The sequence below is a fragment of the Sphaerodactylus townsendi genome, linkage group LG15 (assembly GCF_021028975.2).
Source record: "Sphaerodactylus townsendi isolate TG3544 linkage group LG15, MPM_Stown_v2.3, whole genome shotgun sequence".
NCBI lineage: Eukaryota > Metazoa > Chordata > Lepidosauria > Squamata > Sphaerodactylidae > Sphaerodactylus > Sphaerodactylus townsendi.
Genome location: NC_059439.1, coordinates 19337944 through 19395946, shown reverse-complemented (window position 1 = coordinate 19395946; position 58003 = coordinate 19337944). Strand labels below are relative to the sequence as shown.

Genomic DNA, 58003 nt, shown 5'->3' with positions numbered 1-58003 from the left:
AACATGCCCCATCTCAGCTCACTGAGTGCCTCACCTGTGAAGATGCGGCAGATACAGAGAGGTAGATCCAGTGTGGTGAAGTGGTTAAGAGCAGGTGGGTTCTAATCTGGCGAACTGGGTTTTGATTCTCCCCTCCTCCACCTGAGTGGCAGAGGCTTATCTAGTGAACCAGATGTGTTTCAGAAGGTGACCCCTTGGCCTAACTGTGACTAGCCCAAGGTCACCCAACAGGAATGTCGGAGTGTGGGAACACGTCCGGTTCACCAGATAAGCCTCTGCCACTCAGGTGGACGAGTGGGGAATCATCCCTGGTTCTCCAGATTAGAATCCACCTGCTCTTCACCACAACTGGCTCTCCAAAGGCAGCCAAGGGTTAAGCTACCTTTTCCTCCTCCAGTCTGCATCCGAGCCCCATGCAACTGCTAGTTCTTTTTAAAACTGGCAGGACGATCTGTCTGTGGAGCATGTCTGGTTTGGCTAAGAACCCCCTGTGCTTTCAAAGTCTGGGGCAAGAACATTTAGCAACTTGGCTGGGCTTTGCATGTGGCCTTTTCAAAATCTGGCAAGCTGCATCTTCGTCGATGCTCTGAACTGTACAGCAGCCACCGTGTACCGGAAGGCCAGCCTTTCCTTTCCCTGCTAGGAAGTTCCTAGTGCACGGGGAAATGCCCTTCTGTTCTAAGGGCACAGACGTCTGCTGCTCGGGGACTGGCAAAGATGTCTTTGTTTCTGTTTCGTACACGTGGAAGAGGCCTTTTTTTTAAAAAAAAAAACCTCGCTTATTAGATTAATTATGGTAGCACCCTCTGCTTCCAAATCTAGTGTCATGAATCATTTAAGCAGCACTTTACGATGCCCAAAGTGCTTTATTATCTTTACCTTGATTGGTCTCGGAAGGCGCCGGCAAGAGACGGACAAGGAGCCAAGCCTGTCACTTCTCCAGGGCCATTCGGTGGAGTGGGACTACAGCCCAGGTCTCCCCAGTATAACCACTCTGCCAGCCATTGCTTGAGGTTGCACTTCTCTTGCTAGCTGCTATCCCATTGGGCCTGTGGACTCAAAATACCTGGCTTCAGCATGGTGCGGTGGTTAAGAGCAGGTGCACTCTAATCTGGGGAACTGAGTTCGATTCTCCGGTCTGCCACTTGAGCTGTGGAGACTTATCTGGTGAACCAGATTGGCTTGTGCACTCCAACCCATGCCAACTGGGCGACCTTGGGCTAGTCACAGTTCTTCGGAGTTCTCTCAGCTTTACCCATCACACAGGGTGTTTGTGTGGGGGTGGGGAAGGGAAAGGAGATTGTAAACCCCTTTGAGTCTCCTTTCAGGAGAGAAAGGGGGCATATAATGCAAACTCCTCCTCCTCCTTTTTCTTCTTCTTCTTCTTCTTCTTCTTCTTCTTCTTCTTCTTCTTCTTCTTCTTCTTCTTCTTCTTCATAATCCCCAAGATCTTGACTCTACGGTCACACATGTCTTGTGTACCCGGCATGGTGTCGTGGCTAAGAGCGGAGACTCTGGAAACCAGGTTTGATTCTCCATTATTCCACACTCAGCCTGCTGGGTGACCTTGGGCCAGCCGTAGTTCTCTCAGAACTCTCTCAGTCTCAACTGCCTCACAAGGTGCCTGCTGTGTTTGTGGGGGAGGGGTTGTGATTGTAAGCTGCTTTGAGACTCCTCAAAAAGGCAGACAAACCAACCCCTTTTCTGCTTCTTCGGCCGTAACACTCCTTGAGAGACCTGTTCTTCTTTGATTTCGCCAATGACTCTGGCATTGAGGCATGGCTATTCTAAACTGGTTTCTTTGCTTTTCCATGTCCTCTCAATCCTATTCTATCATCCTCTGGCCCAAGCAGGGAAGAAACAATGCAAGGGTAATTAAATGTTTAGATTTCCTGCAGCTACCCTCTCTCTGCACAGCAAGCCTGAACTTCCCCATTGGTTGGGTTGTTCACCTTGAGTACCCCGGGGGGAAATGGCTGCTTTGGAAGGTGGGCACCCTGCTGAGGTCCTGCCCCTCCACAAACCCCGCCCAGTCTAGGCTCCATCCCCCCCAAATCCCCAGGAGTTCCCCAACCCAAGTTGGAAACCCTCCCCACTTGCTTTGTGTCCAGTTCTGTACTCATTAGATGAGACCCATTACCAATTACCCAAGCCCTGAACCCGGTGGTGGATCCAAAAATTTTAGTAACAGGTTCCCATGGTGGTGGGATTCAAACTGTGGCGTAACACCAATGGGGCTGGGCGGGGCACAACAGGGGCGTGGCTGGGCATTCCAGGGGCGGGGCATTGCTGGGCGGGGTTGTGGCAAGGACGCGGGTTGTGGGCGGGAAACGAATGCACGCAGGCGCAGGCTGCCACGCACGCCGGTGCACCTCCTGCTAGACTGCTTCAAGTTCTGTGTGCTACTGCTGAGGAGCGGAGGAGGGGCGTAACTAAGGCAAAAATCACGTGGCAAAATCACCAATTAGTAACCCCCTCTCGGCACACACAAATAATTAGTAACCTACTCTCGGGAACCTGTGAGAACCTGCTGGATCCCACCTCTGCCTGTACCCCTCTACGTAGTTCTCCACAATACGCCTAGATTCTAATCTATGCACCCCACTCTTTTCTGGGGAATTCTGCCCGCCAGTTCCAACATGGAAGTGCTGCCCCCTGCCAGAGGCGTATGTAGGGGAAATGTAACCCGGTGCAAAATCTGAGCTTTCTGTTCCCCCCACCCCACCCCAGTACAGGCGGCCGCCCTGCCGCACCATGACCAAACAACCTTTTTTTGCACCAGGTCTTGAAGTCAGCGTATGGACCCAGGGGGAAGGAGGAGGAGTGTGGGGGTGTTTTCCGCCCCCCACATGACTAAACGGCTGCAGCCCGGGGACATTTGAGCCCATGCGCTCCCCTATGTGGTACACCCTTGCTCTTTCGTGACCTAGGTGCCAAGGATAACTCAGGATGACTCTGGCTTCTAGGGCCCCTCCCCCTTCCTCTGTCACCTCTCTTGGGCTCTTGCCAATGATCCCGAACCCAGCCCATTGTCCTCCCCCTCCCCCCATGCCCTGGATCCTTTCATTTGACTCTCCCTCCCCGGCAGACCCAGTTATTCCGGGCTCCCGTGCCTGCGACGCACTGCACTGCATTCCATGCTTTCGGCAAACGTCCTTGAGCTTAGCAAGCAAGCGGTGCATCTGAGACCGGGCTGCACCGGGAGGGGGGGGACCTTTTGAATCCGGACATGGGGATTGCTTGACCTGCATGTCTTGACAGAGGTGTGGTGGGGTCCGTGTACCCCCTTCAGCCAGCTCCTCCTGCGCTGCGGGCTCGCACGACTCCCGGGCAGCAAGTGGCGGGCTGGGCCAAGAACTCCTTGGGGCTTGAGACCTTTGTCGTCATCCCCTGCCACCAGCTGATAAAGATGAAACTCATCAGAGCATCGGCTGCCACATAAGCCGGTCGGACAGCGCCATGGGGCCAGATGCGGCTGGGTGAGTAGGGTGGGTTCTAGAAAACCTCCTGAGGAGGAGGGGTGTGTGCATGAAGGTGGGGATTGCGCAGGGTAACAAGTGCCTTCGGGGTGGGACGTTCCAGAGTGGAGCATCTCTGGGGGGTCTTTCCTATTGGCAACACAGATCCTTCTTTTCAGCCGTGTCTTCATCTCCTCAAACGGGGATGTATTTGAAGAGTAGCGACCGAGAGAGTGGGGTGGCGTGGGTCCAGGAGCCGGGGAGGACCCAAAACTCAAGGAAAAGATGTTGCGAAGGCGAAGGCAAGAACTGAGAGCTTCAGAGGAAAGTGTGGTTGTGGTTGAGGGAGGGCGAGAGAGAAGGAAAAAGATAGGCTGGGGTCGCCTTTTAGAAAGCTTGTGTGTTTTACTGCACATTGTGTTGCTACCTCACCCCAGCCAGTGAGAGCTTACTGAAGACTGTGCAAACTATATCTGGCAGAAAGAATGAGGACTATTTTCTGTTATGTCCTTTTTATCTCGTGCGGGGTGGGGGTAAAATAGTTTTATGCCGCAGCTGTTGTTATTGGCTTCCGTTCAACGTTAGCAAGAGGGAGCAATTTCCCTTGGAAAATGTTGTTGCTGACCTCTAGTGAATCACCTCTAGCTGTGGCTTAGAGTCAGGTTGTATGTTTACAGGGGCAAACAGGTCGCTGGGATTCTACACGAGGAAGCACATCTTGGTATGGCGGACGGCCGTTCAGAGCAGAAGAAATGGCCAGCGACGAAAGGGTTAAGTGCCCTTCCCTCTCCCCCAACCTCTCAGTTCAAAATGGCCTCTTCCAAATCTGCTTTCGGTTTCTATGTATATGAAGATTCATGGCTCACATTTGTGTTTCGTGAGTCGTTTGTAATGGCATAAGGGACGCGATACCGTTAATAACATGAGTTTTGGGTGCACACGTTACTGCCCGTAGGCTGCTATGCGTGTTCTGTATGTGTTACATGAGGGTAGGTGATACTCCTATCTGTTGGCATGTATTATATCTCGATTGCAAAGGGCTAGCTGAATCCGTCTGCGGTAGCGAAATAGAACCAAAGTCCAGTGGCACTGCAAAGACTCACGCTTATTTTCGGTGCGCTTTCACGATATCACCGCTCACTTCTTCAGATGCAAGGGAAAGTCACGCTAAGAATCCCTCTAAAGTGGCAGGATTCTCAGGGTGATTTCCATGCGTATCCACAAAAGTGAGTGGTGACTCACGAAAACTCTTCTTGAAACTAAAGTTGTCAGTCTTTCAGAACTCTGACACAGATGGCCCCGGCTAGAAGCTAAGTAGGGTCTGCCCTAGTTAGTACTTGGAGGGGACACCACTAATGAAGTCCAAGGTGGCTACACTGAGGCCCCTTCCGCACGTGCAGGATCATGCATTTTCAATCCATTTCAGTGTACTTTGCAGCTGGATTTTATTGTGCGGAAGAGCAACATCCACTTGCAAACCATTGTGAAAGTGGATTGAAAGCGCATTGTTCTGCATGTGCGGAAGGGGCCTGAGACAGCCAATAACAAAACCACCTCTATTCATCTCATCTTGAAAACACGACTAGGTTGCAATTATTTGGCTGTGATTGGGCAACACTTTACACGTAGTCTTGAAAACGCCACTGGACGAAGGGCAGTCTAGCAAAACAGACCAGGGGAGATCTTTCCCCAGACCGATATTTGTGGGTACAGAATTGGGTGCGCTTTAAAGCTCGGCGGGAAATCTCGGTCAACACGCGTGCAGCAATATTGCGTTTACCAGTTTTACAAACGGGCTCGTTTCCAATTAAACATCCTTTAGGATCAGTGTGGTGGTGACTCATAACACCTTCCTTAAATCTTAGCTTGCTCTAGGTCTCTGCCCATGCTGTCTGGTAAAAACTTCTGTGGATTCCCGACCAGCGCATGCTCACAGGTAGACAAAAGAATACATAGTTTTGCTTGTTTTATTTGTCTTGTGAATTCTGGGACCCAGAAAGCGAATGCTGTGTCAGTAGATGTAAATCTTGCAACCTTGCCAATTAAGTCTGTGCAGATTGCTAACTCGATGTGCCCCGCCGATGTGTTATTGGTGTTACCCTTTCAAAAAGCAGAACCAGGGGGCATCCATTGAAAATGCTGGGGGGAAGAATTAGGACTAATAAAAAGAAACATTTCCCTTCACTTCAACGCCCAAGCAGGATCGCTTGTTTAAGGAATGTGCTGCCACAGGAGGTGGTGATGGTCACTAACCTGGATAGCTTGAAAAGGGGCTTGGACAGATTTATGGAGGAGAAGTCGATCTATGGCTGCCAATCTTGATTCTCCTTGATCTGAGATTGCAAATGCCTTAGCAGACCAGGTGCTCAGGTGCAGCAGCAGCAGAAGGCCATTGCTTTCACACCCTGCATGTGAGCTCCCAAAGGCATCTGGTGGGCTATTTCACCGCGAAAGTAGCAGAGCAAGCGGACTAGATGGACTCTGGTCTGATCCAGCAGGCTCTTTCTTATTTCACTTTCTGTTGAATTCTGATTGGTCACCTGGAGGAAATGGAGGTGATTTGGAATATCCAATGCTTAATTTTGTGTATGGTTGTGCAGAGCCTGTGAGACAGTCATATTGTATGTGACAGGAACAGCAGCGTCGCAGCTAGAATAGTAACAGAAGGAGGGACCATGTTGCGGTTTGGCAAGTGAAATCTAACCATCTCTGCAAAGCTGATTTACGCGTCCCATTGAATTCACTGGGGCTTATTCCTAAAGCAGCCGGCATAGCACTGTAGCCGTGGCAGCAAATTCGGCGTACCATTTCCTTTACAGATAAGTCCAATTCAGCCAAGTGGTGCCGAGTTCCAAGTCAACATGTCTAAGGTTAGGGCTGCAGGTTGCAATTCAACCAGCACTTAACCTGGAAGTAAATGCCACAGATGATGCCAGGAGAGTATGACAAAGGGTAGACTCAGATAACTAGTTTTGTCGTGGAAGTGTGTCACAAGATCTAAGATGCGGCGGAACTCTGATGTTCCCAGAATCTTACTTGCAGGCGACATAAATGTCAGGGGAGTCTTTTTATATATATTGGCCTGACTCTGCTCCTTCTTTGGAGGTTTTTAAACAGAGGCGGGATGAACATATTCTCGGGAGTGCTTCGATTGTGTGTTCCTGCATGGCAGGAGGGTTGGATTTGATGGCCCTTGGGGGTCTCTTCCAACTCTATGATTGTATGATTCTACTCAGTAGAGTTTGTTTTTCAAAGAAATGTGAGGTTCTGTCCTTGCATGGATGTCAACAGGCGGGGGAAAGGAGAGGCCTGCTCCCAAATCTGAATTGTACTGATCTGCATCAGGGAATCAGCTGTTACAGTGAACAGACTGTGCCCCCCCCCCCCGGAAGTATTTCTGCAGGCACCTTTGCCTTCCCAAGCACCCCAGATTGGCTTTGGAACCCCAAAAGAAATATGTTCTTGTCTTGCTAGAAAAAGCAGGCCTCGACACATTTCAGTTCTCCTAGTTCCAGGGGAAGTTTCCTCTCTTTAGCGGCTGTTCCCGGAGAACGCTCTCTCTCTCTCTCTCTCGCCCACTCTCTAGCTCAGCCCCATTGGTAAGCTTATTCCAACCCGGATTCCCCATCCAAGAGGCGAGTCTGGAGGCCCACGGTCTTGGGTGGGGGGTCGTGATGCCCATTTCTTGCAAAGGGGGTCTTGAGAAGGCGACCCCTTGGCCTCACCCTACAAGGCAACCCCTTTCTACTCATCGGTCTCGGGTGTGACGCTTGCCATTCCGGCAGAGATGTGTCCTTGGGTGCTCATGCGCCAGGCAGGGAGTGAAGCCGGAATAGCATCTTTGCAAAGCATATATATCCTATTTATAATCCTACACGGAGTGCTTTCCGCCTGAGCCAGTGGACGCAGGGCAGTCGACCCCAGCTCGGTCCCAAACCCGGATTCCCCATCCAAGGGGCAAATCTGGTGGCCCACGGCCTCAGGTGACGCCCTTCCCTTGCAAAGGGGGTCTTGAGAAGGTGACCCCTTGGCCTAACCCGACAAGGCAACCCCTTTCTATGCATCCGCCTCTGGTCCCGCACAGCATCTTTACAAGCAGGTGCCTGCATATATATATCTTGTATATCATCCTCCGTGGAGCGCCTTCAACTTAAGCCGGGGGACGGCAGGGAACTGCTGGACCCCAGCTCAGGCGTGCGTGGTCCCGGATCGCGCCGACCCCGCGCTCTCTGCACATGCTCAGAGGCCGCCTCCCTCCCCGCCGCTCCAGGCCAGCCAACGGGGCCTGCCCGCCTCCTGCAGTGCCGCGGCCTCGCCTGTGCGCGCAAAGGGTTAAGGCAGCGTGCCGGCTGGTCGGCGTGCGCTCTCCCGCTCGCTCCGGCGGCGGCGTTGGACTGGGGCTCCCGCCGCTGAGCAACCAGGCCGGCCGGCCCTGCCTGTGCCCCCCGCTCCGGTCCGCCTTCCTCCTCCTCCTCCTCTTCCTCCTCCTCCCGCGGTGCCATGATGTGAGCCTGGCGCAGCCTGGCCGCTGCTGCTGCTGGATCCATCCCACCGCGCGCCCCTAGAATGTGGCTGGGCCCCGCGGCGGCAGCGGTGGCGGCGGGGAGCCCGGGATCGGCGGCGCCATGGCCCGCTACGACGCCGGCGGGAGCCCCCCGCAGCAGCAGCAGCAGCAGCAGCAGCCGGCCCTCTCGTCCAGCTGGCCGGCCTTGGGGCCCCGGCGCCGGAGCGTCTGGTACATCTACAGGTACAGCCTCCCTCCCGGCCCGGGCGAGCAGGCTCCCCCCTCCCCTCCCCTCCCCCGCGATCCATTCATGCCTCGGCCGGCGCCCCATTCATCCCTCCGCAGCCCGTTCCCCGCCCGCCATTCATGCAGCCGTTCAGCCCGCCACGCACGACGCCCCCCTTTCCCCAGGCAGCCGGCCATTCAGCCCTGCGCGCGCCCGCCCGGCTTGATGGATGGCGGGATCGCGGGGAGGGGGGGGTGCAGCCAGGGCCCCGGGGGACCAGATCCCGGGCGGGTGCGCGCGTGCCCAGCCCCAGGCGCCGGCCAAGGGGAAGGATGGGCAGAGGGTAGGTGTGCGCGCGCAGTGGGGGGAAATTGGGAGGAGAGGTGTGCGCCTTGTTTGGGGCGGGTGCGCGTCGGTGGGGGCTGCTGCGCGCGTGTGTGCGCACATATGCCTGCCGTGTGTGTGTGTGTGTGTGTGTCTGGCCCTGCACATATGCAGGCGCTGTGCGTGATGCGTGTACGTCTGGTTGTGCATCCAGGGCAACCTAGGCTGTGTGGGGTCGCCGTGCGATCCGGGCATAGGGTTTGGGCCTGGGGATGGGTGCCAAGCGCAGGCAGGGTGGTCTCCCCTCTTCGGGATGGGTGCAAGCATCATTATGCGCGAGAGAGCCTTGAGTGTGCAAAGCGGCGGGGGGGGGGGGATGCTGCAAAGTGCGTCTGGGAAGGCTTGAGTGTGTGGTGTGTGTGTGTGTGTGTGTGCATCTGGGAGTGTGTGTGCCCGTGGCTGGGCATGCATCGGCCGCCATCCGCTGCATGCAGCTTTGGCATTGGTCGGGGCTGCCCAGCTGGGCTGCTTTGCCAAGATCACAGGAGCAAAGGGGTCCCTGGGACAGAAGGCACTATATGTGGATGCTCGTCTGCCTTTCGGTGGCTTGTGTGTATCCTGTTTGCGTGTGTGCGCACTTGTGTGTCGATCAGGAGGTGAGCGCCACACAGATTGTATTCTGCTATGTGGGAGAACCCCAGACCCCCAGCAGCAAGCCTGCGTGGCACCATGTACTCAGTGCTAAACATGTATTAAAATGTGCTTCCTTGTGTGAGGGTGTTTGCTAGATGGGTTGTGCAGTATGCTTGTGTACAGCGTCTGGGTGGAAAGTCTTCCTGTTTATGCATTTTTGTATCCATTTGTATCCCTTTGATGCCAATATACATTTGTGTGCATGGTCTCCGTTGGGCCTTGTGCACGGCCGTTATGCATTTGTTAATCTTTTAACGAGATAGGAATTTGTAAGATATGCTCTGTGCAGGTAGATCTCTTTGGGACGATCTCTGTACGTGCATGCCTACATACAATATAACGAACTGTAGATTTGCAGCCTGTTTTAAATAATCATTTCACATGTGCAATTGAATCGGGATGAAGATTCGGTTTGTTGCATGTTGTAATTGTATGCATGCGGATGTATGTGAGTATATGCCCATAGGCCCACGTCGTCGTGACTTTTCAGTATGTGCAACTTGCTGTCTTCACTGATACATGCATGTCCTGATCAACATATGAACATTTGAGCATATGTACCCATGCGTAGCACTGCTTACATTAGGCACACGTTATCTCGTGCTAAGTGTTTTGCATTGTTCCTAACAGATCCAGTTTGTTTTTGCTTTAAGTGAAAGGCTGAGGGTTGCAAACCCCTTAACGGTGAGCCGCCGTTTGTGACGCTACGGCGTGTCTTGCACGTTGTCCTGGATTGGGGCCTTGAGATTGGGACCCGAAAAAGGGGATTTGACCCAAATCCTTTCTGTAGAGGTCTTGTATAAACGTCTTCCTTGGCAAAGGAAGGCTAGTCTTCCAGTTAGGGGTGACGGACAAGGTCCTGGGCCTCTTGACGCAAGGTTGGTTGGTTTGCTTTTTCAACTTTAACCGATGCAATTAACTTCTTTTCAAGGATGAACTTGCAGTCGCAAAGCAGAATCGGTGTTTGGAATGGGCTGCCACAGGAGGCGGTGATGGCCACTAACCTGGGTAGCTTTAAAAGGGTCTTGGACAGATTTATGGAGGAGAAGCCAATCTATGGCTACCAATCTTGATCCTCCTTGATCTGAGGTTGCAAATGCCTTAGCAGACCAGGTGCTCGGGAGCAGCAGCAGCAGCAGAAGGCCATTGCTTTCACATCCTGCGTGCAAGCTCCACACTGCGAGTAGCAGAGTTCTGGACTAGATGGACTCTGGTCTGATCCAGCAGGCTCGTTCTTATGTTCTTATATGGCATCAAGTTTTCGGATAGGTCCCTTTCCTTTGGAAGCCGGGACTTGGAAGAAACGGAAGACTGACTTTTTTTGTCCTTGGCGGTTGGTTCTGTGCGGATCCCCAGAACTTCCAAGATAGTTCAGGGACGTCGCACGGTGCCGGCTGGGCCTCCAGATATTGCTTCATGTGCCTCTTGTCACGGGAGCATTAAACGCCAGTGTTTGAACAGAACAGAGCTGTATTATGGTCCGACCCGGTTGGTTTATCCAGGATTTTTGGTGCTCTCTGCGAGGGAACTGCACAGAGGAGGAACTAGGGTCAGGACGTGAACTTGTTTGTGTTTTGGAAATACGCGGGATGCTGAGCACCATTCTGTATTAGATGGAAATCGGATTCGTATCTGACGCATGCAAAATGTAGAGGGGCATAAACGAAGAGCGCGCTTGGGCAGGACTTTTTGCTCGGGAGCCCAGCGGGCTCTGCATGGGATGGTGTACGTTTGCTTGGCCCGGTGATGGGAACGCGCTGCGTGCGAAGAAGACTGCCTTCTGTTGCTCCCATTAACCATCTCGGGGTGTCTGTGGTGGCGCCGCGTACCCACGCGTGGGGTGTATTGTTTCCGTTTGATCGTCTGCTGAGCGAATGTGCTCCGGAGAGTTTGGAGTGCCTTCCCAACTGTGTCACGTAGGAGTCACGCACGCCTCTCCTCCTTACACATACGCGAGGGCGCATTATGCTGTGGCCATTGGGGGGTCTTCATTATGTGCCTCGTGCGCCTGGCTGTACATCAAAGCAAGCATTGTGTAGGGTAGCTGTTTGCAGGCCGTAAAAGTCCCCAAACACAATATGGCCACACGAGCCATGCATTGTTGCCCACCGAAGGCTTGGCAGCCATCCTCTCTTATTAGTCCTGGGCGGGCGGTACAATTGGAAGGCTGATTAAGTCCCCCGTCCCTCTCCAAGGACCTCCACAGAGAACTTGCTGCCTTCCTTTGACTTGGTCCTTCACAAGTTGTGCTTGCCTCTTTGTCGAAAGGGTTAGCTGCGCACAATAGAAGGCCTGAGATACAGCGCATGTAACTCAAGATAGGGATCTGTGCCAAGAGGAATAACCTTATGAGGAGCGGATGGTGGCCTGTACAGCATTGGTGCTGGTGGGAAGAAGGCACAGCTCCAAAGGCGAGCATCTGCTCAGCACGCGGAAGGTCGTAGGTTCAACCCCCAACGTCTCCAGTTGTGGGATAGGGTGATAGGTAACTTGAAAGCCCTCAACTGGGAATCTCAGAGATCCACTGCCAGTCTGAGACTACGATACTGGCCTCGATGGACCGAGAGTCTGATTCAGTCTAGGGCAGCTTCACGTGTTCACGTGAAACGCAGCGCTGCTTGCGATCGGTGACAAGAACGGGCGACTCGCCAGCCACGAAGTCTGGGGCCTGCTGCCCTTTCCTCGATCGCTCTGTTGTGCTTTCGTGGAATCATAGAGTCTGGAGAGACCCCAAGGGCCATCAAGTCCAACCCCCTACCATGCAGGAACGCACAATCAAAGCACTCCCGACAGATGGCCTCTCTTTAAAAACCTCCCAAGAAGGAGACTCCACCACACTCTGAGGTCCGTGCGTTCCACTGTTGAACAGCCCTTGCTGTCAGGAAGGGATGCTTCGGTGGGATCTCTTTCCCTGCATCTTGAACCCGTTACTCTGCGTCCTAGTCTCTCTGGAGTAAGCAGTTTCCTTTGCTGCTTCCCTCTACACTGCCGGGCTGAGGGCTGCCTCGGGAACCCTGCTACAGCTGCATTCTTTTCATCCCTCCTCTCAATAGAAATCCTTCTCATTTATGAGCCTGGACACTCTCTGAAACCCTTGTAGCCCTTCGGTGCTGCAGGGAACGGTGGCTGGTGCCAGTTGCTTTTTGCAGTGTCGGAGGCCCTACTGCACTTGCAGCCAGGTTGCCCAACCTGGAAGGGTTTTCTGGAGGATATGTGGTCCTAGGCTGGTACAACCGGTTGGCCCGGGCTCTGTATTTGCACACGCAGTCCTAGAGCAACGGGGGGTCTTTGCGGTGTTGGGCATCACCTGTGCCGGCCCGGTGCAGTGCTGCTGAAGGTAAACGTTGCATTTTATATTGCGGGACTGTTGCTGTGTGTTGCATGCTCTTTATTTATCCCGTGGTAACACTGCTCGTGACGACGACTGTGGAGCGGGTGCTCAGTTTGAAGTGGATGCCTGTGTGACGTTCTCTGTGTTTCGTAGAGAACTGTTCTCTATGGCCCCTCCTCACACCTGCAGAATAATGCACTTTCGGTGCACTTCAGCGCTGGATTTTGCTGTGCGGAATAGCAACATCCCCTTGCAAACAATTGCGAAAGTGGGTTGAAAGTGCATTAAAGGAGCAGCAGTGGCGTAGTGGTTAAGAGCAGGTGCACTCTGATCTGGAGGAACTGGGTTTGATTCCCTGCTCTGCTGCTTGAGCTGTGGAGGCTTATCTGGGGAATTCAGATTAGCCTGTGCACTCCAGCACGTACCAACTAGGTGACCTTGGGCTAGTCACAGTTCTTCTGAGCTCTCTCAGCCCCACCCACCTCACAGGGGTGTTGTGAGGAAGGAAGGGAAAGGAGTTTGTAAGCCCCTTTGAGTCTCCTACAGGAGACAAAGAGGGATATAAATCCAACCTTCTTCTTCATTATCCTGCATATGCAGAAAGGGGTGTAGAATCGTTTCAATACAAGGCTTGAACTCAGGTACAGGGTGCTGCCCAAGCCTGGGTAATGAACACTGTGCAGTGTGTTCTACAGGCAGTGGTTGCGAACCTATGGCACTCCAGATGTTCATGGACTACAATTCCCATCAGTCCCTGCCAGCATGGTCAATTGGTTTATGCCCTATGCCCTAAAGGTAAAGTTCCCCCTTCAGTCGTGTCCAACCCTGGGTTACCACTGCAAGCAGTGTTTCTATAGGCAAGCCTCTTTTGTGGGGTAGTTTGCCATTGCTTTCCCCGGCTATTCTTTACCCCCTAGCTATGAGATAGATACTCATTTACAGACCAAGGAATGGATGGATGGCTGAGTTGACCATGAGCCAGCTGCCAGGATATCTGACCCACATGGGGCTCGAACTCCTGACCATGTGAGTGGCAGTGCAAGCACTTAAGTACTACGCCACTACGCCCTATGCCCTACCAATTGGCCATACCCTACCAATTGGCCATGCTGGCAGGGGCTGATGGGAATTGTAGTCCATGAACATCTGGAGTGCCATAGGTTCGCTACCACGGGGGTAGAGTGTTTACCCTATGCCCTACCATTTTGGGTTATGTGTGTTCGTGTGCACAGCATGTGCAAGACCTCCAGTACCTAACTCCCGTGTAGCAGGAAAGGTTTAGATTTGCATTGCTAAGTACAGCAGAGCCTTGCGGCATTTTCCAACAGAGCAGCGTTCATTTCCTTTTGCAGGGCAACTTTTCAGAGCCTTGCGTCGCCCTGTCCGGTGCTCTGTGCTGAGTTCAGGCTACACGTGCTGGGTTTCAACCGCCAGGGTTTTGTACAGCAATGGGGAGGAAGAGAGGTTTGGAACTCACTGCACGCACGGTGCTATATTTGCCGTCAAAGTAGCGCAGAAACAGTGCATTGCTCAAGTCTTCTGAGTAATCCTGACCCTGTATACAGTGAACATCTTGCAAACTTCCTTCTTGAAGTAATCAAATGTAAACGATATATTTTAATGGCTTTTATGTTTATCAGCTGTAAATTATATTTTTATTATCTTTTTATACTGTGTTTTAAATTTATGCCAATCGAGGCTCATTAATTAATTAGTTCGTTCGTTCATTCATTCATTCATTCATTCATTCATTCATTCATTCATTCATTCATTCATTCATTCAACAGTGTATTGCACACCTGTTATTTTCTGTACGTCAGAAGAGCCTCTGCCTTTGGAACGGGACCGGCCCCTGACATGCCCTGTTGTCTCTTTTGCAGTGACTACATCATTAAAGAGAAGACGGTGCTGCTGCAGAAGAAGGACAACGAAGGATTTGGCTTTGTGCTGAGAGGAGCCAAGGGTGAGGAGGGGAAAGTCTGCACAGTAAGAGGAGGCGTGTGTGGGGATCAAGGGCCAACCATTTTGGTCACCGTTTTCGGGAAGGAGCCAAAGTCTGCTCTGTCTGGTTGTGTCCCTCAGCACTCTCCCCGCGGATGCTGCCTTCTGCTTTGGAGGGCCCTGCTGATTCACCGTCAAACCCCATTAGAAAGTTCTTCACCTGCCTTCACCCCTCAGCCTGGCGTAGTTGTGAATAGGAGCAGAGTCTCCAGTTTGATTCGCCGCTCCTCTACATGAGTGGCGGACTCTGATCCGGAGGACTGGGTTCGATTCCCCACTCGTCCACTTGAAGCTTGCTGGGTGACCTTGGGCCAGTCGCAGTTCTCTCAGAACTCGCTCAGCGCCACCTACCTATAGGTGCCTGCTGCGGAGGAGATTGTAAACCGCTTTGAGACTCCTCTTCTACCACCCTTGTACTGGAGGGGTTAAAAGGCGGGCCCAGGGAGGAATGAATACTGGAAACTCCCGGCTCAAACCATGCCAGAATGGTGTAGCGGTCAGGCACAGATCTGGGAGACCGGGTTCAAATCTCCCATTTTGCCATGGGAGCTCCTCTGGGTGACCTCTGTGACCGGTCTCATTCTTGCAACTAACCAACCTTGCAAGGACAGAGCAGTGTTGTAAGCCACTTTGGTTCCCTGCTGGAAAGAAAAGTAGGGTATCACTATTTAAATTAATAAATAAGTACCAGCCCAATCTGGGAGGGTGGAAGGTTAAATCTACCTATGGAAGTGGCATGGGGCTGCACCAGCAGATTTGCCTTCCCCGGGGCACTTACCTCAGCACGATGCGTAGACGTGGCACAGAGCACCCTGTTGGCGCTCCCGGCCCCCAGCTGCCTCTGCCGGTGTTCCGGGGGTGTTCCAGGGGTGTGGCCGCTGATGGAGCCAACATTAGTCAGTAGCAGGGAGGCTTTTTGTTTGTTTTCTGCCTCCCACACTGCCAAGAAGTAGTGGGGTAGCTCCAAAACAGCTGGGGCTTTGGATTGGGCTGCCGATCATTTCTTGCTCGGGAGTGGACAGGTGGAAGACAGTTTATGCTAAGAAAGAAAGCTCTGTGAGATCCATGTGGTGAATTTGACGAAAGCCAACCCCTTTTTGGATTGTCGGCTTTTAGTAACCGAGAGAGGCAGAGCACAGGCTGTGTTCCAAACTGAGGGCTGCGTTGGGGGCAACATTCATTGCTCTTGACCTGGGGTTCTATATTTTAGTCCAGTGGTTCTCAACCTTCCTAATGCCGTGACCCTTTAATACAGTTCCTCATGTTGTGGTGACCCCCAACCCTAACATTTATCCATTTTACAGATGGAGAACACTGATGCAGAGAGTCTTAGGCGACCCCTGTGAAAGGGTCGGGACCCCCAAAGGGGTCCCGACCCACAGGTTGAGAAGCACTGTTTTAGTCCCAGAGGTGGATGTGAAAGGGATGGGGCTGCCTGTGATTTCACAGGGGAAAAAGGGGGGGGCTTTATCAACCAATATCCAATAGTGTATAGCTGATAAGTTCCAAAACACAGAGATATGTACCGCTATTACACAAGCCTCAGTATAAAGTACACAGTGTGTTTATTGTGCTAGTATGATTTCTAAACATCCACTTATCACTAAACCTAATGGACGACCACTATTTGCTCATGCCTAATTCTAACACGTAACAAATATTTATTACCAAACATGCAACTCTTACTCATAACATACAATGTAGACATACAATTAAATATACAAACGTATAAGAAACCATTAAGGACGTGGAGGTTGGGGGGTGTTAGCCCTTAACTCATCAGTTTGTGAAATCCAATAATAGTGGTAGTCCGTTAGGTTTATGGATAAGTGGATGTTTAGAAATCACACTGGCACAATAAACGCAACGTACACTGTAGGTTGACGCTTGTGTTTTAGCGGGATATATTTTTGTGTTTTAAAGAAAGGGCTTTGTCTGTGCTCAGAGGCAGTAACTTTAGTAATACTTTAAATGCACCCTTGCTTTGAAGAAGGGTTTTGGGTCTGAAATCAACTCTTGCTTGGAGTCGTGGGGAGGGCCCTAGGAAAGGAAGTGCCAGGTAAAACTATAACATCCGAAAATATGACTCCTTTTCCCCAGCGACGTCTCTGACACATATCTCTCCCTACAGCGCAGACCCCCATTGAGGAGTTCACACCCACACCTGCCTTTCCTGCCTTACAGTATCTGGAGTCAGTGGATGAAGGAGGCGTGGCCTGGCGTGCGGGTTTACGCATGGGAGACTTCCTCATTGAGGTAACAGTTTGGCTGGCCCATCTGAAGATCCTTTCGGGACCTTCCTGTGAAGCATCACGCCTATTACAAAGGTTGGGTGTGCTTGGATACACAAGGACTTTAGGGTTGCTGATTCCAGCCTGTGGAAATTCCTTAGAGGGCAGTGCCTCAGGAGAGCAGAGTTCGAGAAGGCGTGGGAACCGAGCAGGGATGGAATGCCATGGAGTCTCTACTCCAAAGCTGCCGTTTCTTCTGCATGATGTAGCAGTTAAGCGCATGGTGTGGTGGTAAAGAGCAGGCAGACTCTAACCTGGAGTACCGGGTTTGATTCCCCATTCCTCCGCATGAGCAGTGAATTTGCAATTTGGAGAACCGGCTTTGTTTCCCCACTCCTACACATGAAACCTGCTGGGTGACCTTGAGCTAGTCACAGTTCTCTCAAAACCCTCTCCGCCCCACCTTCCTCACAAAGAAAGGAAGACAATTGTAAGCTGCTTTGAGACTCTCCTGAAGCAGTGGGAGCAGGGACCCTTTATACTCCAGATAGTTAGTGGACTCACTACTCCTCTTATCAGCCCATGCCAGCATGGCCAATTGACCATGCTGGCAGGGGCTAATGGGAATTGTAGTCCATAACATCCGGAGTGCCAAAGGTTTGCCACCATGGCCTTAAAGGTAGGGGAAAGTGGGGAATGAAAACCAACTCTTCTTCTAGTGGAACTGACTTTGTAGCCTGGAGATCAGTTGTAACTCGGGCAGGAGCCAGCCCTCACCTGGCGTGGCAAATCTGGGGCTTAGTAGAGCCACTGTCCTGGATTCCGGCATTTTAAAATGTAGCCATGCTGTTAGGCGATTGTTCCTGATTACTAGTTTTTGGAGCTTAAATCGCTCTCTGCTGTTTTTCCTCGAAAAATGCACCATGTTACCGTTGGAAATAAATTGTTTTTTTACGAAAATGAAACAAAATTATTTTGATCTCATGTTTAATTGCACCTGCTGTGAATGTGTGGCTTTTCACGGACTCAGCTCCCTTCCCACAAGCAGGCAAATCACTGGACCGTCTTGCTCAAAATTATCTACTCCTGACTATAACTCCGTTCCACAGGAAGAGGATAGTTTGGTCAGTTGAGGTGCAGCAGTTGAAAAAAATGGTATGCCTCCGCATTAGAAAATAGTCCTGAATGAATATGAGAATTATCATTCATTTGTAGACACTGCCTTTGTCAAAACCATTATTTTGTACGTTATGGAACATGATATTTTGATACAAGAGCATTTATGCCGAAATGTATGTTTGATTTCACACGAATGAGGGGATCAGTGTTTAAGCACTTATTTGGTGTACTCTAGGCTAGTGATGGCGAACCTATGGCACGGGTGCCAGAGGTGGCACTCAGAGCCCTCTCTGTGGGCACACGCAGAGTGCCCCCCCCCCCACATCTAGACTGACCTGGGCCGCTGGGCTCAATTATTAGCATTAAACCTAAGACCTAGTTTTGTTAAACCCCACTGATTTTCATGCAAAGAACTAAAGCACAATCCTTTACCTGGGAGTAAGCTCAGTTGCTGGCAATGGGGCTTGCTTTTGAGTAAATCCTCCTAGGGTCGTGACTCACCCATTGGAAGAGTTGCACGGTTGCTTCAAAGCAAAGCCATCAACTACCACCAAACTTACTCCTGAGTAACGCACGCCTCGGAGCCAACCGTTTTTTCTAAACGAAAACCTCAGTATTCGGGTTAAATTGCCGCATTGGCACTTTGTGATAAATCAGTGGGTTTGGGGTTGCAATTTGGGCACTTGGCCTCGAAAAGGTTCACCATCACTGCTCTAGGCTATTGGTTCTCATCCTTTTCCAGCTCATTTCCCTAAAAATGTACCTTCATGTTAGCAAACCTGTTACATAATTTTTCTTCGTGTACCCCCAAATGCACTTACCCCGGGGAGTATCCATACTCCAGGCTGGGAACCACTGCTCTAGGCTGATCCTGTATTGAGCAAGGGGTTGGACTAGATGGCCTGTGTGACCCCTTCCAACTCTATGACCCTTTGAAATCAGCCACTGGGACATTTGGAGCCAGCATAGTGTAGTGGTTAAGAACGGTGGACTCTAATCTGGAGAACTGGGTTCAGTTCCTCACTCCTCTTTGTGAAGCCTGCTGGGTGGCGTTGAGCTAGTCACAGTTCTCTCAGAACTCTCTCAGCCCTGCCTGCCTCACAAGGTGCCTGTTGTGGAGGGGGCGGGGTGTGCAGTTGTAATCTGCCTTGAGACACCTTGTGAGCAGCAGTGGCGTAGGAGGTTAAGAGCTCATGTATCTAATCTGAAGGAACCGGGTTTGCTTCCCAGCTCTGCCGCCTGAGTTGTGGAGGCTTATCTGGGGAATTCAGATTAGCCTGTACACTCCCACGCATGCCAGCTGGGTGACCTTGGGCTAGTCACAGCTTCTAGGAGCTCTCTCAGCCCCACCTACCTCACAGGGTGTTTGTTGTGAGGGGGGAAGGGCAAGGAGATTGTAAGCCCCCTGGAGTCTCCTGCAGGAGAGAAAGGGGGGATATAAATCCAAACTCCTCTTCTTCTTCTTATGACAGAGAAATGCAGGGTATAAAAAGCAACTCCTCTTCTTGCAGGAATTGAGGCATGTCTGTAGAAGGGAGTGAAAGAGAGAGGACTAGAGGCTAGAGGACCTCTGGGGGTCGGACCATAGAGCTGGGGTGCAGCAGCCCTGTCCTGATTCCCGTGTGGCACGAATTCACATTCGGCCCTCTTTTCCAGGTCAATGGACAAAACGTGGTGAAGGTCGGTCACCGGCAGGTTGTCAACATGATCCGACAAGGTGGCAACAACTTGATGGTGAAGGTCGTTATGGTAACCCGAAACCCAGAGATGGAGGAGGCCATGAGGAAGAAAGGTACCCCCAGTGCATTCTGGAAGACATTGTTTCTGACTGTCTGAGCAAGGAGAGATGCAGGAATACGTTCTCTGGTGTGTACAGAACAGTGAGGACCTCCTGTTGAGGTTTTCTAGGGGGGCGGGATTGGGACTTCGAAGCAGGAGTGGTCATTCCTCTGGTGGGACAGTAGGACCATTCAGTTTTAAGGTCCTGATAACGAAGAGTACCAGCTGTGTTCAGTACAAATTGAGTCTTGTAGGCCAGGGAAATGGGAGTCGATCTATGAAAAATGGGAAATGGGAGAAGTCGATCTATGGCTACCAATTTTTATCCTCCGTGATCTGAGATTGCAAATGCCTTAGCAGACCAGGTGCTCGGGAGCAGCAGCAGAAGGCCATTGCTTTCACCTCCTGCACGTGAGCTCCCAAAGGCACCTGGTGGGCCACTGCGAGTAGCAGAGTGCTGGACTAGATGGACTCTGGTCTGATCCAGCAGGCTAGTTCTTATGTTCTTATGTTCTCTTGACCTCATGACTTCTGGGTTCTTTGAGAGGCAGACGGTCCTTAGAAGGATAAGTGTAACAGCTTAACCATAGCCCAGCAGAACTTGATTTACCAAACTGGGTCCAATAAAGGCTACTGAGTACACTACCAGAGTCTGTTTATTGACATCAGACTTCAGACCTGACACCATTGGATTCAAGCAAAGCTGAAGTGAGTTGGTAGGCCAGATATAGGTTTTGGAGAGAAGGGTGGGGCGAAGCAGGTTGGGGGAAAGACCGGTGATGAAGTTTGGAGCCTGATCTCAGAGGCACATCTCCTTTTCCTTTCTTTTCAAAAAAATAACTCTAGCGGCACCGCAGCAAACAAGGCGACTCCCCCCGCCAGCCATCTCCTTGCGCTCCAAATCCATGACATCTGAGCTGGAGGAAATGGGTAAGGGTGATGACGTTTGCTTGTTTCATCTATCTTTAGACTGTCTCTCTATCCTGTAACGTCCTCAAGGTTACCACTGAATATGACACTGGAATAGAGGGAATTGTTCAGGTCACGGTGGGTTACTGATATCATACAATCATAGAATCACAGAGTTGGAAGAGACCCCCAGGTCCATCAAGTCCAACCCCCTGCAATGCAGGAACACACAGTCAAAGCACTCCCAACGTATGTTCATTCAGCCTCTGTTTAAAAAACCTCTGACGAAGGAGACTCCACAACTCTCCGTGGCAGTGAATTCCACTGTTGAACAGCCCTCTAAAGGAGTATGCGCCCTCTAGAGAAGGGGAGGTTGCGCCAAAATTGTAGTGCGGCCAACTGACCCAATAATGAATTGGTATTCATAATCCATATATATTTGGTCATTGACTGTAAATAAAGTCATTGCCTTCTTCTTCTTCTTCTTCTTCTTCTTCTTCTTCTTCTTCTTCTTCTTCTTCTTCTTCTTCTTCTTCTTCTTCTTCTTCTTCTTCTTCTTCTTCTTCTTCTTCTTCTTCTTCTTCTTCTTCTTCTTCTTCTTCTTCTTCTTCTTCTTCCATATCTGATCACTATACAGCTTACCCATCAACTTTCTGTAGTCATTTTGGGGAAAGGCATATTGTTTGGTGTTGACTTCAGTTCTTCCCCTAGCTGCTGTTTATTTACAAAGAGTGTCTTCTGGTATTGTCAAAGGCTTTCACAGCCGGAATCACTAGGATGTTGTGGGTTTTCCTGGTTGTATGGCTGTGTTCCAGTAGCATTTTCTCCTGACGTTTCGCCTGCATCTGAGGGTGGCATCTTCATATCCTCTGACGATGCCAGCCACAGACGTAGGCGAAATGTCAGGAGAAAATACTACTGGAACACAGCCGTACAACCCAGAAAACCCACAACATCCTAGTATCTTCTGGGTCACTACACAATGATCAGGGTTCAAGTCCAAGTACTTGTCACTGCCTTAATGCAGAAGACGTGCAAAGAGATGTGCTAAGCTGTATCTTTTCTGTGCAATGCACTTCTGCTGAATTCACCCAAAACACCCAGAACCTGGATTTTCAAATTGCAGAATTGGAGGGATACCAGCCACCTGATAGCAGATTCAAATGTTCAGCTATCACGAGCCAAACGTAGCTTAGCTTTCAGTGGAGAATGTGTAACCCAAACCATCTAAGGCCCCTTCCGCACATGCAGAATAATGCACTCTCAATCCACTTTGAATGCGCAGCTGCAAAGTGCTTTGAAAGTGAATTGGAAGGGCATTATTCTGCATGCGCGGAGGTTTGTTTCGGCACTAGGAGCGAACCATATTCCAGATGTTACATATTCCCATCAGCCCCTGCCAGCATGGCCAATTGGTAGGAGCTGATGGGAATTGTAGTCCATAACATCTGGAGTGCCAAAGGTTCGCCACCACCGGCCTAAGAGTATGGCTGCAGCTATCTGTGGTTTCCACTTCCACTCATTGGTTGAGAAATCCTAATTCCTGCTGAGGCAGCATGGGCTGGGGAGAAAAGAGTCCGTACAAGCGTGTCCCAGAGAGACCTGTGTGTGAATAGTGCTGTGTTGGGAGGATCCAAGATATGGTGTTCCTTGCAGCCGAACTTGCAGGCATTTATTTATTTATTTATTTTGTAGGCCACTCTCCCTGCACAAGTTGGGCTCAGAGCAACTCACATCATACAATCACAATTAAAACAGAGGGTTGGAGGGTTCTGCCGTGGAACATTGACGGATGTTCTCTTGACCGTTCATCCCCTTCCCCCAGAGGGGACCCCCAAATCTGCCTTTGAATTCTATTTAAACAACAGGTTTGCAGCAGATTTATCTACAATCAGTTGTATCAGATTAAAAATGGGGGTTGGCCCAGTTCTACTTTTTGTGGCTGGCATTCAGAAAATTAAATCCACCCTTTAAAAATCACACACTTTTTTTTTATTCAAATGGCAGAATTTGGAGACGGTAGATAGGCTGTTGAATGGGGAATGTGTGAAACATAAATACAGACCTCTCCAGTCTACAAGTTATTGTTGGGTTTTGCTTCTTCTCCACCGTCTTTCTCTTTTGTCCATCCGCTGCTGCCTGGGATTCCCAAAACCTTGGCTGATCACAGTGGAGAAAGGTGAGCACCGGTTCTCTTTCTGCCTCCTCCCCCGATTGCTCTAGTAATACAACCACTGATTATCAGTGCAAACATACCCTTCCCCCTTTCTCAAAATGAAGACAGAAGGGTTTCATACCCTTTTTGCTTAAGTAACGGCTGCCTGTCCAGATTCCCTGCTGAGGTGTTCTTCTGTGGCCCCTTCCGCACATGCAGAATAACACACTTCCAATCCACTTTCACAATTGTTTGCCAGTGGATTTTGCTATTCCACACAGTAAAATCCAGCTGCAGAGTGCATTGAACGCAAATTGAAAGTGCATTATTCTGCATGTGCGGAAGGGGCCTTTCGGCCTGCGTCCAGTGAGAAGGTTTTCTTTTTCACACCCCCACAGCTGCAAGATAGCAAGAGACAACTCCAGAGCAGGGGTAGGTTTTTCTGTGGCAAGGTTGGCTGTGCCCCAACCCCCAGCACCATCTTTGCTTCCGACGCACACTCCGATCAAAATTCAGCAACTTGGATTTTGCTAAGGAGTTCTGTGTGCATTAGATAGTACTGCTGTGGAAGACACTGCCTTCTTCTTCAGCACTTCTGTTTGCAATTAGGGCCCGTTTGAAACTATGGCTCATTCCGCACATGCAGAATAATTCACTTTCAAACTGCTTCCAGTTCTCTTTGAAGCTGTGCGGAATGGCAAAATCCACTTGCAAACCGTTGTGAAAGTGGTTTGAAAATGCATTATTTTGCGTGTGCGGAAGGGACCTGAGGGACTGGAACAAACGGAAGTGCGAATTGAAGAGGAGTAGCAGAGGCTCTCTAGCACACATGGGATTTGATTATAGGACTCCAGCTAATATTGCTCTCTGGGTCCCTTGTTTTTTCACATGCGTTTTTTAGATCACCTGGCAAAATATTTGTTTGATGCTTCGTTTTCCCCCCCAGCACTTTAGGGAAGGAAAGTTAATGCTGACATAGGGACACCATGGATTTGTAGTTGGCTATGGGTCAATTAGCGAACAACACTTCACTCCTACCCGACTGAGGAAGAAAGTGGGTTGTAGGACTAAGGCCCCTTCCGCACTTGTAGAATAATTCATTTTCAATCCACTTTCACGATTGTCTGAAAGTGCATTTTGCTACTCTGCACAGCTGCAAAGTGGATTGAAAGTGCATTACTCTGCATGTGTGGAAGGGCCCCACCAATCAGCGCTGCCGCCAGGTTTTATCTAAGAAGAAAAGACAATTGCTTCCTGGTCGGCTGGTCCTTGCGTCAATCAACAGTGAACACAACCCTGCATCAAGAAGAGCAGGGAGGTGGTTTTGTGGTTGACGTAGGATCTGGCCAGCCAGCATTGAGCAGGCCTGGCTTTTGCTAAAACCCAAAATTCAGGCCCCTTTCCCACATGCAGAATAATCCACTTTCAATCCACTTTCAATCCACTTTGAAGCTGTGCGGAATCGCAAAATGCACTTTCAAACAATTGTGAAAGTGGATTGAAAGTGCATTATTCTGCATGTGCGGAAGGGGCCTGAGTCCGGGGTGGGGGTGGGGGATAAGTTATTTGTGCACATATTGCCGGGAATGCAGCAGCCTCAGTAATGAAGTTGTACAAACCTGTATACGCCATTGGCACACAAGTGCCCCTCCCGCCTGAATCTGCCCCTTCACCTGATCCCTTTTGCCATGCCAAAGTGGAAAAGGTGTTCTAGGCCTCCTTCCCAGCTGCCCGCTCCCCAAATGTCAAGGTGCTAATTTATCCCCCTCTTGCTATCTCCCTCCCACTGTTCAGTCTCCCCATGGAAGAAGAAAGCAGGTGAGTCTCATACATTCCTCACCTCTCCACACCTGCCTGCTCCTTTCTCATTGCCACCTATACCCCACCCCACCCCTCCACTCTGCACTCTTTCACTGATGCTCCCATCCGCCACCCCCATTGCCCTCCGTGCAGACAGCCACAAACCAGTTCTCCCCCTGACACCCCATCACTGATCCACCCCCACACCCCCGTTATCCTCCCCTCCTGTCGTCTCTGCAGATTACGAGCCAGCGATGGGCCCTGACAAGAAGCGGACGGTCTATCAGATGGCTTTGAGTGAGTAAGAAAGATGTGCTTTGCCAACTTGTTACAGTAGGTGGGACAGGTCAGAACAAAGTCTAGGCTAGGGAGTTAGGACTCAACTCTGTGTGGTGTAGTGGTTAAGAGCCAGCGTGGTGCAGTGGTTAAGAGCAGGTGGATTCTTATCTGGAGAACCGGGTTCGATTCCCCACTCCTCCACCTGAGTGGCTTATCTGGTGAACCAGATGTGTTTCCGCACTCCTACATTCCTGCTGGGTGACCTTGGGCTAGTCACAGTTCTTTGGAACTCTCTCAGCCCCACCTACCTTACAAGGTGTCTGTTGTGGGGAGAGGAAGGGAAAGGAGCTTGTAAGTCCCCTTACAGGAGAGAAAGGTGAGGTATAAATCCAAACTCCTCCTCCTCCTCCTCCTACTACTACTACTACTCTTCTTCTTCTGCCTGCTAGTTGCTAGGGTTCTTGTAGACTGTGCTGGTCTAAGTAGACCTTGGTCTGACTGTTTAAGGGATTTTGTTCTACTCAATGACACGTGAAGTCTTCCATCTTTGAAAGGCTGCAGAATTATCTGAGCGGAGTTGGGTGCCCTCACTTGCTCTTCATCAAGAGAATTGCTCTTGGAAGAGAAGTTTTCTGAGCTTGGCCTTACTGTTTTTCGCTATACATTTAAAACATGTTGTTGAACTAGGGGCATTCTAAAAACTTTTAAAAGCATCTTTTAGACAGCTAAACAATTTAAGGTAGTCAGTGACCTGGCACAGTCATTAGGGAATTAAGTACCTAAAAGGTCAAGAAATTGTTTAAAGACCGCTAAATATCAAAAACACATGCATTTTATCCCAGTTAAAATCATCTACACTTGTAAAAGACCCATAACAGCCTACCTTATACATCCAATACCACAATTACAGTACACCGAACTGTCCAGTGAGGCCCTTAAAAACAGACATATTTCAGCCAGCTGGCCTTCCTTAGTGGCCAAAAGCAATACAATAATACTGGCCTTCCTCAGTGGTCAAAAGTAATACAATAATACTGGCCTTCCTCAGTGGCCAAAAGTAATACAATAATACTGGCCTTCCTCAGTGGTCAAAAGTAATACAATAATACTGGCCTTCCTCAGTGGTCAAAAGTAATACAATAAAACTGACCTTCCTCAGTGGTCAAAAGTAATACAATAATACTGGCCTTCCTCAGTGGCCAAAAGTAATACAATAATACTGGCCTTCCTCAGTGGCCAAAAGTATTACAATAATACTGACCTTCCTCAGTGGTCAAAAGTAATACAATAATACACTGTTTAGCTGCCAGGAGATTCATCTAGTCTGGAGCAAGTTAAACTAGTCAGGGGTTGGGAGGGGGGGGGCAGAGTATCCTCTTTCTAGGGACCATAATGGAATGCTTCCATTCTTGTCCCCCTTATTTCTCTGTCTTCCCGTTACAGACAAACTGGATGAGATCCTGGCTGCAGCTCAACAGACCATCAGCGTGGGGGACGGGTGTGGAAGTGCAGGGCTTCCTTCCTTGGGGAAATCCCGGGGCACCGCCAAGGGTTATTTCTCCTCTGAGGTAGGAAAAAGACAACCAAATACACATTAGTCTTTAAAAAGATGCAGAAGGGGACAAACCTATCGTTTTGTTATCCTGTTGAATTTTCTTATTTTAAAAAAAGTCAGCTTTCAAAAGGAGACTGCTCCTTTCTTTCCTATCCATCCTGGGGCAATTTCCACAGGACAGAATTTCACAGCATACTAGATGTTGGAGACTTTGGACCTTATTTGTGGACTCCGTCACAGCCGTAGGTCACTTGCTTTTTCCCCTGCTTGCATGTGCTCTGTTACCACTCTGTCCAAATCATATTGTGGTGCAGGATGAGCTCCAGGATTCCCCACCACCCAAAGTTGTTATCCTGAGCCACAAGAGTGCAGGAAAGGAAGTATTTGGCCCGTGATGGAAGGCCAGGTGAAGCCCGCTAACTACTTTTCCACAGACCTGTTCTGTTCTGGAAAGGCTGGTGTTTGTTTAGAACCTTTCAAGAGCAGGAACATTGCATGGAGGAAAAGACAACCCCCAGGTACATTCAGAAGGGGGGGTTGGGGTTCCACTGTGTGGACTCTGAGAGCCAGCGTGGTGTATTGGTTAAGAGCAAGCAGATTCTAATCTGGAGAACCGGGTTTGATTCCACATTCCTCCACCTGAGTGGCGGAGGCTTATCTGGTGAACCAGATGTGTTTCCACAGTCTTGCATTTGTGCTGGGTGACCTTGGGCTAGTCACTGTTCTCTCAGAACTCTCTTGTATCATATTGTACTGTATATTTAAATTATATATCGCCCTCCCCGAAAGGCTCTCACCCCACCTACCTCACGAGGTGTCTGTTATGGAGAGAGGAAGGGAAAGGAGCTTGTAAGCCACCTTGAGTCTGCTTACAGGAGAGAAAGGTGGAGTATAAGTCCAAACTCTTCTTCTTCTTATGAAATTTAACCCTCAGGGGTCTGCAACCTGTGGCTCTCCAGATGTTCATGGCAGGGGCTGATGGGAATTGTAGTCCATGAACATCTGGAGAGCCGCAGGTTGCAGACCCCTGCCTTAGCTAGATCTGGTTGCTGTTTGTAAGAAACGAAGAGTGGTCTAACTCTCCCCTCACAGTAAGTTCCTTCAAGAAGTTATAGACAGCAGCATAACGATTCCCCTGCCCTCCTTGATGCCTCCTCCCTAAATTGCATTGAAGGAACGTTCAGCATTTTTTCTGCAGGAGAAGGAGCATCATTTCAGAACGGAGCTTCACTTGCAGCACGCTGTGGTCGCCTGTGCAGAAGGGTTTTTGGTGACCCGGAATTTGGATTCCTGACTCAATTTGCAACCACTTCAGCTCAGACCAGGAAAACAGAGGGGCATTCCAAGGTGGCCCTCCCCCCAGCCCTGTGGTGGCGAACCTTTGGCACTCCAGATGTTGTGGACTACAATTCCCATCACCCCCATCCAGCATGGCCAATTGGCTGATGGGAATTGTAGGGGTAGGGGCTGATGGGAATTGTTGTCCATAACATCTGGAGTGCCAAAGGTTCGCCACCACTGCCCCAGTCTATTTCACCTGCAATTATGATCCACCTTTCAGGATCGTGGTGCTTACAGAGCAATGTACAAGCAGCTACTTTTAAAAAGACACCATGGAAATACGTATCAGTTGTCATTTTGTTATGTCTGTATATACCCATGCCCTTTTTTTTTTGGCCTTCCTTATCAGTGCTCTGTTTCTTCTTTCTTCAGCCCAGTTTTGACCAGCACCGCCTTGGCCAAACCAGTTACGAGCGCCCGTCATACTTACCAGCCAGTCACCCACCGGGAATGATGCTCCGCCAGAAATCTATCGGTGAGACGGGATCTGGAGGGAAATAGACTTCAGGCTGAGACTGAACAGCAAGGAGAGCCAGCATGGTGTGGTGGTGAAGAGCAGGTGGATTCTAATCTGGAGAACCGGGTTTGATTCCCCACTCCTCCACCTGAGTGGCGGAGGCTTATCTGGTGGACCAGATGCGTTTCCGCACTCCTACGTCCCTGCTGGGCGACCTTGGGCTAGTCACAGTTCTCTCAGAACTCTCAGCCCCAACTACCTCACCAGGTGTCTGTTGTGGGGAGAAGAAGGGAAAGGAGCTTGTAAGCCACCTTGAGTCTCCTTGCAGGAGAGAAAGGTGGGGTATAAATCCAAACTCCTCTTCTTCTTCTCTTCAACGGGAAAGCCAATTCTTCCTCCAGTTCTCTAGGGAGAGAAGTCGAGGGTGCCGTGGCCTAGTTATTTTGTGGAACTACGGTTAACACACAATACTCCCATTGCTTACAATGCTTATCCATTGGCCCTCACTGCGAAGAAGTCTTTTGTTCCCTTGTGCGCAACAGATCAGTGTCGAGAAAAGGTTTCTCTGTGGGATGAAGTGATTGTGGCACAGCTGATAGGTTGACATCAGAGAGGCTTCTGGTGCTAGAAGGAAGTTTGAATGGGAAGAGCCAGGAGAGAAGAAAGGCTTCTGTTTGATTAGTCAACAACAGGATGGCGCCTAAAGTTGCCTTATGCTAAATTGGAGCACAAAACACAACAAAAGGGTATAGTGTAAAGTGGTACCTAGGCTCAGTGGCATATCTGCCAGAGGGACATTGACCCTGGGCACCACCCATTAGATCACGTGGCAGGCCCGCAGCAGGCTCCTGGCCCTCGGCCCGGCCCCACCAGGCTGCTCCTCCAGTCCCGTCGCCCTCCTCAGCATCCATTCTAAGCCATGAGTGCGTATTTATTAAACAGCATGCAAAGTGAAGACAGGCAGATCTGCAAACAACACAGCGCAGCTCTCGAGGTCCTCTTAAGAGAATTGTCTACTGAGAGAGCAGGTCTCAAATACCAATTTTATGAACAGTGTCCCGAGAGTCCAAATTCACATGAGCTCCCTGTTGAATACTCGTTTCATGATGCCAGTCCGCTTCCTCAACATAATTTTCCAGGTTGCCCACAATATTCCAGGATCACAATCTTTTGGATATACGTACTGCTCAGGTGATTAGTATCTGAGACCTGCTCTCTCATCAGTGAATCTCTTCGAGGACATTAAGAGCTGCTCTGTGTCCTATGCTAAGTTGGACCACTCGTCGACCTTTCGTATTGTCGTATTGTCGATTCTGATGAATATCTGCTTTTGAAAGTCTCAAACAGCAAAGGGCATTTTCTGCCAGTGATACCTGAGATCTGGAGGTGACAACGGGGGAGATCTCTGGCATGCAGAGCACGTGCCTTACTGTTGAGCTGTGGCTCCTCGCGAAGAATATTCCGTGATGATAGCTTTTATTTCCTTCCACAGGAGCCGCTGAGGATGAGAAGCCCTACCTCACTCCCCCTCCTATGAAGTTTAGCCGTAGCCTTTCAGTCCCTGGTTCCGACGACATCCCCCCACCTCCTACCACCTCCCCACCCGAGCCCCCATACAGCACGCCCCCCTCAGCATCCGGACGTGTGACCCCCTCAGCCCGCTCCACCTTCAACCCCAGCGCTGAAGCCAAGCTGTATTCAGCTTCCCTCCACCAGGAGTCGTACGAGCCTCCCTCCCGCCCCAGCGCGCGCGACAAGATTTCCCTTTACCGCCAAGAATCTGAGCAGGGGGCCGAGGGATCCACCGCCCGTGGCTGGCGAGGCCACACGCCTGACCTCCGCTACTACAACCTGCCCCCGCGGGCGACCAACACCGCCATGTACGTTCCCACCAAACCCATGCGCAGGAAGGGACCGCTGGTCAAGCAGACCAAAGTGGAGGATGAGCAGCGTCAGCAGCAAGGTGCCGCTGCCTCTCAGATGCAGGCGTCCTCTGCACAGGCCCCGTCGTCTGCCCTGCCCGAGAAGAGCTCCATCCCCATCCCCACCATAATAATCAAAGCCCCCTCGACCAGCAGCAGCGGACGCAGCAGCCAAGGGAGCAGCATGGAGGCAGAGAGTCAGCCGGAACCCGCAGTGCCTGTGCCGTCGCTGCAGCTCCACAACAGCATGGATTTCACAAGCCAGTTTGGAGCCGCCTTGGTCGGGGCCGCCCGACGGGACCGTGAATGGTACAGCGAGGCCCGCCGCAAGTCGGCTCTCTTCCTCTCCACCGAGCAGCCGGACAGCGAGGCCCAGCAGACACCCATGCCCCGTCTCCGCCACTCCAAATCCATCGATGAAGGCATGTTCTCCAGCGAGCCATACATCCAGCTGAACATGGTGCCCGGCTACGGCAGTTCCAGCGGTGCCAGGAGCACCTCTGCTTACCTCCAGTCTCGCACCGCTAAAGCGTATGGGGCCAGCACCACCAGCGCCTTCACCTCGGTGTGCTCCAGTTTCCTGCCACAGCTGCAGCCACATCCCGCGCCTCTCATTCACCCACTGACTGGCAAGATTTTAGATCCCAGCTCCCCCCTGGGGCTGGCGTTAGTGGCTCGCGAGCGGGCACTGAAAGAGTCCCAGTCCCAGCAGGAGAGTCGAGAGGATCGGCATTCGCGTCCGTCCTCGCCGAGGTTCGGCGATGCTCCGAAAACTCCCGAATCCCCCGGCAGCTCACTACTGCGCCTCTGGGGGACTTCAGAGCAGCAGCAGCAGCGGCCTGCCTCTCCACGGAAAGACCTAGAGAGCCCTCGGCGTCCGTCCCCCGAACAGCCCCCTCCGACCCCTACCAAAGCAGCTCCTTGGGAGAAAACCCCCGAGGAAGGGGAGAAGCTGGAGCTCCACGTGCGTTTTGTGGAGAACTGCCGTCCAATGGAGGAGGAGGAGGAGAGGGTCCGCGAAGGGGGGAAAGTTGAGGTGGCTGCGCCGCCACCACCCCAAGAGCGCGTTGCAGAGGAAAACGGGCTGCCTCTGCTTGTGTTGCCCCCTCCTGCCCCTTCCATTGACGTGGACGATGAGTTTGTCTTCACTGAGCCGCTCCCGCCACCCCTCGAGTTCTCCAACAGCTTTGATAAGCCCGAGTCTCCTCCCAAAGCTACCAATGAACTACCCCCAGCAGGGGCCCCTCCGGCCCCTCCCGCTGCTCCTTCCACCTTAGACTCCACGGCCTCCAGTTTGACCTCCTATGACAGTGAGGTGGCCACCTTGACCCAATCCGGAACAGCAGAAACCAAGGAAGCCCCCCACGTCAACTTCTCTTCCGTTGTGTCGTCCATCGCCATCCCCGCAGCGGAGGCCCCCGAAGCCGTGACCGACTCCGGCATCGAGGAAGTGGACAGCCGCAGCAGCAGCGACCACCACTTGGAGACCATCAGCAGCGTCTCCACGCTCTCCAGTATGTCCGGGGAAGGCACGGAACTCTTGGACACCTACATCACTTATCTGGACGGGCAGGTGTTCGGGGGAAGCGGCGCGGGAAGCGGGGGCGGCGCCGAGAAGAGCCCACTGCAAACCAAGCTGCGCTCTCGGCCGTTCCCGGGCCGCTTGCCGGTGGCCACCCCCACCAGCTCCACCATCTCAGTTTCAGCCTGTACTGAGAACATGTTCGCCCTCACACCAGCCCCGCCCTACCACCAGCAGCCAGCCGCCGCCGAGCCAGGTAAAGAGCTGCAGCGGAAATCTCCGACGCTGCCGTGGGAGGAGCCCAAGGCCACGCCCATCTCCACCATGAAGGCCAGCATCATCAGCGAGCTCAGCACCAAGCTGCAGCAGATGGGCGGGGTGTCGTGGTCGCGGCCGCCTGACGCAGTGGCTCCCTTTGGTTCCGAGCGGCCCAGCTCCCTACAGAGGCAAAGGTATTAGGCGGCTGAAGCAGGAGGAGGAGGAGGAACAGGAAGCAGGAAGCCAGCTCCGTGCATGCTGCATCTCGTGTTTCAGTTGGGTTTGTCTCCTTTTCTCATTCTCCCGTCGATGCTTGCTTTTTTTATGATTTCGTTTTTTACCATCATTACATTGTCCGGTGTGTTGGCAAGTGCCGGGGAAGGAAAGGCCACGCCCACAGCACTTCATGTTTCATGCGCAGGGGGGGTGGGGGAGGCCGTTTTGGTGGCTCTGCTTTCTGCATATATCTGCATTCACATGCTGTCCGCTCTGGGTATGCCCCCCAGTTGTGGGCATGTGTCACACAGATCAACTTCCCCGCCAGGTGCACCCTTGGACCTTCCTCTCCATTCATATCCCAAACTGTGCAGAGACTCCAAAGGCATGTGCACATATGTTCATGTACACAAAGCGGTGTGTGACAAGTCCTTGCTCTCTTGTCTCCTTGCTTAGGCCCCTTCCTCACGTGCAGAATAAGGCACTTTCAATCCACTTTCAACGCACTTTGCAGCTGGATTTTACTGTGCAGAATAGCAAAATCCACTTGCAAACAATTGTGAAAGTGGATTGAAAGTGCCTTATTCTGGATGCACTTTCAATCCACTTTCAACGCACTTTGCAGCTGGATTTTACTGTGCGGAATAGCAAAATCCACTTGCAAACAATTGTGGAAGTGGATTGAAAGTGCATTATTCTGCATGTGTGGGAGGAACCTGGGTCATGGGAAGCAATGGCTCAGCTTGGGCCTCTCATGTGCCCTTAGCCCATAGGTGTCAAACTCACGGCCCTCCAGATGTTATGGACTACAGTTCCCATCATCCCCTGCCAGCATGATGCTGGCAGGGGATGATGGGAACTGTAGTCCATAACATCTGGAGGGCCGCGAGTTTGACACCTGTGCCTTAGCCGAATGAGTTTTATGCAATGGACAGAATTAGAGTTTGCTCATTGTCCCTTAACCCAGTCAGTCTCCACACCTGGAAGAAGGTGGCACCTGGTCATGTGCTCTGATTGGGAAAAGAGGAGTCAGGATCGGTTTCCTCTCCCAATTAGCAAAATTGGCCCAGAAAAGTCTCACAGTCAGCTACTCAGAGTGTTCCATACCAAGGTTGAGTCCTCCACTTCAGAGAACTGTGTGCTAGGACCAGCGAGGAAGTCCTGTTACGGACCTCTTTTTTGCAACGGGTTCCCGTTTTCAAAGGGATTCCTCCTGTCGGCGGAATATCGCGAACCTTGTGAAACAGGAAGCTTATCTCAGACCTTCGCTTTCGCGGCCTGAGAGAAGGAACCGTGTATTGTTGATTTCTCGTTTCAGTTTGAGATGGCTGGTGACCAAAATGGCTGGTGACCTAAAAGAGAGCCAGCGTGGTGTAGTGGTTGAGAGCAGGTGGATTCTAATCTGGAGAACCGGGTTTGATTCCCCACTCCTCCACCTGAGTGGCAGAGGCTTATCTGGTGAACCAGATGTGTTTCCGCACTCCTACATTCCTGCTGGGTGACCTTGGGCTAGTCACAATTCTTCGGAGCTCTCTCAGCCCCACCTAACTCACAAGGTGTCTGTTGTGGGGAGAGGAAGGGAAAGGAGCTTGTGAGCCACCTTGAGTCTCCTTACAGGAGAGAAAGGTGGGGTATAAATACAAACTCCTCCTCCTCCTCCTCTTCTTTTTCTTCTTCTTCAAAATAGACTTTTTGTTTAGAGCAGATATGCATGGTTTGTGTCCCGCCAATCTGAACAGAGCTCAGCACTGTGACTTATAAGGCATTTGAAAGCCCTACTCTTTCTAGGCAGGTGGCAAAAACATGGCTTGCGCCCTGGCAGAGCTGTGCTTGCTTTTGCAGATTGTAAATTGCGCAGGTCTGCGTTGGAATAATTGGACTTAGGCCCTTTCCGCACATGCAGAATAATGCACTTTCAATCCACCTTCAACGCACTTTGCAGCTGGATTTTATGGTACAGAATAGCAAAATCCAGTTGCAAACAATTGCGAAAGTGGATTGAAAGTGCAGCATGTGCAGAAGGGGCCTTAGAATGGGCACTTCCTTTGAAAAGGGGATCCCGTCTGGTGCAGTGGCCTTCCAGTTCCTTGCCGGGGAATCTTTTCTGCCCAGATCGATCTGCTTTAGAGCCGCATGGTTATCTGTGTGAAGCTTCTTTGGTCACTTGGTCCATTAATTTCAACATTTTCTACCCTTGTCTGGCAGCAGCTGTCCAAGATCTTGGAGAGAGAAAGCTTTTTCTGTTTAAACTGCAAAGGCCAGTATCTGACCCTGGGATCTTCCGTGTACAAAGTGTGTGTCCTGCCGCTAAGCCTATGTCCTTCCCCGCCCCCCGCCCCCCACACCCTCCAAAAAAAAACTGAGCAGCTTAGACTTCCCGATAATTTCAGAACATAACCCAAGTCTCTGTCAGCACTCAGGACTTTGGGGCTTGACAAAGCAGGGGCTAAACTTGAGACTGAAGCTGCTTGTGGTGTACGCTCTTGTCACCAAGTTATGCATCCGTACATTTTTGGTTCAGGGTTCTGCAGGGTGTGTTCTCAGCAGCGGCTGAGAATCGGGAGCAGCAGTGGCATAGTGGTTAAGAACAGGCGCACTCTAATCTGGAAAACCGGGTTTGATTCCCCACTCTGCCACTTGAGCTGTGGAGGCTTATCTGGTGAACCCGGTTAGCTTGTGCACTCCAACACACGCCAGCTGGGTGACCTTGGGCTAGTCACAGTCCTTCGGAGCTCTCTCAGCCCCACCCACCTCACAGGGAGTTTGTTGCGGGGGGGGAGAAGGGAAAGGAGATTGTGAGCCCCTTTGAGTCTCCTTACAGGAGAGAAAGGGGGATATAAATCCAAACAGGAGGAGCAGCAGTGGCGTAGGAGGTTAAGAGCTTGTGTATCTAATCTGGAGGAACCGGGTTTGATTCCCAGCTCTGCCGCCTGAGCTGTGGAGGCTTATCTGGGGAATTCAGATTAGCCTGTACACTCCCACACACGCCAGCTGGGTGACCTTGGGCTAGTCACAGCTCCTCGGAGCTCTCTCAGCCCCACCTACCTCACAGGGTGTTTGTTGTGAGGGGGGAAGGGCAAGGAGTTTGTCAGCCCCTTTGAGTCTCCTGCAGGAGAGAAAGGGGGGATATAAATCCAAACTCCTCTTCTTCTTCTTCTTCAAGCTCTTCTTCTTCTTCTTCATGCATGCTCTGAGTTTCCCCAAGTTTTTAGCGAAGATCTCGAGGACTTGCCAGCAACTCTCAGAGTTAATGACTGACCAACCTGCTTTTAAGGGAGGTTTGTCTGCCATTATTGATCTCTGAAATGAGGATTCCTTGATGGGGTTTCAGGAAAGCCACTGATCCAAATGGGTTACACTTTGAGAATCTTTGTCTTTGAGGCTTCCTGGAAAAGGAGCAGTGTACGGTTTCCTGGACCGAGAAGGTCTGGAGTTGAGCTGCCTGCCTCCAAAGTTCCCCTCCCAAAGTCGTACGCGCAACACGCCTTCTGTCCGTACCATGCCATGGTTGTCTTTTCCGCAGCTGCCGGATCATGGCATCTCGCCACCCCCAAAGCAGGCTGGGGGAGGCTGCTTGAGCCATAGATATTGCATGTGTACATGGTCCTGTAATGAAACCCATCCTGGCAGGCAGATGTCTGCAATGTGGGTTCCCGGCCCACTCCATTCAACATAGCCCCATTGCTGACTTTTATTTGCTCCATTCCGTCATCCATCTGTAGCCCCATCCGTGCCGCTGGGAGAAGTTGCTGCTGTTCCTCCAGGTTCAGGGCAAAGAGTGGTTGGGACTTCACGACAGGCCCATGGAACCAAAGGGATTTGTCTTTGGGCAGAAAGTTTGACTGGGTCTCTGTTTTGGGGATGGTCTCGTAAGTTGTTTTGGCGAAAGGTGGAGCTGCGTGTGTGAAAGAGAGTGAGAGAGATACATGGAGCAATCCTAAAACAAGTCTATGCAATCTCCTATTTTATTCAATAGGGTAAATGCACTTTGGATGGCAGCCAATTGGTCGATTTGAGCAGGAGGATTTATAACTCCTGGACTCTCGAAGGTGGAGGAATAGAAGGCAGCAAGTTAGAAGGAGAGAGCCTGCATGGTGTAGTGGTTAAGAGCAGGTGGATTCTAATCTGGAGAACCGGGTTTGATTCCCCACTCCTCCACCTGAGTGGCAGAGGCTCATTTCGTGAACCAGATGTGTTTCCACACTCCTACAATCCTTCTGGGTGACCTTGGGCTAGTCACAGTTCTTGGGAACTCTCTCAGCCCCACCTACCTCACAAGGTGTCTGTTGTGGGGAGAGGAAGAGAAATGAGCTCATATAAGCCACCTTGAGTTTCCTTACAGGAGAGAAGGGTGAGATTTGAATCCAAACTCTTCTTCTTTTCCCCCAGATTTTTTTAAAAGGCTTCTGATTCTGAAAAATGTCATTTTTTTAATGTGTCCCTCTCTTGGTTGTATTGGCTTTGAGATTTCCACTATGTGTGTTCTTGTGGTCTCTCTATTTCTCAGTCACAAGATGAGTTTGCAGAGGGACCAGCGGCTGCCAACTCAGTTTGGCTGCATACAAGCACAGGTGCGCAAGTCAAATAGAATCTCTTCCCTTCCACCCACAAGCAAATAGGGATTCTAAGCACAGCTCCCATCTAGGTTTTGTCTGGGATTCTAATTCAGTTTGACTCATGTGCCTAAGTTTGAATGTCATAGGTAATGAGTTAGCTCCATGCAGGAACAACAAATTTTTGCTGGTCATAGACCCAAAATCAGACCAGTATCCAGCTCTTACAAATTACTATAGACTAAAACAGGGGTCAGCAACTCGTGGCTCCGGAGCCGCATGTGGCTCTTTCGTCCTTGTACTGCAGCTCCGCAGCGACGACGCCAATGATGGCAAGTTGCATTTGGGACGCAGTGAGCGCTCCTCCTTCCCCGCCCCCTCCTTCCTTCCTCCCTCCGGCATCCTTTCCCCTCCTTCCCTCGTCTGGTGCCTGGAAAGGAGAGGAAAAGATGCTGGAGGGAGGGAGGGAGGGAGGGAGGGAGGGAGGGAGGGAGGAAGGAAGGAAGGAAGGAAGGAAGGAAGGAAGGAAGGAAGGAAGGAAGGAAGGAAGGAAGGAAGGAAGGAAGGAAGGAAGGAAGGAAGGAAGGAAGGAAGGAAGGAAAAGGAGGAGGTGGGGAAGGAGGCACGCTCACTGTGTCCCAAATGCAACTTGCCATCGTTGGCGTTGCTATCTATCCGCCTGCTTGGCTGAAGGCAGGGCTTGGGGAGGCTGGGGACGGGGGCAGGGGCGGGGCTTGGGGAGGTGGGACCAAATGGCTCTTTGGGTGCTAAAGGTTGCCGACCCCTGGACTGAAACATCAGATTGACTTAAGTCATCAAATAGACAAGCCAAAATCCTAAACAATTGAAATACGAAATAAACTATGACATAAACGAAAACCTTTCCTTGTACCTTTTACAAATTGTCCAGGCCGCTTTAGCAACCTCACGTGTCACGCCTATATCGGTTCCGGCAGCCAATATGGAGAGAAGAGTCCTCCTGTCTCTACCTCGATATTTATATAAAATAGGATTAATTAACGTCCTTCTTCCCTGGTCTAAATTCTTACGGTCGAATATAAGATGCTCCAACGATTCTGTAGAACCATTCTGGCATGAACATAAACATTCTTCTCTTGGTCTTTTATTGCATTTGCCAATTAAGGCCTCTGTTGGCAGGACATTATGTCTGATGGTTCCATGCAGGAGGAAAGAATGGAGCATGCACGCGTTGGTTTCATATCAGTTATTTGTGACCTGAGCACTTCCCAGTTCTATCGTTCTTTACCAGTTCGGCATGATTTATATCGTAATGAATTCAAGGGGAAATGTTTAATCTTGGGGAAGAAAACTTTTTTTAAAAAGCGTGCTTTCATATGAACCTAGTATCCCATTCTCCAGACCAGCCTTGTTTCTACGTTGACTATTTTTGAGTTGTAGGAACAGAAAATACAAGTTACATTTGTTTCCCTTGGCCACAAAAAACACTCTGAGCCTGCTGGGGGTGGGGGTGGGGAGATTAGGGTAAAAATTAAATTAATAATACTTCAAGGATGTTTTTCTCCTCTCTTGCCACTAGGGTTTAGGGATACCTAAGCAGGTTGAAAGTGCTTGTTTCAGGCCCTATAGTGAACAGGACAATTTCACAGCACACATATTTTGGCCATTTGTCCCCTCCTTTCCAAAAAATACACCCAAAGCAGTTTACAATAAAATCAGTAGGGGGAAAATATAGAGGAAAAAGCAGGATAAAAGGATAACCTAAAAGAAACACAAGCAGGCACTTCCATGGGAATTTAAGACAACAAAACAGTCCCGGTATTAAAAAGAAACTTGCAAATAATGTTTTGATCCCAAAGCACATTAATACAAACAAAAAGGCCATTTCTTTGGCCTGGCTTTTAAACCTGAAAGTACTAGGCAAGACAGTGCGGTAAGAATGTTCCAATTGAGAATGTTCCACTTTTAATAGAATTTGGTACCACATATTGTGACAGCCCCTGGCTTCAGTGTCTTTTTTAGACCAGTTCTTGGAGGACAAAGTTGGTTGCTGGCTGTGTGCCAAGGCACTTAAAGCATCCATGTCCAGCAGCAGCCTATCTCACTAGAAGCTGCTAGAATTAGTATGGGTGCCGTCTTTGTGCGATTCCAGAGGGCTGTCCCTGACAACTGCTACCATGAAACTAGAGATCCTAGACTTACCCATCAAGTGAGGTCTTTGCTTTCGCTTTTCTTTCTGCGAGGCTATCTAATAAAAGAATCAGGCGAGACCTTGTTTTGACCAAGCATCTCTTGTTTATTCCCTGTGGCAAAAGCTCAAGATCAACATGGGAACTAGCAAGACACGTCTGAATAAAAGTCAGCCTTGGAAATACAAGGCTGTCTTCGCTCACCACACTTTGTTACATGAGAGCTGCTTCAACCAGATGCCGTTCCTCAAGTAGTGCAGCTGCAGGGGTAAAGCTGGTCAAATGTGCTTGTTCCAATACGATCAGCACCTTGGACAGCTCTCATGGTTCTCTAGGGCCAGTAATGCACAAGGGAGCAAATGTCTGTTGCAGCAAGATTCCTTGTATGGGTGTATTTCCTCAAGCCCCGCTTTCATTTCCTAGTCTTGCTGCAGCCAGTGAGATCCCTTCTAGCATAAATTTAATTTTGCTTTGCTACCAGAGTGGGGAGATTTTTCAGTGAGCACAGCTTTGCCCCAGACCTCTTCCCTTCTCTCATGGCCAGCCTGCCTAGTTCCACCTTTCCAACTCCTTGCGCTTCCATCCACACCTTCCCCTGGACCCATTGTTGCTGGCTCCTTCCTGCTTCTCTAATGCTCATTTCGATATATATCAGTATATCGATGTAACAGAATTGACTTTTGCAAGGAACAGCACAAGCAGGGTCTGTTTCTGGCTCCAGGCCACCTCCAGAGCCAGTGTGGTGTAGTGGTTAAGAGCAGGTGGATTCTAATCTGGAGAACCAGGTTTGATTCCCCACTCCTCCACCTGAGTGGCAGAGGCTTATCTGATGAACCAGAACCTGGATAGCTTTAAAAAGGGCTTGGACAGATTTATGGAGGAGAAGTCAATCTATGGCTACCAATCTTGATCCTCCTTGATCTCAGATTGCTAATGCCTTAGCAGACCAGGTGCTCAGGAGCAGCAGCAGCAGAAGGCCATTGCTTTCACATCCTGCATGTGAGCTCCCAAAGGCACCTGGTGGGCCACTGCGAGTAGCAGAATGCTGGACTAGATGGACTCTGGTCTGATCCAGCAGGCTAGTTCTTATGTTCTTATGTTCTTAGATGTGTTTCCGCACTCCTACATTCCTGCTGGGTGACCTTGGGCTACTCACAATTCTTCGGAGCTCTCTTAGCCTCACCTTCCTCACAAGATGTCTGTTGTGGGGAGAGGAAGGGAAAGGAGTTTGTAAGCCACCTTGAGTCTCCTTACAGAAAAGAAAGGTGGGATATAAATCCCAACTCTTCTTGTTCTTCTTAATCTACGCTTGCTGTTGGCGACACGTGGCCAAGTGTACTACATATAATTCAACTGCTTCTTGTGCAAACTACAGAATTGTGGGAAAGGGCTGTCCGTGGTCTCGGATCAAAAAGTGTGCAACTCAATATTGCTAACACAGTGAAAATGCTCAGTATTTCTGGGATCAGATCGGCAGGATCAGATCCCGGATGCCTCCCTTGACCATTAGTGTTTCTGGAATTTCCACTTCTGATACTCTACGGCTGGTAGAAAAGAAGGGTCCTTAGAAAGGCTGAAGCCCTGTAGACAAGCTAGGGGTCGGGGTGCTCCCTCCCTGGGTGCTCCTGCTGCCTTGTGCATGTATGTGGAGCTATTTTTTCCCAATATTTTTTTTTAATTCCCAATCTGGTCATAATACTCTCAATATACTCCCATAATACTCCCAACTCCTGAGCCCTCCAGGGGAGGGTGGTATATAAATTCAATTAACAACAACAACAACTATTATTGTTGTTGTTGTTGTTGCTGTTGTTGTTGTTGTTATTCCTGGTGACAGCAGAATTTATGAGAAGCAACTGGAAAAACTTACACAATACGAGGACTTAAGGATTGAACTACAAAGACTCTGGCACAAACCAGTAAAGGTGGTCCCAGTGGTAATCGGCACACTGGGTGCAGTGCCTAAAGACCTTGGACGGCACTTAAAAACAATCGGCGCTGACACAATCACCATATGTCAGCTGCAAAAGGCCATCCTACTTGGCTCTGCACGCATTATTCGTCGATACATCACACAGTCCTAGATGCTTAGGAAGTGTCCGACGTGTGATGTCATACAAAATCCAGCATATTGATCTTGTTTGCTGTGTCTAACTGTTTTTGTATAATAATAATAATAATAATAATAATAATAATAATAATAATAATAATAATAATAATAATAATAATAATAATAATAATAATATTCTGAAAGTGGTAATTATGCCCTTCTCCTGATTGGGTTTGTGATTCCCACTCTTAGGTGTAAAATAATGTTTATCTTCCCCCTTTCTTTATATTTTGCTGCCACCAGGAATTTAATTCTGAACCCTTTTATAATTCCTCCTGAAACACTACGTTCATGCTTTAAAGCTGTTTCAAAGGGCTGCGTGGTCCTGAGGAAAATTACTAGCGTGGGATTCCAGGTTACATTTAACAAAATAAAAAATGTATTTATACATGTTCTCATAATTTGCAACAAATAAAGCAAACTGAGGCAACAACTTCTGCTGAGGTGAATTTCACTTCACATCAATCTACTTTCTCACTCCTTTACATCTCTGAGGTGCTATTAGGATTTGACTCCATTTCTTGTCTCTCAACGGTCAATTGCCCACTGGTGCTCCGGTGTGCGGTGGGACAGGAAGTGCATTGGGGCAAGAAATCTTCTCCCAACGCACTTCCTGTTTGAAGCATGCTGAGAGAGAAGGCATGTTGGGGAAAATAATCTTGTCCCGATGTGCTTCCTCTTACCCCATGCATGCAGTTTCCCTCGTTTTATTGTATCCAAAGCAGCTCCCTGAAGTTGCAGGTTGGAGTTTGCGGGAATGGGATGTTTGTCTCCTTTGTTACTGACCGCTTTCCTGAGCAAAACCTCTGTGTGTGTGTGAGCGCGTGTGCTGTTTTGGGGTCCTACGGTGAAAAAAATGACCGAAGTTTTGACCCAGATTGCTATTTCCTGCTGCCGCCATGAATAAAGTAAACCGTGGGCAAAATTCATCAGCTGTGCGTCGCATATGTAATTTGATTCTGGAGTTTGAAGCCTAGCTATTGAAAAGCATTGTCTCAGGGCCTCTGGGGAAATTCCTCCCTGCTCTAGAAACAGACTTGGCTGTGTTGTAGGAGAGAGGAATCGTTGGCTTAAGATTACTCCAGCAGGGAAGTATTGTGGGTCCTAATGCTCTCTTGTTCCTTATCTCTTTCCCCGCAGGCTCCCTGACGAGACGTCCCCGTCACTGATCTCCTCCAAGCCTGTAAGCAGCCTTTTCCACAACTGGCCTAAGTCCCCCCAGGGCAAGCATCCCAAAAGTGTGGATTTTGACATCCGCCCAGCCCTGCGGCGTGCCCCGAGCCCAGCTGCCCTGCCCAGTGAGCACAAGATTAGCCCTGCTCCCCGGCCGTCCTCCCTTCCCATCCTGCCTTCGGTGCCCATATACACAGGGGTCTTCGATCTCCGCAGTTCACCCACTTCCGGTGGGGAGCACCCTTTCCCCGGCTTCCCCTCGGGCAGCCGCTCCCTGTCTCCCACCCACTTCCTGCCGCCCGCCACGGACAAGCCGTTTGGCTCCAAGCCGCTGCCTTTCTGGACCAAGTACGACGTGGCCGACTGGCTGGAGTACCTGAAGCTGGGGGAGCACCGGGATCGGTTCCTGGACAACGAAATCGACGGTTCCCACCTGCCGTCCCTCACGAAGGAGGATTTCATTGACCTGGGCGTGACACGAGTGGGGCACCGCATGAACATCGCCCGAGCCCTCAAGTTCTTTCTGGAGAGGTGATGGGGGAAAACGTCCCTGCCCTAGGGAACCTGTCACCTGAATGTACAATGGACCTCCACCGCTGGGGAGAAAAAAATACGAGGTGGAGGGGATGCAGCTGCGGGGCTGGGCACAGGGGAAGCCGTAAGGAGAGACCCTGTGGGTGAGGGTAAGTAGGGCAGGGAGAAGATCCCCCCCACCCCCCGCTTGGCAGAAAGATGCTTTGAGAAGCTCACCAAAGCCTCCCCACGCACCCTCACTTCTGTGCACTTTCCTCTTGCGTTGCCATGTAGCAGTTGCTGGTTTTGCTCATCCGATTGCTGGTGCTGGCACAGCGTGCGAACCTGTGTGCGCAATGTCATTTCTCTCTCCATCTAATCTTTTCGCTCTTCCAGTGGTTTAACAGTTTGTTCCAACACTCTCATGGCTTGTCTCACGGGTGTCTGCCCCCCCCCTCCATACGGTACGGCAGCTTACACCTGCCCCGCCTCCCATCCTCCACGTTGCTTAGTGGCCGTCATTTCACGCTTTGCCATTCAGACATGCTTGTACGTTAAATCCATCCAGCTGCGTTAACAGCTTGCCCTGTGTGTATTCGCAATTACCCAAAGTTGTTAAATACTCTGCATTTTAAATAACCCCGACAAAACCATGTGAAGCTAAATTTGGTTTATCTGTGTAAATTTTGGGCCTGACTATAGAGATTTCATTGTCAGTCTTATTTTCTCAGTCAGAGGATCCAGAGTAGGGGTGTCCAACCTATGGTGCCCCAGATGTTCATGGACTACAATTCACATCAACCCTTGCCGGCATGGCCAATTGGCCATGAACATCTGGAGCACCATAGGTTGGCCACCCCGATCTAGAGACTTTCAGTCTGTTTTGAGAAATGATTTTTTAAAGCTAAGATTTTCAATAGGCGGTACCAATTTATATTGTCAAAGGCTTTCACGGCTTGAACCAACAGATTTTGTGGGTTTTCTGGGCTAGATGGCTGTGGAGCAAAAACTACCAGACCACAGCTACACGGCCCAAAAAACTCACAACAACTAGTATGAGACGGTTCAATGCTGAATTGCATACAACCAAAGCACATGCAGCCCTGACTCTTAACCTGAGCAAGTTAATGGCTTGCCCTGTTATGTCACCTGGATACCACCTGCAGCTGTTATGTTGTGCCCTAGCTTCTTATTTCTACATCTTGAATGTGCACTTGAGTCTTGAATAAGCATCTTGCCAGCCATAGATGCAGGCGACACATTAGAAGCAAAAAGTACCAGCCCACAACCACACAGCCCAAGAAACCCACCATCTAGAAGATCATGATGAGAAAGTTATTTTAGCTACAGACTCTGATAGGCCGACCATGTGTTCCTCAGCAGAGTCGCATCCTTCTGTGTCCCTGGAAGTCGACAGAGATAGAAAGAGATAACTCTGCTTAGGGCTGAAATGCTGGACTACATTCAGCAGAAGGAAATGATGGAATGGACAGTATCGCTTCAGTCTGTAGATGGGAGGTGACAGATTTCAATGTTCTTTTGCATCCATAAAGGAAACTAGCTCAGCGTACCCTTCTGAATGAGGTTTGGCGTGTGGGGAGGGAGGAAGATTTCGCATGGGTGTGCATTGCAAATGTGATTGCCACCACCCCACAATCTAATTCCCTACTTTACTATGGCCCTTTCCGCACATGCAGAATAATGCACTTCCATTCCCCTTTCAGTGCACTTTGCAGCTGGGTTTTACTGTGCAGAATAGCGAGATCCACTTTCGAACCATTGTGAAACTGGATTGAATGTGCATTACTCTGGATGTGCGGAAGGGGCCTACGGGAGTGTAGGCTTAGTGAGTTGCAACTCCTCTTGGGATAAATTCTGCATTTTTCAGCGATATGTTTTGCGGCGGCTTCACAGAGAGGAAGCCATGCTTTGCGATCAGTTTCATCCCAAGAATTCAGCAGTAGATTGGGCCCAGAGATCAAGTGAGAAATAAATGCTGTTGTGGGTTTTCTGGGCTGTGTGATCGGGATCTGGTAATTTTTGCTCGTAGCATGGTTAGGAGCAGGTGCACTCTAATCTGGAGAACTGGGTTTGATTCCTCGCTCTGCCACTTGAGCTGTAAAGGCTTATCTGGTGAACCAGATTAGCTGGTGCACTCCCAACACATGACCTTGGGCTAGTCACAGTTATTTGGAGCTCTCTCAGCCCCACCCACCTCACAGGGTGTTTGTTGTGGGTTGGGGAAGGGAAAGGAGCTTGTAAGCCCCTTTGACTCTCCTTACAGGAGAGAAAGGGGGATATAAATCAAAACTCCTCTTCTTCATCAGCACAGCTGTGATTATTGCACGGCCTCTCAATATTTTTGGTATTTAAAAAACCCCTATAGTTGCTTTGGAAGTTAAGTAATCCATGTTAGAGCAAAAGTGCCGATAAGTGTTCTTCTCCCTCTACGATAACAAGCTGTGCAGGAAACTGGGTGGTATTCCCTTAGAAGCAGAGCCAGATTGCTTGGGTCACGCCACCTCCTTGCGGAAGGGACAGAATTGCGTTGCAGGTTGAGTCGCTAAAGACAAAACAACCTTTAGTTCCTCTGCAGAGTACACACAACCCTGGGTATTCGCCTTGTGCTTATGGTGTAGTCCTCGCCGACACGCTTGCCGTTCCATGCCAGCCCATCCTATCCGCCTTCAGGTTTCCAAACAAGCTTCATTCATCCTCATTTTGTAAGATCACGGCCTCCATTCATAAACATAGATGCGCACACCCCTGCATTGCTTATTTCTGTACCTTGGGAATGGGCAACAGACCCTGTTGCAAATTTGGGGAGCTTCTTTCAGGTTCTGCTGGGTGGCGACAGTGGCGAATGGACGATCCAGCTCCCCCAAATCTTTGCTTGTGCCAAGAGGGGCTGGAGGGGGGAAAGAGCCAGCTGCAGATAAGTGTGCCCCTCACTCTGGGTCTCTCCTGCTGTCGGCATTGTTGTGTGCTCCCACTGGCCCTGATCCTGGGCTGGGAGGGGTCCAGATACTGACCATATCTGTGCTGTGGATGGAGCGTCCCTCATTTCCCCCCCAATGCTCAGCTGCCAAAGAAACACAAGAGCTCAGCGTCGAAGGAGATGCTCGGTTCACGCGCCCTCCCCCGTCGCAGCCATTTGGACACCAGGCCCCAGTTTGCAGATGGCTTTCCCCAGGACCCGAATCGGGGAGGGGCGGGAGGGCTTTCTTGCTGCTGCTCATTGCTGGGGTCCTTGATGCGATGCTCCGTCCAAGGGGAGCGGAAAGGGGGTGGCGTTCCTGACCCCCCTTCCCTCACCCGATCTCTACGTCAGGGATTTATGAGCTGTGGGGAAGTACGTCCGGGGGCTCGTCCTCCGACCGTAGGCCTCGTGGCTGGCCCCCGTTCACCAGTTCACCTGTGCTGTGACTCTCCGATTTACAGCTAGCCACCGCCAACCCTGCCGCTGCTGTGCCCCACGACCAATCACGCTTTCCCCCCCTTCCCCGAACCGTAGTTCTGTGCCATATAGCTAAGCCCTTCCCTCCCCGCAACCATGGGGCGCAGCACGCTGCTTTTCTGAGCCACGCCACGTTTTCCGTACGACGTGGGGCTCCCCATCGCCCATGTGCCCATGCTCCCCGTCGGGTTACCTTGCGAATCTGACACCTGTCCAGGCCAGCAATGTACCCTTTCCCTTCATGACCACAAGATTAACCCAGGCATGCAAAAAAAAATTAATAATAATACATTAAGTAATTAATTTCAAAAACTGACGGTAGGCCCCGGGTGAATAAAGTTTACGTGGGCAACCAGGATATTTCACAGAACCTTAAGAAGTTTCGACTTTGCTTTTATTCCAAGTGAATCTCTAGCCTTTCAATATTTGGGGGGGGCGGGGGAGGGACATTTCTCACAAGACGCAGCTAAGACCGGGGGAGGTCGCAGCCTCGAGAGAGAGAGAGAGCCTTTTTGGCAACAGCTTGTCTCAGCGTTCCTGCGGCCCATAGCCCAGCTTCAGAAAAGGAGAGTCCCGATGTAGAAGAAGAGTTGGATTTATATCCCCCCTTTCTCTCCTGTAAGGAGACTCAAAGGGGCTGACAATCTCCTTTCCCTTCCTCCCCCACAACAAACACCCTGTGAGGTAGGTGAGGCTGAGAGAGCTCCAAAGAACTGTGACTAGCCCAAGGTCGCCCAGCTGGTGTGTGTTGGAGTGCACAGGCTAATCTGAATTCCCCAGATAAGCCTCCACAGCTCAAGCGGCAGAGCAGGGAATCAAATCCAGTTCCTCCAGATTAGAGTACACCTGCTCTTAACCACTATGCCACTGCTGCTCCTTAATGGCTGGGTTAACCCTTCCAGTGCTGTGGCTGCGTGCTGCGTGGTTTTTTGGGCCTCCCTCTCAGGACATAAGCAGTCTTGAGAAGACACGTGGCTACTTGTGAGCTCAAGGGTGCGAGATGTGAACTCAAAAGACTCCAGGTGTGTAGGGAGATAAAGGAAGGTGAGGGGGGAGATAGGAGGGGTTGCTAGTGATGCCCTAACTGGTTGAACAGCCAAAACTGGCTAGCTGTTCTCAGGTGGGTCATGAGGCTCAAACTCCTGAACTAGGAGAAGATCCTCTCTCGCTCTCTCCCTTTCCCTAGTGGCAGGAAAATTCAAAGGGTGGGAAACTATTTCCATTGCCCAGAAGGGCACTGGGTTTCAAAATGTAAGTTTACAAGGGGGTCCCACTTCCAAAACAGATTGAGAGCCAGTGGGTTTGGCTAGAACTGAATGAAAGAAGGAGCAGGCAAGCCATTTGGGGGCGAGAGCGTGGAAACATTTTCACAAATGCTCAGCAGCGATTGGGTAGCACCTGTGGCGCAGGAAATGTCCAACCAGTGGGCTCCTGACCCTTTTTGAACGGAGCTGTGCGTCCTCACCTTATTTGCATGGCTGGGTTAACCCTTCCAGCGCCGTGGCTGCGTGCCGCGTGGCTTTTTGTGCCTCCCTCTCAGGATGCCTCTTTGCCACGTAACACCCGCCCTTTACTCCTCAGCGGTGCTTATCTTGTCATTATTGCATGCGCCACGTGGCTATTTCCCACTGTGCCTCCAAAGCTACAACTCAGTACCGCGTGGCCTCCCCCATGCCCCAGTTTCAGACACGTGGCTGTCGTTTGCCCCCCCCCTCTGTGTCCCGGCGGCCACCGATGATGCCACACTACAGTGCCGCGTGGCTCTTCCCTCCCACCTCACTGTGTGGTGATGACACGTGCTGCTGACGTTGCGCCTGAGCGCTGCCGGTAGAGCAGCCATCTTTTTAAAGGAAAAAAAAGGGCTTTTGTCTCGTCTCCTCAGACCGGCCGCACCGGCATTTCCTGTCCCTAGACCCCCCGACGAGGGAGCGAAACGAAACAAACAAAACTTTAGAATGTCTTCCAAAATGATGATGTTTGCCGGGAGGCGGGAAACACGTTCTCCCCTCCGTTACAGGCTGAGGCCTGTGCCGCTGTTCTCTGCTCTTCGTTCGGACGGCCTGGTGAATTCACGTCCCGACTCTGGGGAAGGTTTAAGAGAAGCATTTGAGGTTCGGCAGAAGAAGAGGTCAGGGTATCGAGCCCCTCCATGTGGCCACGCCTTTGGTGGAATGAACACTGCTGTTAATGGATTTCCCTTGCAGGGTGAAGGTTAGAGTCAAGGGAAGAGAAGAGATCTGGCAAGGGATGATGGACTACAGCACAGGTGTCAAACTCGCGGCCCTCCAGATGTTACGGACTACAGTTCCCATCATCCACTGTCAGCATAATGCTGGCGGGGGGTGATGGGAACTGTACTCCATAACATCTGGAGGGCCACGAGTTTGACACCTATGGACTGCAGGAATAGGAAAGAAGCGCCAGGGAGCCACAGGTGTGGGGTGAATCGGGACACATTTCCTGAGTTTCTTAGAATGTGGGTGGGACTGTAGCTTACTGGTACAGTCTGTACTTGGCAACCGGAAGGTCCCAGGTTCAATTCCCAGTCAAAGCATCTGGAGGTAGGTGATGTGTAGGACCTTTGCCTGAAACCCTGGGGAGCTGCCACCAGTTTGGGTAGACAGTATCCTGTTGGTGGGCCAGAGATCTGGTTCAGTTTAAGACTGCTCCGTGCTTGTTAAATATGGGGGGAGATAGCTGCTGCCATGAAGACTGGCAATTTAGCAGTGAGAGTGGGATCTATGGGCCAGTCCTGAGGCCTTCTAGAATGTTGATCAAAGCAACGGTCAATCAAGTCAACGAGATCTAGGCCAAGGATGGTGGATAGTTTGGGCTAGTGCAGGGGTCTGCAACCTATGGCTCTCCAGATGTTCATGGACTACAACTCCCATCAGTCCCTACCAGCATGGCCAATTGGCCATGCTGGTAGGGACTGATGGGAGTTGTAGTCCATGAACACCGCAGATCCAGGTTGCAATGAACCCTTACAAAATGAGATTGATTGAGGAGAGAGAAAAATGGGGGGCTCTATGTGATACTCGGAAGTGTTTTAGTGGGTTGGAAGAGTAAAGCAGCAACCAGTCACCCGGCATGGGGTGGAGGTGGTGGCTGGTCCAGGAAGAGCCGAGAACCGCAGCATTGATTCCTCTTGCCTTAACGTCCTGAAACGAACCGAAGTTATGTGACGTCGACTTTGTGGTTCAGGGATCCATTCCCTGTGAATGATTATGGGGTTCGGGGGGGGGTGTATGGGAGGGGGGGATGGTCAATGCCTGCGTTTCGACAGGGTTGTGTTTTGATTTTTGTGGTTGCTGGGTGGGACGGGCTACAGGGAAGGGGGTCGGTACTCTCCCCTCCACCCCCATTCAACCCTCTCCTATGGTGTGGGTACCCCAAGGTTATATTTGTCCCAGCATCCGGCCTTGTAGCACCCGGGTGTAATGTATCATAGACTTCTCCCTCTTGGCCCACCTCCCACACTTATCTCAGAGAGAACCCAGGAGTTCCAATTCCAGGATCCGAATCTCTGGCCGTGAACGCCACCTTTTCTAGAACCCACAGTCCCTCTAGAACCCTACTCAAATTCCCACGACCTCCAGAACCCAGCCTGGCTCTGAATCCCTGCTCCACGACAGTCCAGCTCGGCTCCTGGTCCGAGTGGCCCTAGCGTCCACTCCCCATCTCTCATGCTGCCCCATAGAGCCCATCAGGGTCCAAGTCTTCACTCTAGAACCTGGTCGGGTTCCAACCCGGGAGGGCCAGCTCCAGTCCTTGTAGAAACCCTTTCCCTCTCCCACACCGCGGCACAGCCAGGCACAATGCCGGTTCTGGGAACTCCAGCTCACAGAACTCCAGCTCCGGGTCCTTTCCTCGGGTGAAAAGACTGGCTTTCCACGCCCACCTGCACTTTAAAACCCAGAGTGGCTCCTGAATTCAGGGACCCTGGATCTCCACTTTCCCAGTCCTCACTCGTCCCTGTCTCTCCCTCCCCCGGAAAGAACCTGCACCTCTAGGAAACCTCACTCGGTGAGTAGGAACTCTGGAGATGAATGTAAACAAATTCTGTGTTGCCTCAGCCCATCCAATGGCGCTCAGGCGGGTCTGCCTACGTTTCCCAGACACAGAAACACTCCCCCACCCCTCACCCCACTGTATCGTCCTCTACCGAACCCCTTATCCTGGGCCGGAGGCCTGTTCTTTGCCTCCAAAGCCTGTGCAGAGCAACTAATGTAATTTAATGATTTTATTTGCAAATATAAACTCTATGGGATACAGAGGCCCTTCCTAGGTGCTTTTGGTGGCATCTATGAAAAGCGGTGTCATGTGTGTGTGTGTAAGCCAGGAGTGAGGTCTGCAGCGCATAATGCCTTCCAACGAACACAGGAGAGGAAAGACACTTGGCCGTTCCAGGGCCAGTGAAAGTTTTCTGTCACGAGGGAAAGCAAGAGGTATGGGGGAAGCATTTGGCGAGAGCCTGCCGGAGTTTCGCCGATTTCTTCTGTGGGTCCGGCACCATTATTCCAGATATCTCAAGCGGAGAGAGCAAAGCTGGGTTTTAGTTTTCCTTTTGCTGTCGCGGTCACGGGATATGCCCGGGACCATCCCCAACGGCTGCAATGCTGTCTTTTTTTGCAGACAAAATCCTTCGCTGTCATAATTCAGCAGGGAGGCTGTTTAAGTAACAAAATGTCAGGGGTGGTGGTGACATAAGTGAAGTCTCTTTCCAGTTCTGTATATCTATCCTGTTTTTTCTCTGTGATGTCACACACAAGCGTCCCTTCCCCAATTTATTCTCACGATAACCCTGGGCAGTTCATTGGGCAGGAGGGGACGGGACGGGACTGGCCCAAGGTCACCAGAAGGGGGATTTGAAAGCAGATCTTCCAGCCTGCTGCTCCAGCCACTACACCACACAACCCACCCCTAGCTCACAGACAACCAGCAGATTGAATACAGAATCTCCCCTGGGAGAAAGAGCGATTAGACCTTCTGGCTCATATTGCTTGCATAAAACTGACCTGCCTCACCTGGTCCCCTGACCCTGGGAACACAAGGAGAATAACATTAAGGAATCCTATCCCCCTGTTAGAATTCCCAGAATTCTTTGGACGGAAGCCATATACATCCACCGGGAGAAAACACTGGACTGGCTTGATGTTCTGGGTGGATGGCCAAGGAAAGCAGAGGCTAGTGTCTCCTTTAAAGCCTTCTATACTCTGTATCACATAAAGGTGCTAGTAGGGTTGTATATTCCTCTGCCGCATCTGGGCCTCTGTTGTAGAACGTCCTGCCTGGGTCTGAGTTCCTACCTCGCCCTGCTCCTCCCCCCCCCCCTTATTTGAAAGTAAAAATACATTTTGGCATTCAGTTTAATTATACAAAATTAGTATCTAATGGTGGCCCCTTCCGCACATGCAGAATAACGCACTTTCAATCCACTCGCACTTTCAATAACGCACTTTCAATCCACTTGAGGTTACCGTCATAATGCCTTTAACAGACCAGGTGGTGTCCGGAGCAACAGCCTTGAAGGCCATTGTGTTCATACAAATGTGCTGAGCTCCTGTAAAGGCACCTATTGAGCCACTGCTTGAGTAGCAGAGAGCTGGACTAGATGGACTTTGGTCTGATCCAGCTGGCTTGTTCTTATGTTCACTCTCACAATTGTTTGCAAGTGGATTTTGCTATTATGCACAGTAAAATCCAGCTGCAAAGTGCATTGAAAGTGGATTGAAAATGCATTATTCTGCACTTGCGGAAGGGGACCTCTGTTACACACCTTTGCTCCCAGCTGGGTTTCCTTGCACAAGATCTGGTTATTGGTTTCAGCAGAGGAGCAGACCAAGCAGGCTTTTCATCTGACCATTCAGCAAACTTGCGTGTGATTGGACGCGCTTCTCTCCCCACGCGGTGGGTCTGGAGACGTAGCTTCTTCAATCCAAAGCATGGAAGAAGAAGAATTCAAAGACACAGGACTCCTCTGGTCCTCATACCTTTAAAGACTCAAAGCAGTGGCAGCCAACCTGATGTGATGAACGCTGCGGTACAGGCCTCCTGGTCTTGCGACATCCTAATTCTACCCTAAATTCATAGGTGAGTGGGCTAGAAAATGGCGTAATGCAGTTCAATGCCAGCAAAATGTAAAGTGATGCGGTACATAGGGGCAAAAAATCCAAAACTTCAATGTATTGTCGAGGCTTCCGCGTAATCGATCAGGGTGCTGTTGTGGTTTCGGGCTAGTGGCGTCATTCTAGCAGAACACGTGTTCTGCTAAATTTCGCGACTCGGCCTTAACAACCCGAAAACCAATACAGCAATCTAAAATCCACAACTTCACTTACACGCTACAGGGGTCAGTGCGGTCAGTCACAGAACAGGAAAGGAGCGTCTTAGTTGATAGTCAATCTATGGATACCAGTCTTGATCCTCCTTGATCTGAGATTGCAAATGCCTTAGCAGACCAGGTGCTCGGGAGCAGCAGCAGCAGAAGGCCATTGCTTTCACTCCCTGCAGGTGAGCACCCAAAGGCACCTGGTGGGCCACTGCGAGTAGCAGAGTTCTGGACTAGATGGACTCTGGTCTGATCCAGCAGGTGCTTTCTTATGTTGTTATACCTGTGATCGAGAACCATCCGGATTGGAACAGACTGTCGTGGCCTCATAAGATGAGCTCCCAGAGCCATGGGTCAGCTGTTCTCTGGGCAGCGAATGGTTCCTAAGCTCTGCATTGACCCTGTCCATTCAGGTCAGCCGTTGTTTCCCCAACCAAGAAGGGTTATTAAAAAAACCCATCCCAGTTGACCTGGGACATTTTATGGGCAACAGGAGCATCAGTTGTGCCTGGCCGAGGTACAGTTAATGCCTTTGACCTCTGAGGGTCACACTGTGGTAACATTCTGGTGCACCAAACATCATTTAGGGAAAGAGGCAAGATCTCTGTGGCAAATAAGATGAGTTTCGATTCAAATCTCACCTTTCTCTCCTGTAAGGAGACTCAAGGCGGCTTACAAGCTCCTTTCCCTTCCTCTCCCCACAACAGACACCTTGTGAGGTAGGTGGGGCTGAGAGAGTTCCAAAGAACTATGCCTAGCCCAAGGTCACCCAGCAGGAATATAGGAGTGCGGACACACATCTGGTTCACCAGATAAGCCTCCGCCACTCAGGTGGAGGAGTGGGGGATCAAACCCAGTTCTCCAGATTAGAATTCCACCTGCTCTTAACCACTACACCATGCTGGTTCTCAAAGGTGGTAGTAACAATGAATATAAAATCTCTTCTTGGAGGTCCAGGTCCCTCTCAGCCAACCAAGGAAGTACATCTCCCTGTTCAGTGTCCGGCAGGGTTTGGCTAAGGTAAGGATTCCCAAACTGGCCCTCTGGGGACAGAAGAAACACAAAGGGGGTGGTGAGAAATTTTGGGGCAGTAGGGGGGAAGCAGAGAATGTTGGGGTGGTAGGAGGGCAGGGGTTCCTGGACCAACAGGTGGCAAAAAGGCCTTGTCTTTCCATCCTCGCCGAGTGGGGAGTTTTAAAGGCAAAACACACTCTCCTCACTGTGTAGGAGGGGTGGGGGTGAGCCAAGACAAAGAGCAAGGCAAGATTTTTTTCAGCGCTCTCCTTGCTGTGTTGCCCAGGGTGGGGGAGTCAAATGGGGCAGCCTGAAAACATTTGGGAACCACTGAGCTAAAGCATCCCAGAATCGATGTATAGGGTCAGTCCTGAGAACCAACGTGATGGTAAGAAGGAAAGATACATCTTCATTTCATCCATCTCATATGAAGCACAAAAAAAACCTTAGGAATGGGGAGAAACGGCTTTCCGAATTGGCCAGGATTTAGAGAAAGAACAGCTAGATGCAACCTGTCACCTGTTGGACGGAATACCTCAAATGGCCTCTAGGGGGCACTCTCTCCCCATATTTGTTACCTCCAGAAACGCAGATTGGATATAAACTCTGGAAGGAAAGGCCATTGGGTTGGATCCTGTTCCATCCAGACCAGTGGATATAATGGCCAAGGCACTCTCTTCTAAAATCCCACAAAAAGACATACAAACAGGTCAGCGACACGTTTCTCTTTGCTGCCGACTCTCCGCTGACCCTCACAGCCCATCCAAGTTGGTGGCATCCCAGGAGTCGCTGAGAGTCTCCAAAAGGCGCTGACGCGCCAGCGCCCTCCGCAGGTGCATCCGATAGTCCTCCATCACCAGGTCGTCCCAGCGCCTCAGTGGGTAGTGGTCCTCGTCCATCGTCAAGCCGGTTTGCAGGAGCAGGTTCCGGGTCCGGAAATCCGACACGTTGAGCAGCCACCTGCATCGAGACAGCGAGGTGGGCACACGGGGATACCGAGGTGGCAGGTCTGGCCTCGCCATCGTTCGGGCGGAGCGCTGCCACTGCGTCTCAGTGGCCAAAGATCCAACAAGTGCCCAATTAACTGAAAACGCTGGCAGCGGGCCCGGTGGAGAAAGCAGCACCGGGGACAGATCCGTTGACAGTGGGCAGGGGGAACCGCCTCCGAGCAGATGGATTCGGAGCAGCATTTATGTATTGAGTATATTTCAATGCCGCCTCTTTAGAGTCTTGCTCGAGGCCGCTTGCACGTTAAATCACCGCAATGGCGTTAAAAGCAAACCACTGGACCTCTTCCCGGCAGGGCCTGGCATTTCCCCTGGAATTACAGCTGTTCTCCAGACTACAAAGACCATCAGTTCCTTTGCAGCACAGGTGTGAAATGCATGGCCCTCCAGATGCTCATGAACTACAATTCCCAACAGCCCTTGCCAGTATAGCCAATGCTCATGTTGGGAGGAACTGATGGGAATTGTAGTTCATGAACATCTGGAGGGGCGCGAGTTTGACACCCCTGCTGCAGGAACCGGCAGCTTTTGGAGGGAGGACTTTAAATTGTTGCATTATCCCTCCTCCCCCCCCCCCGCAGAGCTTTTTCCCACCCCCAAATCTCCCACCCCCAGTTCTCAATCCTACAAGCAACACCTTTTCTCCACCACCACCATGCACACATTTTGACTCTTGCTGTTCTCTTGAACAACCACTAGGAATGGAGGGTTGCTGCCCCAATAAGCGACCTTGTCAGTCTAAGACTGGGGAGGCCTAACCTGTTCTTCCGTCCAGCCGTCCCACAGATCACATTGATGTTCTCGAACTGGATGCTGTGCAAGAGGCCTGCTCCGAAAGCATCCGGAATGGCCGCCTCAACAGCTGCGAGGACCTCTGCGTGCGTCATCTCCTTTTCGGGCTGGAGGCGAAAGCAAAGGTTGTCATGCAAGTTTCAGTCCGGCCCTAGCCAGACCCACCCACTAGGAATGACTTCCTCTGCACCAGTGGTTCTCAACCTTCCTAACGCCACGACCCTTTAATACAGTTCTTCGTGTTGTGGTGACCCCCCAACCCTAACATTTATCCATTTTACAGATGGAGAACACTGATGCAGAGAGTCTTAGGCGACCCCTGGGAAAGGGTCGTTCAGCCCCCAAAGGGGTCCCGACCCCCAGGTTGAGAACCACTGCTCTACAGGATATGTGGCCCTAAAAGAACCTTCTTCCACAAGCTTGCAGTTGAATGAAGGACGGTTCTCCTGTGCTCAGTGTGAGGGATGTTCAGGGGTGGGCCAAAACCATTGTGGGGATGAAGGAAGGTTTAAAAGATGCTAAGAGCTGCTGACTGGATTGTGCCAAGATTTTTCCAGTTCAGTATTCTGCATCTGGCAACAGTCCATGGCCTTCATCGAATTCACAAACAAGATACCCATTCTCTGACCATGTGCAGAGATTCAGGAAAGCAGAGGGTTCATTTAGCTATCATGGCTTAAGCAGATCTATTCGTTATCTGTCACATTCTTTATCCTGCCCTTCGTTTGAGGGGCTCAGATCTGCATTCACAATTCTTCCCTCTCCCATTTTATCTGCACAACCAGTGGTGGGATCCAAAAAATTCAGTAACAGGTTCCCATGGTGGTGGGATTCAAATTGTGGCATAGCACCAATGGGGCTGGGCGGGGCATGATGGGGGACGTGGCCGGGCATTCCTGGGCAGGGCTGTGGCAAGGACGCAGCCGTTGCGCCAGCCCTTGGGCGGGAAATGAATGCACGCAGGCGCAGGCTGCCACGCACGCCGGTGCACCTCCTGCTAGACTGCTTCAAGTTCTGCGCGCTACTGCTGAGAGGAGGGGCGTAACTAAGGCAAAAATCACGTGGCAAAATCACCCATTAGTAACCCCCTCTCGGCACACACAAATAGTTAGTAACCTACTCTTGGGAACCTGTGAGAACCTGCTGGATCCCACCTCTTTGCACAACCCTCCAGTGAGGTAGGTTGGGCTGAGAGAGCTAAGGTCACCCAGGAGAATCCATGGCTCAGCAGTGCTAGTTCCATACCCGAACTGTTCCACCACACACTCTCGCTGTGAATTGGTCTAATCACTCTGGGATTAAAACAAAGCAAAACTATCTCAGTTAATGGCCTTGTGGCAATCCCATAAGTGATTTTTACACCCCCCAAAAAAAACAAATTCTAAAGAGAGATCTCAGGGAGCAGTGAATCACCACTGTGGACACACAATTGGGTTTTCTGGATTTTTTTTTTCACTGAAGCAATAGGATAAAACGCAGGTGTCTCAAAAGCCTTCAGTTTTCTTCAGCCAGTAAATAGGTCAGTCAAGACGACAGAAGTTGTCTTGCTCTGTGGAAATCAGATGGCCCACAACCACACAAAAAAGAGCCAAAATGGAAAGCAATAGGTACATCAATAATGGCCACTTAAAAGTATGTCTGTGACTGGCCAGCGCAGACAACACAAGAAATATCTGTAGGTAAGGAAAAGCTAATTATGTATATTTATCATAGCAATTGCTCCTGTTCAAAGACGAAGAAGAGTTTGAATTTATACCCCACCTTTCGCTCCTGTAAGGAGACACAAGGTGGCTTACAAGCTCCTTTCCCTCCCTCTCAGCAGCAGTGGCATAGTAGTTAAGAGCAGGTGTGCTCTAATCTAGAAGAACCGGGTTTGATTCCCCGCTCTGCCGCTGTGGAGGCTTTTCTGGGGAATTCAGATTAGCCTGTGCGCTCCCACACATGCCAGCTGGGTGACCTAGGGCTAGTCACAGCTTCTCGGAGCTCTCTCAGCCCCACCCACCTCACAGGAGATTGTAAGCCCCTTGGAGTCTCCTACAGGAGAGAAAGGTGGGATATAACTCCAAACTCCTCCTACTCCTCTACTTCTCCTCTTCTTCTTCTTCCTCTTCTTCTCTCCCCACAACAGACACCTTGTGAGGTAGGTGGGGCTGAGAGAACTGTGACTAGCCCAAGGTCACCCAGAAGGAATGCAGGAGTGCGGGAACACATCTGGTTCACCAGATAAGCCTCCACCACTCAAGTGGAGGAGTGAGGAATCAAACCCGGTTCTCCAGATTAGAATCCACCTGCTCTTAGCCACTACACCACACCAGCTCTCAAACAGCATGGTGACTTCTTCTATCAGGAAGATCTACACACAAATGCCAGGCTCTTGGTCCGTGTGGATGTAATGTCTGAAAAGAGCTATGAGTGGGGAGTGGAGCTACATGGTTTGGTCTTGAGCCTCTTCCCCCGCCCTCTACACATGCGCACCTCAGCCAAAGGCCTCAAACTCCCCTTTCCAGCACTGAAGCACAACTGACCGGAGTCTCCATGCAGAGGCAAAGGGGCCGGGCAGGCGGAGGCTTGGGGAACTTCCGGATGCAAGGCATTTCCATGTCCAGAGCCTCATAGTCAGCAATGATTTTCTTCAAGTACTGTCGCCTGCTGAGAGAGATAAAAGGACTGAAGCGGGGAGAGAAGCCTCCATGCCGGGCTGGATTTGGAGGGAGTCTAGGTTTACAACTATGTTCCTCCAGATTAACAGACTACAATTCCCATCAGCCCCTGCCAGTATGACCAATTGGTCCGGATGGCAGGGAC

General features: G+C 50.7%; 1 protein-coding gene across 8 annotated transcripts; it reads left to right on the top strand.

Annotated features, from left to right (window-relative positions):
• The first annotated feature begins 7840 nt into the window (after nt 1–7840).
• SHANK1 (SH3 and multiple ankyrin repeat domains 1) lies at nt 7841–44713 on the top strand. Of its 8 annotated transcripts, none has more exons than XR_007246242.1 (12): nt 7841–8205; nt 14417–14499; nt 16669–16793; nt 19544–19679; nt 20513–20596; nt 22746–22754; nt 24525–24548; nt 24771–24827; nt 26253–26377; nt 28078–28180; nt 29655–32139; nt 42052–42190. XR_007246242.1 is itself a non-coding variant. In XM_048517194.1 (12 exons), exons 1-12 carry the CDS (start codon nt 8084–8086, stop codon nt 42617–42619), a joined length of 3840 nt encoding a protein of 1279 aa, XP_048373151.1. In that variant the 5' UTR covers nt 7842–8083; the 3' UTR covers nt 42620–44713. The 8 variants fall into 8 exon arrangements, 6 of the variants coding, with proteins under 6 accessions (XP_048373151.1, XP_048373152.1, XP_048373153.1 ...); XR_007246241.1 differs by having other exon boundaries at nt 29655–32144; nt 42052–42170; XM_048517194.1 differs by having other exon boundaries at nt 7842–8205; nt 29655–32058; nt 42052–44713.
• Nucleotides 44714–58003: the final 13290 nt, after the last annotated feature.

Bases quoted from the DNA above. Each gene is read 5' to 3' on its own strand.
- SHANK1 (XM_048517194.1), top strand. From the start codon at position 8,084: ATGGCCCGCTACGACGCCGGCGGGAGCCCCCCGCAGCAGCAGCAGCAG. The intron at 16,794-19,543 runs GTAACAGTTTGG...CCTCTTTTCCAG, and splicing joins TGGGAGACTTCCTCATTGAG to GTCAATGGACAAAACGTGGT. The intron at 24,828-26,252 runs GTGAGTAAGAAA...TTCCCGTTACAG, and splicing joins GGTCTATCAGATGGCTTTGA to ACAAACTGGATGAGATCCTG.